The 72,089-nt window shown below is 38.0% G+C and overlaps 1 long non-coding RNA gene across 2 annotated transcripts; it reads right to left on the reverse strand.

Annotated features, from left to right (window-relative positions):
* Positions 1–1,534: 1,534 nt before the first annotated feature.
* Positions 1,535–49,871, reverse strand: LOC134740021 (uncharacterized). Of its 2 annotated transcripts, none has more exons than XR_010127254.1 (3): positions 49,693–49,871; positions 4,254–4,348; positions 1,535–4,150 (listed from the first exon to the last, which is right to left on the reverse strand). It is a non-coding gene; the product is annotated as an uncharacterized LOC134740021 (long non-coding RNA). The 2 variants fall into 2 exon arrangements; XR_010127255.1 differs by having other exon boundaries at positions 49,658–49,871.
* Positions 49,872–72,089: the final 22,218 nt, after the last annotated feature.

The following is a 72,089-nucleotide window of genomic DNA, read 5'->3' on the forward strand; positions in this document are numbered from 1 at the left end:
ATCAAAACCCAAAAGCAAGTATTATTCCCACTTTATAGATCAGGAAAGTGAGAATTAAGATGAAGTTTTTCCCAAAGTACCCAGGAAAGCCACTCACTAAACCTTTTGCTTGAAAAATGGTAGCTCTGGGCCTGGCACAATGCTAAATACTGGCTATGCAAAGACAAACAAGACATACTCCTGTCCTTCAGGAACCACATCACCATCTTGAACATGTCTTCAAAATCTTAGATATTATAAAACAAACTGCTTTAGTAACAGACTCCAGAAAAGCACTATAACACCAAGTCAGGAAACAGATTCTAATTCAACTCTAGTGGTTTAGATCAGTTAGAAAAAATTACTGAAACCATGCTAACTTTGTTTTCTCAGCAATTAAATAAAAGTGACCCTGAGGTGAAATTCTTAGGACCTTCCAGTGTCAAAAATTTAATGAACTGGAGAACATTAAGAATTGATACCTGAGGCTGGACATGGTGGCTCACATGAGCCTGTAATCCCAGCACTTTGGGAGACTAAGGCAGGTGAATCACCTAAGGCCAAGAGTTCGAGACAAGCCTGATGAACATGGTGAAACCCCGTCTCTACTAAAAATACAAAAATGGCTGGGTGTGGTGGCTCATGCCTGTAATCCCAACACTTTGAGAAGCCAAGTTGGGCCGATCACTTGAGGTCAGGAGTTCGAGACCAGCCTGGCCAACATGGTGAAACCCCATCTCTACTAAAAATACAAAAATTAGTCAGGTGTGGTGGCATGCCCCTGTAATCCCAGCTACTAGGGAGGCTGAGGCAGGAGAATCGCTTGAAACTGGGAGGCGGAGGTTGCAGTGAGCTGAGATCATGACATTGCACTCTAGCCTGACAGACCAAGACACCATCTCAAAAAAAAAAAAAAAAAAAAAAAAAAAAGAATTGATACTTGGAAGTCCAAAGTCAAATTTATATCACTGTGGCCAGGTGTGGTGGCTCAAGCCTAGGATCCCAGCATGTAAGGAGGCCAAGGTGGGAGGATCACTTGAGCTTAGCAGTTGGAAGGAAGTTACAGGGAGTTATGACTGTGTCACTGCATTCCAGCCTAGGCAACAGAGTGAGACCCTGTCTCTAAAAATTAAAACTAAAAAATAATTTCTATCATTGTGTGATGAATATACCATGTCTTATTAGCTTCCTGCTTTGGTAAGGTAAACCCTTTTTAAAAACCATTCTGATAATAGCGATTGTTTTATTTGTTACTAAATGGTTTAGGCCATGCAAATTAGCACCATCCGAAGCTCAGATAACTCAAATTAAATAAAAACTTTTGAAACACTTTATTTATTTATTTATTTATTTATTTATTATTATTTTTTTTTTTAACCATTATACTTTAAGTTCTAGGGTAGATGTGAACAACGTGCAAGTTTGTTACATATGTACACATGTGCCATGTTGGTGTGCTGCACCCATCAACTCGTCATTTACATTAGGTATATCTCCTAATGCTATCCCTCCCCCCTCCCCCCACCCCACATCAGGCCCTGGTGTGTGATATTCCTCTTCCTGTGTCCAAGTGTTCTCACTGTTCAATTCCCACCTATGAGTGAGAACATGCGGTGTTTGGTTTTCTGTCCTTGTGATAGTTTGCTCAGAATGATGGTTTCCAGCTTCATCCATGTCCCTACAAAGGACATGAACTCATCCTTTTTTATGGCTGCATAGTATTCCCTGGTGTATATGTGTCACATTTTCTTAATCCAGTCTATCATTGATGGACATTTGGGTTGGTTCCAAGTCTTTGTTAGTGTGAATAGAGCCGCAATAAACATACATGTGCATGTGTCTTTATAGCAGCATGATTTATAATCCTTTGGGTATATATCCAGTAATGGGATGGCTGGGTCAAATGGTATTTCTAGTTCTAGATCCTTGAGGAATCGCCACATTGTCTTCCACAATGGTTGAACTAGTTTACAGTCCCACCAACAGTGTAAAAGTGTTCCTATTATTCCACACCCTCTCCAGCACCTGTTGTTTCCTGACATTTTAATGATCACCATTCTAACTGGTGTGAGATGCTATCTCATTGTGGTTTTGATTTGCATTTCTCTGATGGCCAGTGATGATGAGCATTTTTTCATTTGTCTGTTGGCTGCATAAATGTCTTCTTTTGAGAAATGTCTGTTCATATCCTTTGTAAACTTGTTGATGGGATTGTTTTTTTCTTGTAAATTTGTTTGAGTTCTTTGTAGATTCTGGATATTAGCCCTTTGTCAGATGAGTAGATTGCAAAAATTTTCTCTCATTCTGTAGGTTGCCTGTTCACTCTGATGGTAGTTTCTTTTGCTGTGCAGAAGCTCTTTAGTTTAATTAGATCCCATTTGTCAATTTTGGCTTTTGTTGCCATTGCTTTTGGTGTTTCAGACATGAAGTCCCTGCCTATGCCTATGTCCTGAATGGTATTGCCTAGGTTTTCTTCTAGGGTTTTCATGGTTTTAGGTCTAACATTTAAGTCTTTAATCCATCTTGAATTAATTTTTGTATAAGGTGTAAGGAAGGGATCCAGTTTCAGCTTTCTACATGTGGCTACCCAGTTTTCCCAGCACCATTTATTAAATAGGGAATCCTTTCCCCATTGCTTGTTTTTGTCACGTTTGTCAAAGATCAGATGGTTGCAGATGTGTGGTATTATTTCTGAGGGCTCTGTTCTGTTCCATTGGTCTATATCTCTGTTTTGGTACCAGTACCATGCTGCTTTGGTTACTGTAGCCTTGTAGTATAGTTTGAAGTCAGGTAGTGTGATGCCTCCAGCTTTGTTCTTTTGGCTTAGGATTGTCTTCGCAGTGTGGGCTCTTTTTTGGTTCTATATGAACTTTAAAGTAGCTTTTTCCAATTCTGTGAAGAAAGTCATTGGTAGCTTGATGGTGATGGCATTGAATCGATAAATTACCTTGGGCAGTATGACTATTTTCATGATATTGATTCTTCCCATCCATGAGCATGGAATGCTCTTCCATTTGTTTGTGTCCTCTTTTATTTCGTTGAGCAGTGGTTTGTAGTTCTCCTTGAAGAGGTCCTTCACATCCCTTGTAAGTTGGATTCCTAGGTATTTTATTCTTTTTGAAGCAATTATGAATGGGCATTCACTCATGATTTGGCTCTCTGTTTGTCTGTTATTGGTGTACAAGAATGCTTGTGATTTTTGCACATTGATTTTGTATCCTGAGACTTTGCTGAAGTTGCTTATCAGCTTAAGGAGATTTTGGGCTGAGATGATGGGGTTTTCTAAGTATACAATCATGTCATCTGCAAACAGGGACATTTTGACTTCCTCTTTTCCTAATTGAATACCCTTTATTTCTTTCTCCTGCCTGATTGCCCTAGCCAGAACTTCCAACACTATGTTGAATAGGAGTGGTGAGAGAGGGCATCCCTGTCTTCTGCCAGTTTTCAAAGGGAATGCTTCCAGTTTTTGCCCATTCAGTATGATATTGGCTGTGGGTTTGTCATAAAGATGTCTTATTATTTGGAGATATGTCCCATCGATACCTAATTTATTGAGAGTTTGTAGCATGAAGGGTTGTTGAATTTTGTCAAAGGCCTTTTCTGCATCTATTGAGATAATCATCTGGTTTTTGTCTTTGGTTCTGTTTATATGCTGGATTACATTTATTGATTTTCATATGTTGAACCAGCATTGCATCCCAGGGATGAAGCCCACTTGAACATGGTGGATAAGCTTTTTGATGTGCTGCTGGATTCGGTTTGCCAGTATTTTATTGAGGATTTTTGCATGGATGTTCATCAGGGATATTGGTCTAAAATTCTCTTTTTTTGTTGTGTCTCTGTCAGGCTTTGGTATCAGGATGATGTTGGCCTCATAAAATCAGTTAGGGAGGATTCCCTCTTTTTCTATTGATTGGAATCGTTTCAGAAGGAATGGTACCAGCTCCTCCTTGTACCTCTGGTAGAATTCGACTGTGAATCCATCTGGTGCTGGACTTTTTTTGGTTGGTAGGCTATTAATGATTGCCTCAATTTTGGAGCCTGTTATTCATCTATTCAGGGATTCAACTTCTTCCTGGTTTTGTCTTGGGAAGGGGGTATGTGTCCAGGAATTCATCCATTTCATCTAGATTGAAACACTATTTTTTCACCAAACGTGTATTGAACTCTAAGAGGAGAAAAAAATAGAAAAGAAGCATTCTTGCCCTCAAGGAGATCAGATTAGGAATAAAAGAAGAAAACAAAAACAAAAACAACCAAATATAATGTACCTGTCTACTAGGAACAATCAGGCCTTAGGAGCTGGAAAATCTTCACCAAATCCAATATGGAAATTAGAAAGAAAGTGGCATTCTGACCCTCAGTTCTGTAAACTCAAACACAGATTTTGGCATTAGGCTGATTATAAAGTTTTTAAATAAAATCAGAATGCAATGCCATTTTTAAGGGCAAGTAATAGAACTGTTGCCGGGCCTCCATAACTTCTTGGGGAATACCTTCTCTTCTAGTAGTCAGATTTGTGCTCAAGCCTAAATTGTAAATAAAGGAACATAGATAGGGGGCGTCTGGTCATCTTCCCAACAGAGATACTGTAAATGGGGCTTTAGACTTGAGTATTTGCCCAAGAAATGCATGAATGGATACTACAAGGGTCACTTCTCTGACCTTCTGACACCAATTTTAATTAGCTCATTCTTTAAGTATGTTAATACTTCCTAGAAAACTAGCTGTTTTTCAAATTATAAACTATTACATATGTACAGAATATAACAAGGATTTCATGTACCACACACATAAGGTGTTAATATTTTACCATATTTGTTTCCAGATTTTTTTTTTTTTTTGAGACAGGGTCTCGCTTTGGCACCAAGGCTGGAGTGCCATGGCATGATCATAGCACACTGCAGCCTTGAACTTCTGGCCTCACGCAATCCCCCTGCCTCGGCCTCCCTAAGTGCTGGGATTACAGGTGTGCACCACTATGCCAGCCTCTTTCAGATTTTAAGAAATAAAACACTATAAATAGAAGGAAAGCTTCATCTCCTTATCTTTCTCTCATCATCACCACCTTTTTTCTCTTCAGTTTAAACAACTATCCTAAGGTAAATATGAATCATTTCCAAGTACTTTTTACAAATCTGACTACATATGAATATATCCATACATAATTATGTCATTTCATAAATGGTACTACACTGTTCATATCCATTTGCAACTTGAGGTTTTCTCTCAACTTACTGGATGTGTTGAGGCACATCCATATCTCTATGTCTTGCTGCATTTGCCATAGTGCACACAGCAGAAAAGTGGACGAAGCTGAACTCTACCTCAGGAGGGGAGTAGACTATTTCTTTAAGACAACTGCAAATCTCTTCTCTAATCCTTCATGTCATGACTTTTTCCCCAATCTTCCAGTAAGCTTTTGTTATCACTTAAGTCATGATTCAGGGTCCCACGATGAGCTCCATGTACCCAAGTCCCCCTTTATCACCCTGGGAGAAGGACTTTGGACAGAGGAAAAGTGGAGCGGAACCCATTCTCATCTTTCCAGGAATTGTGGCTTCTGCCCTGTGGTCACCCCAGGTTGAGACCCAGGATATGAATCTGGGAGATTTGTACACATTCCCACTACCATTTGCACACAGAGACATCACTCTCTTCAGACATCATTACCTTTCCACAGTGGTAGAAATCTGGGTAGTTCTGCCAGCAGTTCCTGATCTGGTTCTGGTTGGGGAAGCAGCTGTCAAAAGTGGCAGTTCTGTAGCTCTTGACATGGGTCTCGATGTATTCTGCTATGTTGCTAACTCCTAAAGACGCCCCTGAGATACCTCTCAGCTCAGTGTGACCCTCAGCAAAGACTATCATGATTTTTTAATTTATTGGGCAGAGAGAAATCTTATTATCAAACTCTTGAAAGAAATAGCATTTTTGTCAATGGTACTATTCACACAAGTAACACTTGCAAAAGGTCAGGGAAAATGAGTAGTGTACATTAATAGCCAGGAAAAGGTTAAAATTGAGAAGATGGCCCTACATGTCTTGGGAAAATTTTCTTCAAACTACTGATCCTGTGAAACATTTTTAGAATGTTGTTATGTTTGAAAAAGCTCGTTGAAAATACCTGGGGAAATTTTTGAAAGGCAAAGAGTTAGAAAATGAACAACCTCATATAAAGTTAAAAAGCTTCTGCAGAGCAAAGGATACAGTCAACAAAGTGAAGAGACAACCCACAGAATGGGAGAAAATATTTGCAAACTACCCCTATGATATCCAAGTTGTAAGAGAAACTCCTCTTTACTCTTCCCTCTCCTCTCCCCAAGCAAAAGAAAGAATTCTCTTCTGGGGCTGTGAGCTGTGCTGCCTTGGTATGCGGGGAGGGGTGGCACACACAGTCCCTTGGCCACCTGGGCTGGTGTCTCACTAGGTCATATGCCTGCCAAATCTACTGACTCTGAGCCCAGCACAGCACCAGGATTTGCCCAGGAATCGCAGCTCTTGTGGCTTAGACTCCCTTTCAACTTTATTTAGGACCCAGAGCACTTTAGTCCACAGTGTCGAGGCTTGCCAGAACACAGGTTCTGACTACTGGGATAGGCTACCCGCTCTGGATAGGGCTGGTCTAAATGCTCCCTCCATGGGTGGTGGCTAAGTTCTGTCCCGTGTTGCTTTTCACTGTGACAAGGTAGCACCGAGGTCCAATGCAAAGTCCACAGATGCTGCACTCTCCCAGCCCCAAGGGCACAGGCTGTCTTTGTACCATGTGGCCGCTGCTGAGGAATGCTGGAAGAGCACTGTCAGCAATTTAAGGCTGTCTTTCTTATCCTATTCAGTGCCTCTTTGGGTAATGTGAGGTTAAAACCAGGTACTGTGATCATGCACCTGCTTGTTTGTCATGAAGGTGCTTTTTGTGTAGATAGTTGTTAAATTTGGTGTTCCTGCAGGGAAGACTATTGTTGGAGGCTTCTATTCAGCCATCTTGCTCAGCCTCCACAAATGCTTTCTGTGAATTTTTTTAAAGCAGTCAGATATAGAGAGAATAAAACAGTGATTACCAGGGTTGGAGTGTGGGATAGGAATTGGGAAGTTATTAGGCCAACGGATACAAATTAGCAAATATATACGATGAACAAATGGAAAGATCTAATATACAATGTGAGGACTATAGTCAATAATAGTGTGTTATATTCAGGATTTTTTCTAAATGAGTAGATTATAGCTGCTCTTGCCATAGGGGGATAAATGAGTAACTGTGTGAGACGATGGATATGTTCCTTTGTTCCACTATAGTGACCTTTTTACTGTATATATGCATCTTATAACATCATGTTCCATATCTTAAATACACATAATGATTTTTTTTAAAAAAGAGTCAGCCTTTTCCAGGATGTGGGAAAGGATTTGCTTGCAGCAGCTAAGTAACATCACATACTGTACATAGTTGTTGGTCAGGATAATTACATAGCAAATCACTTATGTGGAAAAACGCTCAGTAGATGAATACAAAGAGACAGGAGCCACCTGATGAGCATAGCAAAACAAGCTGTGAAAAATAAATACACATACACACCCTCTGCTCTAATGTTCTTAAAATCCCCTCCTGTCACACACTGCAGTTCCCTGTTTGGCCATCTCAGCTGCCCTAAAGCTGGCTAGAAAAATGATGGGCAATTAGAACGCTGCTCAGCAAACCAATTACAAAACGAAATAAGAAGATTAGAGTATGGACATGTTTGGAAGAAGATTTAGGGGAAACCTTTCTAGTTTGAAATGGTGAATATTAAAGATGGAGCAGTTCCCACAATCATTTGAGTCTATTTTTTATTGAAATTATAATAACAAATTAGCTTTGCTAATCTTATTTCATTTACTACAACAAACCCTATGAAATTTTTGCTGCTCATGGTATCATCGTCCTTATCTTTGAGATGGGTAAACCAGATCATTCAGAGTGATTTAAGAGGGATTTATCCAAGACTATATGCCAGTGAGTGGGAGAGCTCAAGGCTCAATCTCAGAACTTTTTTTTTTTTTTTGGTGCAGTAATGTGATCATAGATGACTACAGCCTAGAACTCCTGGCCTCAACCACCCACAGTGCTGGGATTGAAAGTGTGAGCTACCATGGCCAGCCAATTTCACATCTTCTGACTCCAGCTACTATGGCATTTCCGCGACACTATGCCTTTTCTTGCCAGTGATGAGTGAGGTCAGCTGCTATCCAGTAAATGAAATGGCTCCAGTTTTTCATTTCCTCTTGATTGTCTTGTCTAGTGGTTGCATTAAATCTGGAAGTACTTGGTCCTGTCTGCCTCCAGCCTACTGTTCCCCTGACTCCTGATAAGTGACTAAACAAAATGACAGGTACAAGGGGATTTCCAGTCCTACTGGCTTGTTTCTATGTGGTCTTTGATTTTTCAAGAGCAATAAGCAAAAAAAAAAAAAAAAAAAAAAGAAAAGAAAAAAGAAAAACATGTCTCTTATATATGCCATCTGAATTTCTCTCCCTTTCTTACCATGTGTACTTACATAGAAATACCAGTTGCTGTGTTTGCACAGCACCCAGCTGTTAACACTGAAAGCCTCTCATTCTTCACACCCATTTTCCAGGCTCTTTGATGTAGGCTCAAGGGAAGGGCACCTCCCCTGCAGTCTAAGCATGATCCAAGTGGAATGATTCACACCAGGCCCTGCTCTTCTTTTCAATGTAAGTAAACCTGATGTGTATCTTACAGAAACTGTTATTGGCAAGAATTCCTCCCCCGTCCCACTCATGTTCTATATTCATATTTCTGAGGATATTCACAGATCTCTACCCATATTTAAATTAAGGAAAGTGCATCTTAAAGCTTCTTAAATCTATGAGAGACCCTGGCCAGAGACTGACCAGAAACAAGCAGGACATAGGGTCTGAAGAAGCACATTCCTCCCTCAGGTCCTCTGCACACCTTCCTTCCCCTTTGATGGGACAATCAGGAGGCAACGTCACATCTGTCCTTATTGAGTTCTTGCTAGTTTTTTTAAAAATCTATTTATTTATTTATTGACTGGATTATGAGACCAGCTAATTTTTGTATTTTTGGTAGAGAGGGGGTTTTTACCACGTTGACAAGTCTGGTCTCAAACTCCTGGGCTCAAGCTATTCTCCTGCCTCAGCCTCCTGAGTAGGTGGGGCTACAGGTGCACACCACCATGCCCGGCTAATTTAGAGATGGGGTTTCACTATGTTGGCCAGGCTGGTCTTGAACTCCTGACCTCAAGCGATCCACCCGCCTCGACCTCCCAAAGTGCTGGGATTACAAGCGTGAGCCACCGCACCCAGCCCCATTAGGTTTTGAGTTTGTAATCTTAATTACAGTATAGTCATATAAACATTAGTTTTTCTTCATGAAATAACTGTGATTGAAAGTCGTTTCTTCCCCTGACTATACACTATCCTTTCAGGTTATACTTGTGTTTTGCTGTTGTTGTTCTTGCTGCTGATGCTTTATGGATTTCAGAATGACGGAAAAGGAAAACAGCATAGGGAAGCTGATCCTCTTCCACACCCAGAGGGCCATTCTGCTGCCTCTCTTCCAGACACAAAAGGAGACAGAGCAGACATTCATGTGGCTGAATTCCTAATTTTCCATTATAGCTGTCTGCATGTGTGAAAAAAAGGATAAAAACCAAAGACTTACCTTAATCTTCATTTCAGTCTATTTGGCATTTCTTGCACTTCCAAGTCTGAGGGATGAGTTATCTACCACAGCTAGGAAACTTTATCTCTATGCATTTACATTTGAACATTTTTACCAACTAAATAAAAGATAGATTGCTCTTAACTACTGCAAAATATGATTACTTTTTTCTAATATATAAGACTAAAATTTCTGCCCTATCTAGTTTTTTACATAGAAAGGTTAATTTCTATGAATCATTGCAAAGATAAAAATAAATTTTGATTAAAAATATTTATTCAATGGAAATACTATAAAGGGAGGATTTTAATATTGTTTCTACTGATTTAACTTGTCTTAATGGAAAACATCAGTGGATCACGGCTTTGAGAATCTCAGACTCATAAGAATTACCACCTGTTTTGTGTTTGCAATGTGCCAGACACGGTAGTAGAGGTCAGGATTTCAGAAATAAGTTAGATGTAATTCTGTCCCCAAATAATTTATGCCTAATAATAAAAACAGGTTTATGCCCACTTTGGAACCAGTTGGAAGCCAAGTTTTTATTATTTATTTATTTATGAGACAGGGACTCATTCTGTTGCCCAGGCTGGAGTGCAGTGGCACAATCTCATCTCACTGCAATCTCATTGTCCCAGGTTCAAGTGATTCTTGTGCCTCACCCTCCCAAATAGTTGGGATTATAGATGTGCACCAACACACCCACTAATTTTTGTATTTTTAGTAGAGACGGGGTCTTGCCATGTTGGCCAGGCTGGTCTCAAACTCCTGGCCTCAAGTGATCCACCCACCTCAGCCTCCCAAAGTGCTGGGATTACAGTCGTGAGCCACTGTGCCCAGCTGGAAGCCAAGATTTTAATGCAAAATAAGAATTATCTAGGGTGAAGCTATACTATTGTGAAGGGAGTACAGAGCTGGCTTGAGATTAGAAAGGTTTTCTAGAGAGGCCACCCTCTCTAGAGTCAGGTTCAAAGTTGGGTAATACCAAGTGATTAACAAATACATCAACAGTTAAGGGCAGTTTAGGTGAATAGACTATGTGCAGATCATCTAACATAGTCACTGAAGATTAAGTAAGAATAAGAAATAGGCCTTGCTAAGCACTATAGGGAGGGAAGACAACCTAACCGATAATTATGATGAGTATCATAACAGAAGCGAGCACAATGTCCAAAAACTGCATAGAGGAGGGTATTTCACTCAGCTCTGCAGATCAGAAAGGCTTCCCAGAACAGCAATGCTTTAGCTGAATCTTAATGAATAAGGATTTTCCCTGTGGTCAGAGAAATGGGAAGGAAAGGACAGTTAAGGAGAGATTATACGGAAGATATTGGAAATGGAATGGATAATTTGTGCTCAGTCATTCAGCACTTACTATGTGCTAGACACTGGATGTCATCACAAGATGGGGTGGAGATTGATCTTGGACAAGACATACAGCAGCCAGATCATCTTTTTAAAAAGTAAATCACATCATTTTACTCTCCTATTTAACAACCTCCAAAGTGTGCTCCCCTTGCAAGCATAATAACTATTGTGGGTTCTTAGCATGACCCACAATGTCCAATATGATCAGTTCCCAAAAAATTTCGACAAGCTCACCTCCTGCCACATGCACTTACTCCCTCTGGCACTTTTTCCGTTTTGTAGGACAAACCTTTAGCTTCCCCAGGGGATTTTCTCCCTCCACCTGGAATGCTCATTCCTCATCATTTAGGTCTTAGCTCAGATGCTTTCAGAAGCCTTTCATTATCACCATATGAGAGTAACTCTCTTCCCCCAATGCCCTGCCCTAGACTATCTCAGCCCCATCTCCCTGTTTTTCGTTGTTGTTTTTCTTTCTTTCTTTTTTTTTTTTTTTGAGATGGAGTTTCACTCTTGCCACCCAGGCTGGAGTGCAATGGCACCATCTTGGCTCACTTCAACCTCCACCTCCTGGGTTCAAGTGATTCTCCTACCTCAGCCTCCCAAGTAGCTAGGATTACAGGCACTCACCACCACGCCCAGCTATTTTTTTGTAATTTTAGTAGAGACGGGGTTTCACCATGTTAGCCAGGATAGTCTCAAACTCTTGACCTCGTGATCCGCCCACCTCGGCCTCCCAAAGTGCTGGGATTACAGGCGTGAGCCACTGCCAGGCCCCATCTCCATTTTACTCTCATAGTATTTATTACAATCTTAAAATGCCTATTTCTTTGCTTTGTGTTATCTGCCTCCTCCAACAATACTCCACAGAAACAGAGATCTTATTTGTCTCTTAGACACTGCTCTAGCTTCAGCATCTAGAAGACTTGGCAATTATCTATTGGATAAATGAATAAATAATGACGTTGAGAGTGAGTAAGCTGAGGGATGTTCATGATCACGAGAAGTGAGATTAGTTTAAAGAGCTTTCCTGGGTAAGAGTAAGCTCAGAGTAGGAAACTGAAAGGTGGATTGATGAAGATATAAATAATAATCCATGAGGAACTACATTATAAAAGTTTCTTTAAAAAGATTCTTAACATAGTAAGCATGACTGTATACATTGTGAGTATACAATCCTAGAAATTTATACCAGTGAATTTAAAACTGCATCTCTATAACACCATAAATCAATTTATTGTTTTGGCAAAGTATGGTAGCTATGCTGTCTCTTCTGTTGGAAGATATCTTTCAACTCATTATCTATTATTCTTTTAGCTACTGATTCTACGCCAGGCTCTCAATTATAGGATTTATGTACTTAAGGAAAATATAGCCTGAAAGACCAAATCCAATCAAAGTAGGTAAAATATATATTGTCTGAAACTGCCTCACCATATGGCTTGAGAATTTCTCAACTAGCATTTATTTATGCATTATTTGTATGGTTTTTTATTTTTAAAATTTCCTTTTTTTCTTTGTTCATACCTAGTCCTGCACATCTTATTAATTTTTTAAATAAAAGAAATACCTATGAGAAAGAGGCCAGGCATGGTGGCTCACGCCTGTAATCCCAGCACTTTGAGAGGCTGAGGCGGGTGAGTCACCTGGTTTCAGAAGTTTGAGACCAGACTGGCCAACATCACCGTCTCTACTAAAAAAAACACAAATATTAGCTGGGCATTGTGCTGCCACCTGTAATCCCAGCTACTCGAGAGGCTGAGGCAGGAGAATCACTTGAACCTGGGAGGCAGAGGTTGCAGTGAGCCGAGATCGCGTCACTGCATTCCAGCCTGGGTGACAGAGTGAGACTCCGTCTCAAAAAGAAAAAAAAAAATACTTATGAGAAACAAAGACAACTTTTTAAAAACCAACTCTTTATCAAACATACATACCTAGGAATTTATCCTAAGGATAAAATTTAACAGAATTGAAAATGTAAGTGTGGCAATGTTAACTTGTTAACTATACTTTTATTTGTAAGAATAAAAACAAACAATAACAAAAGAAACTATGCATCAACTTGGAGGATAATTCCGTGGCTTATTCCAAAAATAATATCATTTCTATGATATTCCAAAAAACATAGAAAAATATGTATGATTACATATCAAATGAAAATAGCAGAGCCTGACATGGTAGCCTGCGCCTAGGATCCCAGCTATTTGTGAGGCTGAGGCAGAAGAATCGATTGAGGCCGGGTGCAGTGGCTTACGCCTGTAATCCCAGCACTTTGGGAGGCCAAGGCGGGCAGATCACCTGAGGTCAGGAGTTCAAGATCAGCCTGGCCAACATGGTGAAACCCTGTCTCTACTAAAAATGTGAAATTATCTGGGCATAGTGGAGGACGCCTGTAATCCCAGCTACTTGGGAGGCTGAAGCAGGAGAATGGTGTGAACCTGGGAGGCGGAGCTTGCAGTGAGCCGAGATAGATCACGCCACTGCACTCCAGCCTGGGTGAGAGAGAGAGACTCCATCTCAAAAAAAAAAAAAAAAAAAAAAAAAATTGATTGAGCCCAGGAGTTTTTGAGTCTGCGGTGAGAGCTATGATCATTCAACTGCGCTCCAGCCCAAGTGACAGAGCAACACCTCGTCTCTTAAAAAGAAGAAAGAAAATAAGAGAATACAAAATAACATTAGTAGTATAGCATGTTGGGTCAAAAACAGATTTTTGGAATATGACAATCCTGATCCAAATCACATTTAGTTACTTAGGAACTATGTGACTTTGGGCATGTTCCTTATCCTTACTAAGGCTCTGTTTTCTCATTTGTAAACTAAGAATACCAATAGCATTAATTCTATCACATAGGAACAATTCTTTTGTTAACTGGAATTCACATTTAAAAATTTTATCAGAATGCCCCCATTAAAAATATTCATTTGAAAGTCATTTACACTAAAAAATTTCATCTTCTTTGCAACATACTTTATATTTTAGACTTAAATTTTGTATTTCATCATGAAATAACTGACAGAATCTACTGCTGTGTTGTCAAGTGTTTTGCAGAACTTGATAACTCTACACTCTTCGCAGTGAATAAGCCTTAAAAATTAAAACTAAGCAACTGAAAATAGAGTGCTAGTTATTTAGGGAAGTTATGGCTCTCATTGTTTTTTTCTTCCATTGCATTCATGGATCAACATCAAAGCCATTTTTCTTAGGAAAGGACTTCAATAAAGTTTCATTAGAAAACTTAATTAAGAGAAGTTGAAATATTAACAGAGTAGAAAAGAAGGAAATAATGATCAATCACATAAAATAGGACAAGAAAGCAAAATTAGTGAAAAAGTACTTGTACAGAGAATAGATGAAATGGGTTAATGAAATGGAATGATAAATCTGTGTATAACTTTCACAGATGGCTGTGATTCCAGATATGATATCTACATGCAGCATTTAGTATACTTGATAGTTTCTTTTTAACTCAGCAATTGTAAATCTATAAAATTTAGAAATGCTGAGATAATATGACTTGCTGTTTCTGGCTCATGGATTTGTCACTCAAGGCTGTGATACAAAATACATTATCAAGCTCACCAGGCTGCCTCTTTCATTTAGTGGCAGAGGGCTGTAAATGATGCCATATTTGCCTACAAATGTTAACTAGCTCATTTGCTCCTGCATCATTGGCAGCACTTCATGAATATCATAAATACCAACAGGCATTTCTATTGCCTCTTTTATAATAAGTTTATTGAGATATTTATACTCTTTTACCTAGAGATGTTTTTGATTATCATCAATGCTACAAATTGGGACAATTGCAGTAGTAGATCCCAAGAGATTTCTATCCTGATAATTGGGGGTGGCAGTAGATGTGTTTCTTAGTTAGAAGGCACAGTTAAAAGTAATTTTAGTGGGCACAGTGCATCCACCTATAGTCTCAGTCACTCAGCAGGCTGAGCTGGCAGGATCACTTGAGCCCAGGAGTTTGAGCCCAGGCTGGGAAACACAATGAGGCCCCATCTCAAAAAATGATAATAAATAAATAATAATTTTAGTTTCCCATTCACTTGATGCTTTTCGTGATCAAGCGAAGGTTGGGCTAAATATTCCAGTATTAGGAGGTTCCCAAAGACAGTTGAGAGTTGTATTTTCACGGGATCAATTTTCCTGGGGCTTAGGGCGATCTTAAAAGTCACAGTCAGCTCTGAATTTGTTGCTACACAAGCAAAACTAAACTTATAAATCTGGACCCATTGCTATATATCACCTACATAATGAGATGGGGCCATGCAGTGGAGTAGAAGAAGGTGACTATAATGGAAGAAGCTGTAAACATCTTACACTGGAAAAATAGTGGAATAAAGAGCAGTGTCAGAGAAAATAGGCCATGTGGTAGCTCCAACATTTATGTAATCATTTATTTTGCTTCCTTGTGTCCCTAGCTAAGCCTCTTCTTCCTCTGTGTGTGTGTGTGTGTGTGTGTGTTTGGTTGTGTATCCTCTTCCTGATAAGATTCCCTCTTTACACCGGTACAATCAACTCCTTAATTGGAATTAGAATTTCTCTGTCTGGAATTTATACATATATCTTAGGATTGTATTTATCAGTAAAAAAAGACCTTCAAGTTTACAAAGACTATATGGTAAGAAATCTAAGCTTAATTTTCCTTTCATTGCACTATTTGACTTACAACAGTAACCATGCAAATGGATTTATGCTTCAATGTGTAAAATGAAAGGACTTTCCTCCTTCACTTCGCACATGTACACATACGCATCTGAAGGCATTTAGCAATGTGTCCAGCACAAAACAGACAATGAATGTTACTTTCTGTTTCCTTTTGAAGGACAGTGTGTTAGCCACCTACACAACACATTAAGGAATTAATGGGCAAAGCAAAAGGCCAAGAGAGAATAGCTCAGTGGTTAGAAATATGAGCTTTGGTGTCAGACCGGATTTTGAATTCTGGCCTTACCATTTAGCAGCTCTCTGTCCTTAGAAAAATCACTTAAACTCTGATTCTCAGTTTCCTCTGGTACAAAGTGAGGATAGTACTACTTAGGCCATAGAACGTTTGTTAAAAGTAACAAGCTATTGCATGCATGCAACACACAAAGCACAGTTCCTAGAACATAATATGTACTCAATTACGAAAAGAATTTTAATTTCTTTTTAAAAAGGCATACCCATTAATCATTAGAGTAAAACACAAATCAAAACCACAATGAGATATCACCTCATACCCATTAGGATGGCCACTATCAACAAACCAGAAAATAACAAGTATTGGTGAGGATGAGGAGACATTTGAGTCTTTGTGTACTGCTGGTAGAAATGTAAAATGGTGTAGCTGCTATTGAAAACAGCATGATTCCTCAAAAAACTAAAGATAGAATTACCATGTGACGTAGCATCCCACTTCTGGGTATAAATACAAAAGAATATAAAACAAGAGCGCTAAGAGGTATTTGTACATCTATATTCAATGCATCATTATTCACAAGAGCCAAGATGTGGAAGTAGCCTGAAATTCCGTTTATAAATGAATGGATAAAGGAAACGTGGCATATACATATTTAGCCTTTTAAAAAAGAAGGAAATTTTGTTATATGCTACAACATCAATGAACCTTGAAGACATTATGCTTAGTAAAATAAGCCAGTCACAGAGGAACAAATACTGTATAATTCCACTTATGTAGAGCTACGTAGAGTAGGGGAAACCACGGAAACAGAAAGTAGAATGGTGGTTTCCAGGAGCTAAGGGGAGGGTGAAATGGGAGTTGTTATTTGATGGGCAAAGAATTTCGGTTTTGCAAGATGAAAAAGTTCTAGAGATCTGTTACCCAATAATGTGGATACAGTTAACACTATTGTAATAGTGCACTTAAAAATGGTTAAGAGTGTAAATTTATATGTGTTATTCACCACAACTTTACCAAAAAAAAATAGGGCATACTGAAAAAAAAAAAAAAGTGCATCTTTAAGGATGTTCTCTCTAGCTCTTCTCCAATGCCAGAATACAGAATGGGGAGGAGAAAGGAGAGATGAAAATAAAGAAAGTCAAAAACCATTTTCACTGTTCTTAAATTATGTTTATGGGATTCCTTCAGGTTAATGAGGAAAGAAAAATCTGTGTAATTGATAGCAAAAGCTAATTCGAAGCATCCTTTCTCCCTCAGCTTTGGGAATACTCAAAAGAGGGGACTAGAAATCACCCATGATAGATAAGAAATGTCTGTGAATGTATTTATACAAATGCTTTGCCTTCGAATTGGAAGTAAGAATAGTTAAAAGAGAGGAAACAAAACTTTGAAAGGGAGGGAAGGAAGAAGGCACTGTAGAAAAATCTTAGTTTGGAGTCAAGATGATGAGTTTGAATCCTCTTTCTACTTGGTTATCCTCTCTGGGGATGACTTTGTCAGTAAAAATGGTGATGATCATACTTTCTAACAGAGGTGTTATGAGAACTAACTCAAGATATTATGTTTGAAATGTTCTTTTCATCTCATGAAACATAATCCACACTTTACTTGTGATTTTACAGATGGCAAACAGTAGCTAATTACCACCCCAAGGAAAAACAATAAGTAATTTCTACCTTCCTGCTCACGGGGCTGTAATCATTTATTATTTTGACACTTGTTGTTAGTCTTGTTAATGAATGTCAATATTAATTCAGTATGGGAAAGTGTGGGAAATTTCTGTCTTCAAAGTGAAAATGTGACAACATACCCCCTGGGCATTAAAGGAAATAAAGCACTCTTACTAAAACAAGGAAGAAATTTAATGTTTCTTAAGGGCAAATAAGTATCTCGAATCATAGCTCAAGAATGTGATTCTATTCATGGTTCTCCCTCTTTCTACAGATAATCTAAAATATTTACAAAAGGTAATAACCAAATTCACTTCCAAAGACAAAGGAGGGAATTTCACCATGAAAGAGAGGAAATGAAAGAATTTTTGAACAATGAGGCTGATGGAATTATGGATTTTTTTCCAAAAAGGAAATAATTAAATTTTTTTCCTTGGGGTTTTTAATTAAAGGTCCTCCACATCCTAAAGTATGATGGGGGGAATGTCCATCAGAATACCTCTTGGAGTTAGTTCACAATACTTAGAATTAATGTTTCCTAAAATTGTGTTTCAGTAATGCTGCTTTCTATGTTTTCTTTTTTCTTGTATGTTGTAGCTCCAACAACAAAATATACTTAGTGGCTTTACTACTCTTGACTAACAGATTTGGGTGGTGAACAAGAAAAAACAGAAGAAAAATCTAAGTAGAACTCACTGGATATTAACAACCGTGTGCCATTTTCTAAAATAGCTCAGACTTGTCTGTAGCCTTGTTTCTTTTGTTTTGTTTCGTTCTCGCTCTGTCGCCCAGGCTGGGGTGCAGTGGCGCCATCTCAGCTCACAGCAGCCTTGGCCTCCTGGGTTCAAGCTCAGGTGATCTGCCCACCTCAGCCTCCTGAAGGGCTGGGATTACAAGCATGAGCCACCATGCCCAGCCATAGTTTTGTTTCTTGATCAGTTTTGCTTGTTGGTTTGTTTTATTGGCAAAGAGAACTCATCAGATAGGGTGTGTCTCTCTGTGTGTGTGTGTGTGTGTGATAACCCTTTCTCTGCTGGAGTTGGTTTACTTTACTACTGAAATTTTTAAAATATTTGATTAAATATTTTATATTAATATTTATTTTTGCTTTATTTTAACATGAAAATTCAACCAGTATAATTTGGGCGGGGGGGAGGTGCATACTTAATATTAAAAGCACTTGTTTATGATCTTAATGAGTTCATTAAAGGAAAGTTATTAAGTAATATTACTATAGTAAAAGTAAAATAAGTAAACGAAAGTTCAGCTCTATCTTCCAGTGGTTATTGCTTTTATTAGCTCACAATGAACCAACATTAGTTTCTTTTGTTAGTGTCTCTGAATACTAACAATAAAGCAGTTCTGCTGGTTTTCACTGCACTCATCTACTCTTGATTTACATCAACGGAGAACCTTTCACTTAGTTACCTCTTTAGACTTGCTTTCCCCACATCCTGTTTATGTGCAGTCAGCAGGAAGAAAACAAGAATGTGCATATGAGCAGGAAGAGAAAGATGAAGAAATAAAATGCTTTCAGAAAAGCAGAAATTTCTATGAAAGTCCCCAGCATATATTTTTTAAACACTGGAAACGGTCTTTGTGAATCATCCAATCTGAGTGTTTGTTAGCTGTCATCCAGCAAATCCTTGAAGATGAGGAACTTGAACGTTTAAATAGAAGTCAATGACACATTCTTTGTCATGTTTTCCTATTTCTCTAACTAAACCAAGAGTTTGCCATGGAGATGTTCTTGAATTAGGCTTCATATCTGTGGCATTATGGTTTACAGAAATAAACCAGACTCCCTAGAATTGGAGTCTGGATTCTAGCTAGACATGACTGTCCAGTGATGTGACCTTGGGCAATTTTCCTTAATTCACAAGGCCTTACCTAAAATTTCTACCTTTAGAGATTAAAGGATATTGAATTTAACAAGAATTCATAAACCCATAAACAAGAATTCCAGAGATGAAGGCATCGGATTGATTGCCCTATTGGATCAGGAAGAGGCAGAAAGCTCCACCATGAGGTGTGGGAATAAAGAGCAGATACAGTTGATTGAGGTTGAGCATGTCAATGAAAGCAGAAACGTGGTGGGTTATCCTGGTATCTGTATACTGCTCTTCTTTACCCCAAGGACATTCATGGTTGGCTGAGATGCCTGGGAGTGACATGGCTTGAGAGCAGGTTTTTGAAGGATGAAAAGAGGATATTTGCCTAAAAGTGTCACCAGGAAGCAAGGAGAAAGCCATTGTCCTTGTACTTGGCAATAAAGTTCAAGAGTAAGACTATATCTGAGATTGCAAAGAAAGAATAGCAGGTTAAATATGGAGGCATGGAAAACATTATAAAAAGTGTATCTTTGTTCAAGTAACACATACTCATTGTCGAAAAGTTAAAAGGTATAGATAATCACAAAATAAACTCACTACAGATAAGTGCAGAAAAAATAAGCACTGTGAACATTTTGCTGCGCATCATTGCAGGCTTTTCATAGATAAACCTTCTGCAGGTGTAAAAAGTATCAGATTCAAATATCTGTGGGTTGTGCTTGCTAGACAAGTCTTAAGCTGTGTGTTGTTAAAATAAACCTTATATAATGTATTGTAGCTTATTGTGAAAGGGTCAAGAAATCAAGATAGCTGTTTCTCTTATTTCCATTAAAAATCTATTCATTTCATGTTAGGAGGACAGTTAACTTGTTACCAAGCAGAACTGTATTTAAAACAAATTTGAAAACTATTTATAACCTATATGTATTTAGTCCTGGTTAGAGATAAAATTTCACAGTGCTGTTTTATGCATCACATTAACCAGCTATAAAACACACAGGCCTTTATCTATAGCAGACAGAGAATTTCAGGATTTATATACAGATACCCTACAAAGTCATGTGATTTTAAAATCAGTGTTTTATTATTTATTTATTTATTTTGAGATGGAGTTTCGCTCTTGTTGCTCAGGCTGGAGTGCAATGGTGCGATCTCAGCTCACCGTAACCTCCACCTTCCAGGTTCAAGTGATTCTCCTGCCTCAGCCTCCTGAGTAGCTGGGATTACAGGCATGCGCCACCATGCCTGGCTAATTTTGTATTTTTAGTAGAGACAGGGTTTCTCCATGTTGGTCAGGCTGGTCTTGAACTCCTGACCTCAGGTGATCCGCCTGCCTTGGCCTCCCAGTGCTGGGATTACAGGCATGAGCCACCGCACCCAGCCTTCAGTGTTTTATTATTAAGAATTCTCAAGTTACTTGTAAAACTATTCTAATTAAAAGTGGGTCTAAATATTTTCCAAAAAATAGGTTTATGCTCTATATATTGTTTTTTAATTGAGGTGGATTCATATAACATAAAATTAATTAACACTTTGAAGTGAACAATTCAGTGGCTATTAGCATATTCATAGTGTTGTGCAACCAGCACATCCATCTAGTTTCGGAAGTATTTCATCACCCAAGCTGGAAACCTGGTACCCATTAAACAGTTGGTCTCCATTCCTCCCTCCCTCTAGTGTCTGGCAACCACTATTCTATGTTCTATCTCTAAGGATTTACCTACTCTGGATATTTCATATAGATAGAATCATGCAATGTCTGACCTTTTGTGTCTAGCTTCTTTCACTTAACATAATGTTTCTGAGATTCATACATGCTGTACTATCAATACTTTTGTAAAAAGTTTTACTACTTATTATGATTGAATAATATTCCACTGCATGTATATATATAATATATATATTATAGAAAGCATATGAAATTTTAATTAGAGGAATTTGTTCTAATTCTTTTTAAAGTATTGGGGTAGGGTTCCCTAGTTATTTAGACTATTTCTCCTCTTCCTAACGAAAAAAAAAAAACATATTTTCCAAAAGTTGGGAAACAGGCTATAGCTACAACCACAACTGGTCCAACCTCCCTCTTACCCCCACCCTCACTCCCACCCATGTCTCTGCTCTCATCTCCCACCCCAATACTCACTCTAAAAAGTTAACGATGGCCAGGTGCAGTGGGCAGTGGCTCACGCCTGTAATCCCAGCACTTTGGGGGACCGAGGCGGTCAGATCACCTGAGGTCAGGAGTTCAAGATCAGCCTAGCTAACACGGTGAAACCCAATCTCTACTGAAAATACAAAAATTAGCCAGGCATGGTGGCAGGCACCTGTAGTCCCAGCTACTCAGGAGGCTGAGGCAGGAGAATCACTTGAATGTGGGAGGCCGATATTGCAGTGAGCCGAGATTGCGCCACTGCACTCCAGCCTGGGCAACAGAGTGAGACTGTCTCCCTTAATCAGACTAGCTAAGCGGCCCACGGAAGGTAAAAAATAAAATTCATTTTAAGTAAAATTTTCAAAATGTTTAAAATATACACAGGTATTAGGCCCGCTAGATCCAACACCTTTATGTCAATAGTAAGATGCACATACAAGACTTGGTGAGGATATAATTGTTTGCTACAGACAGTCCCCTACTTAAGATGGTTCAACTTGCATTTTTTCACTTCACAATAGCTCAAAAGTGGTTCACTTTCTGTACATTCCTCAACTTAAAATGGGCTTGCTATGGTATTTTCAACTCAGGATGGGTTTATCAGGATGCGACTCCATTGGTAGTCAGGAGCATCTGTATTTGCACATATCTAGGTGATGCTTAGCATTTCCAACTAGGCTTCCTAAATTTATTTTAAATGGTTGGTATTATTTTGAATTGTGTTCACAAATACAATGTAACAAAACTGTTTTAAAATACAATGATAAATAAGTTTAAGCAGACTTTAAATGAGTTAGTGAAAGCACCGGAGTATTTCTGCCATTTTCTTTAAGGAAACAATGCTTATTTTGGAATTGTGAAAGACATTTCCTCTTTGAATAAAGACAGGGTCATGCTGTGTCACCCAAGCTGGAGTGCGGCTGCACAATCATAGCTTGCTGTAACCATGAACTCCTGGGCACAAGGGATTCTCCTGCCTCAGCTTCCCAAGGAGCTGGCATTACAGGCATGTGCCATCATGCCTGGCTAATTTTTTTGTTTAAGTTTAGTTTTCGCAGAGACAGAATCTTGCTGTATTGTCCAGACTGGTCTCAAACTCCTGGCTTTGAGTGATCCTCCTGCCTCGGCCTCCCAAAGTGCTGGGATTACAGTCATGAGCCACCACACCCGACCATCAACACATTTTTATTACACTAAGCATTTGGTTACATTTCTTTCCAATTTCAGCTTTTGTTTTGAATAACCTAAAAGTGCTTCTCACAAGGCAAAAATAACATCTCATGTTAAGTTCCATAGAGAATATCACTTTGGATGCTGCAAGCTTTTGCCTTTTTAAAAAAATTAGAAGTTGTAATGGATGAAAAGAAGCCAGAAAAGGAGACTGAGAAGAGCCAGAAATGTAAGAGGGAAATTAAGAGCATGTAGTATTGATGAAGCCAGGAAGGAGTTTCAAAGAAGAGAAAGAGTGATTACAGAAGAAGCAGGGAGATAGGGGCTTGCTGCACATTCCCACCTGATGACTTAACTTCCCCTCCTCTCCTTAACCCTTTCTCTATGCCTGAAAGCACAGTCAGTTCTCCCCTGGCTACCGGTAACCTCCTTCATTCAGGACGGCCGGGCAGGGTGGCTCACGCCTGTAATCCCAACACTTTGGGAGGCCGAGGCGGGTGGATCACGAGGTCAGGAGTTCAAGACGAGCCTGGTCAACATGGTGAAACCCTGTCTCTACTAAAAACTACAAAAATTAGCTGGGCGTGGTGGTGGGCGCTTGTGGTCCTGGCTACTCAGGAGGCTGAGGCAGAAGAACCGCTTGAACCCGGGAGGCGGGGGTTGCAGTGAGCTGCGATTGCGTCACTGTACTCCAGCCTGGGCAACAGGGCGAGACTCCGTCTCAAAAAAAAAAAAAAAAATTATTATGAACATGGGAGGCTAAGAACACCATTCCTATTGGGGGAAAAAAAAAAGGAAATGGGAAGGAAATGTAAGTGTAACAGCATATCTGAAAGAGCTTTGGAATCTATAGGACACTGTGTACATGATGGAAGTCAGAGGAAATGTCTGCTGGTCTAGATTATGCAGATGTATCTTTCAGTGGAAAAGAGTTATAACAACGTAGGTCAGATGTGACAGTGAATCCACCATCTCAGCAGGAGGAACTATTACATGTGAAACGGTTCACCAGCAAATTCTTCATAATTTGCTATTCATACTGCCTGTATTTCATCACCAATGATTCACTCCTTATTCTCTGACCTTTAGTTTCCCCCTCTGCCTTAATGCCCTTGTGCTGTGAATGTTGTGCAGAGTTCTTTCAAAAGCTCAGATTTTAAATGGACAGGTACAAAAATTTGTAGCAGAGGTATAAAATAAAAAACAAATTGAGAGTCGGGCCTGGACCTCTACGAATAATGCTAGGATGCCAAATCTTTAAATGAGTTCATGAAGCCAGGAGTTCAAGGTAAGCCTGGGCAACTTAATGAGATCCTCACTTCTACAAAATAATCAAAAATAAAAAAAATTAGTGAGGCATGGTGCCGTGCGCCTGTAGTCTCAGCTACTCAGAAGGCTGAGGCAGTAAGATTCCTTGAGTCCAGGAGTTTGAGACTGCAGTGAGCCATGACTGCATCACTGCACTCCAGCCTGAGTGACACAGCAAGACCCCATCCCTAAAAATAAATAAATAAATGAGTTTAGACTTGAGAAAGCAATTAATGTTGAGAAATAATGAAGACAAGAAGGATTTCTTATCATTAGTGATGGTGGCACAATGTTTAACAGGTGAAAATAAACACTTAGAACTACACAACTTCTGTCTGATCCTCTTCTTTTCTATCAAGAAAAATAACTTCAATGAAAACTTTCAGCACTTGGAAAAGATAAAACAAGCACATTTAAGAAAGACCCAAAGTTCATTTGATAGATGAGGAATATTAAGTCCATTTAGTTATTTTCATTGTTCAAGAGAAATACTTTTCAGAGCACTAAAAGGAGTTGTCCATGTCAGCACAGGTCTGTTCTCAAAAATTTCAGAGAAGGGATATAAGCATGATCTAATGTAAGAACAGAAAAAAAAATTCTGTTTTCTAAAACGCACACACTGGACAAGGTTGCTGTGATTCCCAGTGCAGCTTTCTAGTAATTGGTTACCATGGAAAGGAGTAAGTGGCTTCCTGATACAGCTGGCTGACTGGATACATGTATTTACCTTTCTTCCCAAATCCCATAGAAATGTCAGGAGAGTAAAAGTAAGTAAAAATAAATCTCAATAAATTTTAGAAAATTCAGAAGGGGTTATTGGAATATATTGAGGAATTTCTGGAATATATTGATGCTGAAACATAACAGAGCTAAGCAACCCATGAATCCAGACCCATGAACAAGAACTTTAAAAATAAAAGATTGCCCAGCAGAATTCTGCAAAAGTCTCACAATCAAAATAAACAGGCTGGCTGGAAAAAGTAAGCCCTGGGCAGGGGCCAGGCAAAAAGTAAAAGCAGAGCTGGTCCTCATGCCACCTAAGGTCTGATGCTGATGTGTGCTGTACATAGTGAGAGCTTCTGTGTAAAAGATTCTCAACGTGGACACTAAGTCCAGAGAGTTAGGGCCTCGCCACCAGCTAATGATAGCTGCATATTCTGTAAACAAACCATACTAACATCTTAAAGAAAAGCCCATCTTCTCTCTGTCACACGTAGCTGCTTGAGTCAGAGCTGGTTTAATCCAAACTTAAGCTTCCAGCCACGCAAACAAGAATTCTTTTATTTTATTTACTTATTTTTAACTTGTATTTTAGGTTCAGTGGTACACGTGCAGGTTTGTTACATAGGTAAACTTGTGTCGTGAGAGTTTGTTGTACAGATTGTTTCATCACCAGGTACTAAGCCAAGTACCCAGTAGTCTCTTTTTCTGATCTTCTCCCTCCTCCCACCCTCCAACCTCAAAGTAGACCCCAGTGTCTGTTGTTCACTTCTTTGTGTTCATGTGTTCTCATCATTTAGCTCCCACTTATAAGTGAGAACATGGGCATTTGATTTTCTTGTGTTAGTTTGCTAAGGCTAATGGCCTCCAGCTCTATCCATGTTCCCACAAAAGACACGGTCTCATTCTTTTTTATGGCTGCATAGTATTCCATAGTGTATATATACCACATTGTCTTTATCCAGTCTACCATTGATGGGAATTTAGGTTGATTCCATGTCTTTGTTATTGTGAATTGTGCTGCAATGAACATTTGCATGCATGTCTCTTTATGGTAAAATAATTTACATTCCTTTGGTTACATATCCACTAATGGGATTGCTGGGACAAGTGGTAGTTCTGGCAAACAAGAATTTTTACACTCTCCAGAAACCAATAATCTTCGAATTAGTATCCTGTCTATTAAAATGACCAAACAACCAAGAATCAACAAACAACCAAAAACATGTATGGAGAGGCTGGGCGCCGTGGCTCACGCCTGTAATCCCAGCACTTTGGGAGGCCAAGGTGGTCGGATTACCTGAGGTCGGGAGTTTGAGACCAGCCTGACCAACATGGAAAAACCCTGTCTCTACTAAAAATACAAAAATTAGCTGGGTGTGGTAGTGAGCACCTGTAATCCCAGCTACTCAGGAGGCTGAGGCAGGAGAATTGCTTGAACCTGGGAGGCGGAGGTTGCAGTGAGCCAAGATCGTGCCACTGCCCCAGCCTGGGTGACAAGAGCAAGACTCCATCTCAAAAAAAAAAAAAAAAAAAAAAAAAAGAAGATGCACAGAGAAGCAACAAACTCCATCTCAAAAAAAAAAAAGAAGATGCACAGAGAAGCAACAAACTCAATAGTCAGAAACTACAACCTGAGAAAATGCAATATAGGGCACAGAATAAGGTGCTGAAATAAGTATGTTTAATGTCTTCAGAGAGATTCTAGGGAGTTCCGAACCCATAAAAATTAAAATAAAAATGGCCACTAAACACTAATAAAGATGTTTAAGATTATTAAGATATTTACAATAAGTAAAAGAGTTGGAAAAAAGGGAAGCAGTGATCATTCCAAGTCCGTATGAACTGATGAAGCACAAGTCATGCCTCAATCATTTCATTTCCTGTTTTTAGAGGTCATCAGACTAGTAGATCGGGGAATTCCAGTGGCATCATATGTCTTGTGTCTAGAAAGCCATTAATTTATTGTTTCATGATACTGTACTCTAAAAACTAATTATATCTTACCAGTGATTGATGGTTAGAAAAGTAAGCTAATAGAAATTTCCATCACCTCGTATAGAAATTTCTAATTATCCCTCTAGATTGTAAACTTCTTGAAAGAATAAAACATTTTCTGTGTCATATTCAGCCTATCCCCATTGCCTAGAACAATACTCAGCAAATGACAGAGACTCATTAGAAATTTATTGAATGATAATTATATTTAATTGTAATTAATGCAAAGTCTGTGTTTAAAAGCAGGTATGAGATGAAAGGGAAGTAGCCGGCTTCTCAGTTCATTTGGGAACAATGTAGGGGTTTTAGTTGATTGTCTACTTAATGTTGTCAATATTGTGACATGGTGGTTAAGAGAGATAGAGATAAAAGGCTATGGTCATTGACAAATAGTGCAGAACACAGGTAGAAGAGCTGTGACAGAGTGTATTTTTCCAAACAGTATCTCTCATCCCACACCCTTTCTTTCAATGTGACTTTGACTTTTGACACTCCTCCCACTGACAGGTGGCGGTCTATGTTTCTACCCCTTGAATCTGTGTGGGTTTGTAACTATGCCGAAGTATGATCATTTGACTTGCTAGGCCAGATCATAAAAGGCCATACAGCTTCTTCCCAGTTCTCTTGGGATACTCACTCTTGAAATCCATGATGTTACATCAACAGCTCCAATTGAGGTCTCAATTGACAGCCAGCATGAACCAGATATGTAGGCAAACAAGCTTTCAGATGATTTCAGCATTAGCCATTAAGTCATCCCAGCCTTAAAATGTCCCCAGCTGAGGTCCCAGACAGAATAGGCAAGCCATTCTTCTGTGGTCCTTTCAAATTCCTGACCCACAGGATCTATTTGCAGAACAAAATAGTTTTTGTTTTATGCCACTAAAATTTGGGGCAATTTGTTACAGCAGCCATTGATAACTGGAACAATAAGAAAAGAGATATGTAAATTGTGCTGTATTTACTCAATGAAATATTATGCTGCCACAATTAGAAGAGTTCATATTGAAATAGAATGTTTATTATTATTATTATTCATTTACTCATTAAAGAAACATTTTTGAGCCTACTATGTGCTAGGGGATGTCTGAGGATACAACACTGACTCAAACAAAGTCCCTACTCAAAGTCCTCTCCCTGGCCTGTACATTTTGATGTCTCCCATTATTAAGTCCTCAGTTTTTGTGGTTTTAACCACTGACGGTGTTCAAAATTCTATCTTTAGCTCTGACCTCTATCTTGAGCTTCACATCTGCATATTAAATGCTTACCTGCTGTCACAAAGTTGGCTATCCCACAGGCACCCTAAACTTTAGTCAGCGTCACTAATACCTACACATGGTCCTGAACCAGCAACCTTGGAGTTATTGAAGATTTCTCTCTCTCCTCTCATCTCCCACCGCTTGACAACCTTGGCTTTACAGCCACAGAAGCCACTGAGCTTACGCCCACATTATCTGAACCCATCCCCTTTTTCCATCCCACTGCCACTGCCTGGGTCTATGTCATCATTTCTTGCTTGGGTCCCCAAAACAGTCTCCTAATTAGTCTTTCCACCACCAGGAGCCTCAAATTCCTACTATACAATGCTGTTATAATATTTTTTCATAACATACAAATATAATTGTAACTATCATGCTTAAAATTTTTCACTTATCCTTCTTCAGAATAAAGTCCAAGATTCTTATCGCTGACATATAAATAGAAGGAAGTTACAGAACAGCATGCAGGGTATGATCCCACTTTCTAAACATATATAAACATACTCCCACATATATGGGTATATGTATGTTTATATATGTATAAAGTTACTGGATGTTCAATAAAATGTCAACAGGTATAATCTCAGAGTGAAACATTTCAGATGACTATTTTTTTCTTTGTGTTGTATGTATTATTTTAATACATACAATATCAAAACCCTTATCAAAAAATGAACGTTTCATTTTTACAGAAACAAGAAAACATTAAAAATGTTAAAGAGAGAGACTCTTTGATATCCAGTATTGGCCTGTGCAGCTTTGCAGTTTCCCTTTCCTCTCCCAGTCCCTGACATCATGTTGATCACTTTCATTATCTCGGCAAATTTGCTCTCCAAGAGCCTCCAGTCCTTCAGACATCCAGCTTCTGATCCCTACACACTTACCAGAGTTCAAGTCAGTTATCATTTACAAGAAGCTTTTTCTAGCCAGTCTCTTCTCTAAGCTCCTATGTTGACTTCTACCACCACCTATTACACTGCTCCATAACCATCTATCGGCCTCCATCTTTATAGTCAGTCCTACACACCAAGGTATCCACAGAACCCACCACAAGGCTAGCATACTGACAGCATTCAATAAAATGTTTCTCAAGGAACTCAGTGAAATACTATTTGGGGGAAACAAGAGAGGTCAGTGGCAAAGGTTTTGGCATTCTACTCCTTGGGTTCAAACTTCTAGTTCTGTCACTTTCCAGCTGTGTAACCTTAGAAAAGTTACTTAACCTCTTTGTACTTTAGTTGTGACATCTATAATATGAAAATAGTAACTATGTCATAGGGTTGTTGTGAAGATTAAGTGATATAAAGTGTAAACAAGTTCCACTGATGGTTTCACTACTGAATTATATCAAACATTTAAAGAAGAACTAATACTAGTCCTACTCTAACTTTTCCAAAAAATTGAAGAGAAGGGAAACTTCCAAATTTGTTTTACAAGGCCAGCATCTTCCTGATACCAAAGACCAGTAAAGAAAATTATAGGCCAATACTCCTGATGAACATGGATGCAAAAATCCTCAACAAAATATTTGCAAACAAAATTGAACAGCACATTAAAAGGAGCATTCACCTTGATTAAGTGAGATTTATCCCTGGGATGCAAGGATGGTTCACCATATGCAAATCAAAAACTGTGATATATCACATCAGAATAAAGGACAATAACCATATGATAATGTCAACAGATGCAGAAAAGTTATTCAACAAAATTCAACATCATTTAATGATTAGGAAAAAAAACTCTCAAAAAATTAGGTATAGAAGGAATGTACCTCAACACAATAAAGGCCCAATAGGACAATCTCATAGCTAAAGTCATACTCAATGACCTATAATCTTCTATGAATTATAAAGAAAATTTCCACACAATGGAAATCCTATCATCATGTCATTTGTGAAAACATGGATGAACTTGGAAGACATTATGTTTAGTGAAATAAACAGACATAGAAAGACAAATACCTCACTTATGATCTCACTTATATATGGAGTATAAAAAAGACAAACACAGAAACAGAGAGTAAAATGAAGGTTACCAGAAGCTGGGGTGGAGTGGCGAGACTGAGGAGATGGCAGTCAAGAACGCAAACTAATAAAGCTTGAATATTGTCTTTTTCACACTCTGCTGTACTCACATGAAATATTTTCAGTTATCGTAATTTCCATTTTTAGTGATCCTTTAGAATTATAGTTTTACTAAATGTTTCCTTAGCAAAATTTCTGACTTGATAAATACCTGTTATATAAAATGAAGGGGAAATGAAAGCAACTGAATTTAACAGAATTAAACATAATTGAATTGAATTGCAAAATATGCAAAGGTATTGAAGTACTTAAATGTACCTATATTATTGTCACTAGGGGGAGCTCAGCACTTAATTTGTATTCTAAAAGCGTCCACCTTGCTGGCAAACAAAACAGCAGTTTGTATCCCATTGTGCTGTGTGAGGAGCTTCTAAATAAACTAACAGCATTATTTTCCTAGAAAATGAAAGCGACTGAATGCATTAGCTCTCATGCTTTTCACGGTATTCGGAGCAAGTATAAATGGTTCATCTCTGTGGCGCCACTGTCAAAATAACACATACACTTCTTTGAATGTAGCTCCAAAATGGCTCATGCTTTTTGCAATGGTCCAAGATGGAACAGAGGAATAAAGATTAGAACACGATGCATGAAATGTGCTTCAGCACATAGTTCTCAGTGGGAGAGTCTATGCAGGTCAGACAGCAGAGTAACCACAGGAACAAGATCTGAACCTCAGGAGATTCTCCACCTTTAAAGCTGTATCATTATTACATGTGAACTTCTTATAAGTATACTTCTTACAATAGATGCCTTTTTTATAAGCAAGGGAGACCTCTATTTTGTCGCCACTCCTTATGGCCAAAAGCCATGAACTTTGGACTCAAGCTGTTCTTTAAAAAGATTAGATGAGATGTTTAAAAGACAGTAAACCTTTGCCATGTCCTGGGGCTCACAGATTTTGAACAAAAATAAAAGACAGAACTAGTTTTCATGAGAATAATTGAATCAAATGAGCCTGTAAATAAAATTAAAATAATAACATCACATTTTTTTCACAAGCCTGATTTCTAGTGAAGTTAAAACATAATAAAAATAAGAGATCCAGGCATTCCTTTCTACTTTCCCAGACAAGAGCCAGTAAATACGAGCCTCAAGACACCCCAAACACGGCTATGTGCAAGGCCTGAGAGGAGGTGCTGAAATTCATGAAATCACAGATGTAAAATCTGGAAGGAACTCCAGAGTAACTGTCTACCGCTCACCTACACAGAAGTCCCTCGTGCCACCTCTGATCGCTGTGCCTTCTTGGGCAGTTGTGCTGTTCACATAGCGGGAAGGGGATCCCACCCTGTGTTCAGGCAGCCTCATCTCATTGGATGTCTCTACTTCTGCCAGAGAAACTCTTCTGTCTTCAGAACTGGAATTTCCTGCTGTATAACATCATACTTTTATTCTGATTCTGCCTTTTAGCAGAAGGTTAAAAAGTCTCTTTTCTTGTTCTCCGGGAAGGTGTTGAATATAAACATGGACACAAGTCCTCCCCAGCTACTACTTTCTTTTCCCCAGTCCCATGCCCCCTCTCACCAAGACTTTTTATATCCAGCCAAAATATTACAGGTTTAATGACTTTTCAAAATTAAAATGTACTTTTATCATTTTTCCCTTGGTACAAAACTTTGGAGAAAAATTAGAAAATTCAGATGTGCCAAATGAAGAAAATGACCTTACTGCTCAGAAGTAATCTTAGTTATCTGATTTCCTATGTCAACATATATCTCTTTATTACATTTTTTTCATAAAATAGGATATTATTGTTTTCAGCTCTTTTTCATATAATCAATTAATAAATTACCTACAACCACATTTTTAAAGCTGAATAGTTCTCTACTGGGTGTTTGTACCATATTTATTTAAATAATTCACTACTGTGGGATATTTAGGTAGTTTTGAATTTGGGCTATTAGAATAATCACTAAAAAATTATTGTAGATGCATTTTTTCCAAGACATTTGTATTATTTTCTTCCATATTCATTTGCTAAACTAAAATTTCTAGTTTTTAGTGGTTAAACCCTTTAATTCAAAAGTAAAAATATGTTCTTTATTTCCACAACAACTTGTTATGAAACATAGTCCAACTCCATCACTGTCCTCATCGACTTCAAAATCGTAAAAAGTGTACCTCTCTTTGGACACTTTTTCTGAGAAGCTGCCTCTCTCCCTCAATATCATTTTGTCAAAGAGGTTACCTGAGCTCCTAGATTAGGTCTCTGTTATAAAGCCTCATCACACCTTTTACTTGTCCTTCACGGTATTTTTCATTATTGTAACTAAGTAGGTGATACTATGATGATTTATTTAATTCCTGGCCTGTTAGAGTCACAAAAGTAGAGACTATGTCTGCTATTTCAGTGACTAGCAAAAAAATATGTACTAAATAAAACACTTATTGAATAAATGGAAATATTTCTATATTTTAGAGCAGAGTGTATGTAGACCAATGAAGTCTACCACCTCTGGTGAATAAGAAATACGATTTAGTGTTCTATATTCACAGTCCTTATTCTGCAGGGCTGGCAGAAAGTTATATTGAGGGTTTCCACATCTTATCACCTCACCTCCTGATGAGTCATAGTTTAGGGATTTTTCTACACAGGGCATTGAAGAAGTCCTTCTGGTCATTGATCATCTGTCCACAGACATTACCTGGCCACTTTTCCTCTCTACATGCCCTCTTTAGGTCTATGGCTTTTCACAGCTTCTGTGATACGTCTGGGACATGCTGGTGGGGATGTAGAGAGGTCCTACTTTAAGGTAAATAAAAGCTGGCTGAAAATTTTTTGTTATCACTCCCCAGCTGTCCTAGCCCAGGTGCTTAACATGTGAGTGAAAGGTCTTCAGATGACTCTTCCCTCAGCAACCATCCAAATGCAGGTATATAGGAAACGTCAAGCAGAAACCACCCAGCTCAGCCCATCAACCCCCAGAACAGTGAGAGATAATAATAAGTCACTAAGTATGCAGTAGTTTGATATATAGCAAGAGACAACTAGAATACACCACTTGGGAATATAATTTGACATATTAAAATTTTTAATTAATACATACTTTAACTCCAGAATTTCATATATTTATTCTATAGATATGCTGAAGCACATACAAAGTAACATGTAACAAGATATACATTGTAGCTTTGTTTACATTAGCAAAAGACCAGAAATAATCTATATGTCTCCACAGAGGACAGGTGAAATATGGTCTGGTAAAGAGAAACAATGGAATATGCTATTTAAAAGAATGATGAATCACAGTATACACTAATATGAAATCATATGAAATAATCCCCAAGTTATTTGTCATTTTCACAGCAAAGTGCAGGACCGTATGTTTAAGGTGCAATCATTTGTACAATAAAAATAATATGCATATGTATACCTTTGTAAATGCATGTAAAATCTCTAGAAGAATACATAAGAAAATGGGTAACTATTGTCTCTGGGAAGGGGACTTGGACATCTGAAGGACAAGGAGTGAGAGAACAACATTTCATGTAAACTTTTTCAACTCTGTACTATCAGCACGTATATATTACCTATTCAAATAACTTTCACAGAAATGACCCAGTTACACCACTAGACTATCTTCTTCTTCTTTTTTTTTTTTTTTTTTTTTTTTGGGACAGAGTCTTGCTCTGTCACCCAGGCTGGAGTGCAGTGGCTTCTGTCTCAGCTCACTGCAACCTCCGCCTCCCAGGTTCAAGAGATTCTCCTGCCTCAGCCTCCCAAGTAGCTGGGATTACAGGCATCCGCCACCACGCCCAGATAATTTCGTATTTTTAGTAGAGGTGGGGATTCACCACATTGGCCAGGCTGATCTCAAACTCCTGACCTCGGTGATCTGCCTGCCTTGGCCTCCCAAAGGGCTGGGATTATAGGCATCAGCCACTGTGCCCAGCCACTATCCTCATTTTAAAGATGAGAAAACTAAGCTCTGAGAGCTGAGGTGATTTGTTCCACACGTGACAGCTAGCCAGTAACAGAGCAAGGTCTGGAAATGACTCCTCAAGTGGAGCTCTTTTGCTTGGCTAGAATCCCTTAAGTTTACCGCTTTTTAGTACGTTGTTTCTTTCAGCATTTCCAAAAAGTACATTTTTCAGCCTGTTCTACTTCCAGACTAAAGTCCCTTAGAACTAAATATACTTGTGTTGTATTAGTTTCCTATTGCTGCTGTCACAAATGACCACAAACCTAGTGGCTTGAAACAACTCAAATTAATTTTCTTACAGTTCTGGAGGCCTTAAGTCCAAAATGAGTCTTACTAGGATAAAACCACAGCATTGCTAGAGCTGCATTCCTTCGGGAGGCTCCAGGGAAGAGCCTATTTCCTTGTTTTGCCCAGCTTCTAGAGATGGCATGCATTCCTTGGTTCACGGCCCTGTTCCTCCACATTCAAAGCACATCACTCTGACTTCCACTGGCCCATTTCCTTCTTTGATCATCTTTGATCTTCCTGCCTCCCTGTTTTAAGAACCCTTGTGATTATATTGGGCTTACGTGGATAGTACATACAGGATAATCTTTCCATGTCAAGATCCTTAATTTAATCACACCTGCAAAGTCCCTTTTAAGATGTAAGGTAACATTCATAGGTTCTGAGGATTAGGATATGAACATGTTTGAGAGGCCATTATTCAGCCTACCACATTAGACCTAAGTTTAGGGAAGTCTCATAAATGCTGTCTCAGTTTCTCCATCTATAAAGAAAGAATAAGAATGCTACCTATTTTGTATGGTTATTTTGCAGATTACATAAGTTAATATATTTAAAGAGCATGGAACACTGCCTGACACATTGTAAGCAATGGGTATATATTATCTGTAATAGTAGTTATTGTTTACTGACCCTCTAGTTGATAGCATGTTAGAGCCTTTCATCAAGAGGATTAATAATCTCTTATTTCTTCCTTTAGATCTAACATATGCTAAGAATATAAAAAAGAGGCTTTTACTTAATTTTAGCAAAACACAGTGTAACAAAGTCAGTTTTGAGGGAAATAACACACTCAACAGATGAATAGAATTAATTTAGAATAATAGCTAACATTTTAGATCATATCTTCCATCTGTGCATTTTCCAGTATTTAACATACACAGTGAGCCCTTGTAATCAATCTGAAGTGTTTGTTGAGATTTACTACTTTCAAGGCTCTGTGCAACAGGGATACAAAAGGCAGAGACATTTCAGGTTATTCTGGATTTTAACAGCTGAGATAAGTGAATCTCAAGGAGACCAACTTGCAGAGCGTCACACAGCCAGAACTGGAGCTGAGAATGTGACTCAGAAGATGAACTATAAACAGAAAAAAAAATGGGAAAGACACTGCACTATATATTATATGTGCTAAATGACTATAAGTGTGAAGAGATTTGAGATTAGGAAGAATCCATTAAGATGGATGGATCAGAAAAAGCATCATTAAAGAAATGTGTAACTTTTGGATAAAGAGAGTAAAGAGAGAGAAGAGAAAAGTTAAATTTTGAGTGTGAGCCAAGACACAGAAGAAAATATCCCAGAAATGTGCTGGAGAAAGTGTGCATTGAGTATTTATTTGTAACGGAGAGCAGAGATAGAAAGCAAATGACTTCTCCATAACTTACACTGTGGGGCGAGGATGGAAGAGAACTACATGTGGGAAGGGAGGCTTTTGGCCAACTCTTCCACAGTGCAGGGCAAGGTCCACAGGACGTCCCATCTCCCAAGCCATTCCTGATGCAGCAGGAAGCCAAGCAACAAGTGGCCAAAATAGTTCATTTTAGAAGAAGGTAGAGACAAAGTTGTCTTTCTTAAAGCTTGAGACATCATGTAAGCTCTGCTTCTTGATATTACAAATACATGTACCTGGCCAGGCGCAGTGGCTCACGCCTGTAATCCCAGCACTTTGAGAAGCCAAGGCAGGTGGATCACAGGAGGCCAGGAGTTCAAGACCAGTCTGGCCTACATCGTGAAACCCTGTCTCTACTAAAAATACAAAAATAATTAGCCGGGTTTGGCGGTGCATGTCCGGAATCCCAGTTACTCAGGAGGCTGAGGCATGAGAATCACTTGAACTCACCAAGTAGAGGTTGCAGTGAGCTGAGATCACGCCACCGCACCCCAGCCTGGGAAACAGAGCAAGACTCTGTCAAAAAAAAAAAAAAAGAAAGAAAAACAAAAAACAAACAAACAAACAAAAATCACCCCCCAAAACAAAAACAAATACACCTACCTACAAGGTAGAGTTCAACATGAAAGCTAAGGCCCGGGAAAGTTTGATAACTAATCTTCGAAAGACATGTAATTACTACGATTATTGGACATTTAAAAAATGCTGAGAACTGTGCTATCACTTGCTTTACATATATTAAGCCCTTTTAAACCCCCCCCGAGGTAGGCATTATTATCTCCATTTCACAAAATGAGAAGCCAGAAAGACAGCCAAGAAATTAGTGTTCATTCTCTACATAACCGCACTGAGTACCTCACATTTTCCACCCATGGCAGCCTCTCTCTGTTCAGTGGTGGATTCTGTACAAATGAAATAAATTCTTCCCTGGCTTGTTTTTGTTTCTTGAAAAATATTGCAAGAGATTTCTGTAAACTGACTGACAAAGTCCCAGAAAGAGAAATGTAATAAATGCTAGATAATCTCTATGTTGAGTAACCTCAAGACCATGAAACTTGATTCCTCTACGTCTGTACTGAGAAGATGGCAAGGAGAGGGGAGAATGGCAGCAGCATTTCCTTTTCTTTTTGCTTCCTCCAATCAGATATGGCTGAAGCAAGCAATCTTTGTCTGAGGTGCATACCAAGAAGTTGGGAAAGGTTTGGGATAGATCACGGATGAGTCAGGAACGATTCTATCTCCTATTGCCAGGAAGAAATAGCTGAGCACAGCTGGGCAACCTGAGCTGCGTGTAATTCTGTTATAGCTAACAGGACCCAGAATATCTGGGCCATCAGCTTATTGACTGCTACCTCTAATGCTAGAAGAAATGAGTGTTTTCTCTATGAAAATAATTGTCGAAATGCATTTAAAATTTTAATGAAATTCTTCCCCACACTACCCCCACCCAACTCCTTCCCTTCCAAAGCAAAAGTTCCCAAAATATATGGCTTTGTGATACACTTAGTGTCTCAGTATTTTTATCATATGCCTCAGGCCAAAAGAAATACCTAATAGGCCAGGTGCGATAGCTCACACCTGTAATCCCAGCCCTTTGGGAGGCCGAAGTGGGCAGATCACCTGAGGTTGGCAGTTTGAGACCAGCCTGCCAACATAGTGAAACCCATCGCTACCAAAAATACAAAAATTAGCCAGGCATGGGGGTGCATGCCTGTAATCCTAGCAACTTCACAGGCTGAGGCACAACCATGGCTTGAACCCAGGAGGTGGGGGTTGCAGTGAGCCAAGATCGCGCCACTGCACTACAACCTGGATGACAGAGTGAGACTCTGTTTCAAAAAAAAAAAGAGAGAGAGGGAGAGAAAAGAAATACCTAATAGTTAGGCTTATTAGGTAGTTAGGGCCAATTTAATTTGACAAATAAATACTTATGTCTTATCAACATAATGGCCATTTGAAAAAAATCAGATACAAAAATAAAAGAAAAAATTGTACTGTCATTTTACTCCTACAGGGCCTCAATTACTTACTGAGGGGATATGTGTGCTGGCTGGTGATTGGACAACTTCTCAAACCTCAGACACCACCACCCGCAGTTTCTGGTTTACACATGGATTTTTCTAAGGGTAACTACTTTTTATCAGCAACTGCTTTTGTTTCAGCAACAGATGAAAACCCAACCTCGCAAAAATATTACAGGAGGATTAGCATGAACTAATTTTAAAACTGAACTATTTTGAGCTTGGAATTTACAAATAACACTGTGATCCCTCGTGAGTGCATTGAGGGTGCTAAGGCACACAGTTTGGAATCTGTGATGGAAAGTTAAGCTACTGAGGTTGAAGCTTAGAAGAGTACATGAAGTGGAACTTCCCCATTTTCTCAGTATTTGCTCCTTTGCCCCGGGGAACACATGTTCTAGAGGAGGACACAAAAAGGAAGTAGCAGCCAGGGGCTGAGATCCACCAGGTGCTGTTCTTTTAGTCTGATCCTTAGAGAAACATCCCTGCCAAACTCTCAGAACCACCACCGCTTGCCCCTGTCTAGCATGGAAGTGGTGATTTTTTAATCAGGCTGTCTCTTTTCATTTGTATAATCCTTTCTTAAAAAAACAACTTGATGTTGTAGAAGGAGAGCTAGATTTACAGATGACTGGATTGGGGCCCTTCTTCTACCACCTCATAAGTAACCTTGGGCAGGTCACTTACTGTTTCCAAACTTTAGTTCTGAAGATAATCCCTTTCCACGTGCAATCCAATATTTTAGTCATAACTATATAACACATTTGAATGAGGCAAAATTTCTCTAACTCAATGTGTATAAGAATCATTTGAGGGCCATGGTTAAAACGCAGAAACCTAGGCTCAATTCTCAAATATTCTCATATAGCAGGTCTAGGATGGGACCCAGGAATCTGCTCTTTTAACAAGGAGCGTCCCCCGCCCCCCAATGACATAGACTCAGGTAGGTTAGGAGTTGAGAAACATTAGTAAAAGGTATTGTTTATTTAAATAGTTGCATGTATATAATTTCATCCTCTCAACTAACCTTTTAAAGTAGTTGGACTAGCATTATTTTCATTTTCAGAAGAAGAAACTGAGATTGTAAAAGTAGGATGATGGTGGCAGCCCCAGATCTTCTGTGCAGGTAGGGCGTTGGCATGGCAACCTGGCCACAAAGCTGGATAACTGGTTTTGTAGACACCATTGCATAACAGGTACACTATTTCACTCAGATTGGATGGAGCTTGAGGCTGCTGATGGCCTCTCCCAAGGCCCCACAACTCCCAAAGTCCTTGGCCCTATTCCATTAAGAGGCTTGTCTAACTTTCTCTCAGTCACTGTGAGGCAGAGTTCGAACCAGAGCCAGAACTCTTAGTCTAGTTCTCTAGCCATTACTACCTCACATTGACACTACGTTTGTTTTTGGAAATACAATATCTGCCTGAATTTATGCTATCTTTTTAGTTAACACTCTGCCCTTAGTAAATATAGAAAAGTAATGTATTCTTCAAAAGTAAGGTATTTAATCAAGGCTTAGAGAAGTTTTTTCCTAGACATTTACTTTGCCTACCCTAGGAGGAGTCACTAATCAATATTATTGTTATTAAAGTAATAGGATTAATACAAGACCCACTTTACTGATCTTTCACTCTGGGCCAGGTAGTATGCTAAACCCTTTACAAATAATATGTCTAATCCTTACATCAGCACAATCAGAAAAATGTCAAAACTTCATTTTAAAGATGAGGGACTGAGACTCAGAGAGACCAAATAACTTAAATTCACATGGCTTGCTAACATACATAGAGTCATCATTTAAAACCGGGTCTCTGGGATTCTAAATTCCTGATATTTCCTCTGTATCACTCCGCCTCCTTGTGTTAGTAGACATTATTCTAATGATCAGAGAGACTGAACTTGTCTTATATATAACATACCTAATACATAAATGTCTGCCCACTAAACTGCATATTCCTTGAGGACAGGATATCCTACTCATTTTTGGATTTCGCGTACCTAACAAAGTGCCTGGCACACAGCAAATGCTCAATAAGTGTTTAATAAATTAAAAAATTTTTTGAGTATATAGATACATCTAATATTTCAAACAAAGCGTACTTTAAAACATTTTTAGTTTTTCTCAGTCAATAAAACTCTTGACCAAATAAGAAAAACTCTGTCAAGCTATGGTTTTCACGAAATATAAAACTTTCTTTGTTTCCTAATAGCTGAGCTACAAGTAACTTTCTCACAGTTAGGGAAGGATCATGAGGTCACTCGGTCCACCCTGGAATGGAATGCCCACTTGTTGCTTGTTCAGGGAACTGATGATGCCAACAATTCTTTGTCTTTGGTATAATCAGACTCTGAAATGGGTCCAGCCCTCTCGGTACAGGCTGCCAATGCAGGCAGCATCGCTTCCAGATAATTGCCCTCAGTTCTGCTGACTTGGAAAATCAACTCCCAGTCAGACAGGGTGCCCCTATTCAGATGGGACCAGTGTTTCTTAACTTTTTTTTTTAGCGGTTGGGGGGTGCTGGAGGAGATGCATGAAACACTTTGAAATAAAAGTGGATTCATGTGAATCCTGAAGCCAAGGTCAATCAACACCTAAAATAAGATTTAAAAGTAAACTATTTTGCAAAACCAAGCATTTTCTTTTCCCACTTCTAAAATATTTTCTACTGGAAATGATTTGAGTTGGGTAAAGTATAGCTTTCAGTGGCTTATCTAATAGATGGAGAGACATCAGAGTGATTTCTGACACTCCTTATGACCCAAAACATTATTCATCAGCAGCTTGTCCTGGCTACTTTTTCATTCTATTGTTGGCATTGGCACATCTGGGGAAAGTTCGTATTTCCATCAAAGAAAAACACAGGTTAAAAGAAAACTACATAGTATAATTTTATTTCCACTGAGTGAGCTTGGCAAGCTATTACAACTTTCACTCCTAAGCTCAATGTATAAGATGTTAGTTATCTAGGGGTTATACTCACTTCTTACACATTTAAAGGCAGCAATACATGCTGAGTTATGGCTATGAAGAATCTCCCTACAGCTATTCTCAGCGTCAAGACAGTGCCCTGACCACTATGTTTACAAGTGTTTTTGACTTTGCAGTATCTGCAACTACAAATGGCACACACAAAGTATCCCCAAACACTTTCTTGGCAAAACCAGTTTGGAAACCTTTATCTTACTCATGAGGCATGTTTCTGTTATGTAATACAGCACACTGTGAAGAATCACAAGGCCTGGAAGGACTGTACCCTCTCCAGCATTTCTAGATCAGAGGTGAAATAACAAAAGAATATGAATTGATAAGACTATAAAGAGAAAATGTTTTTTCAAGCTGTAGTTGAGGGAAATTGCAGTGATCCACCCAAAGGCCTGTTATTTGCTCTGGTAAATATTATTTTACTATTTTACAACTGAGGAAGCCAAGTTTGGGAGAATATAACTAACTTTCCCAGTAGCACTGCTAGATAATACGACAAAGGTAAGATGACAAAGTCAAATGATCCCATATCCCAATACCACATGGATTCTGACATCCTTTCCGTAACTGAATATACATGAAAAATACTATTGTTTAGTTATTTCAGATACTATGGGAGGCAAGATTAATGTGAATAATAGAGTGTAAATAAAAGAAACATTTTCTTAAACTTGGATATGTGTTTCCATATCTGTGTTTGAATATGGACGTTGCTAAAACCCTTAAAATTCATAAAACTGCCTCATTCCCCAAAGCCAGGATAGAAATTTAGCTATCTTGATTTCAAAGCAAACCTCATATTTCTTTCCCTTTCAATGACTTTTGGATTTGGAATTTACAAGGCACAAAATGAGATTAATGTACTTATGGGGATAAAATAACTGATTTGAAATCAGAATTCTCTGAAACACATGGTTACTGTTTTGCAAAATATAATCTAGGGTTATACACAAGAAAGGTGATACTGTTAACAGAGAAGTTACTAGAACTGAGCTAATGAAAATGTCATTGGAAAGTTAAAGACAAAATTTATTTTAGATAAGCCTGTATCGTTTACGCATTCACAGGACTAAGCAGGGGATACTTTAGTAACATGCCTTGCTATTTCTAAATCATGGAGAGACAGAAGAATGCTTGGAATTAAAAAGGTAGTTGAACTAATTAATCTGCAATGATGTTTTCAGACTGAAATGTTACATTCTAAGTTTCTGAAAGAATTACACTTTGTAGCCAGCTAAAGATCTTGGAAAGGAATACACATATTAAACATCCTGACAAATATTTTCCTATCTACAAGGTTTTTAAATTCCTGCAGCATATGATAACAATGGAAAATCTAGATAACTAAAACTGTATTATATGATATGGGGTTGTGGTTTTCATTAATAATAACAATACAACATCAAAAATATTAAATCAACAATATAAGTAGTATATGCTTTTAGAAATTAAAAAAATTAAAAAGAAAATTTTAAAATATACTGAAAGGTAAAGAGCAAAAACAAATACTAAACCATGCCAAACACAAATAAAGGTAACATGTTGATGTGTTTTCTTCATATCTTTTTTTCAAACATAAGGCTTCGGCATTTTTTAACACATATAATTGAAACCATACAAATCTGTACACTTGTTTTGCATTCTGTGTGAATCTGCCCCATCTTATTTAACCATTCTCCTATAGTCAGACATACAGAATATATTCTTTTCAAATATAAGTAACATTGTTACTACAATTATATTGAAAAAAAGATTGTTTCTGACAATCTTTTGTTTTAGCAAAGATGGTTGGTAGCAAGAGGATCAAAATATATAAATCATTTAAAATTTTATTCAACATTACAAACTATATTTCATTAGTTCTATGATGCACATTTTAAAAAATTTTTAAATCTCTGAATTTGTAATGCAACATACAACCCATGAAGTCAAATTTCACTTTTGGCTAGGCAGTAGTTTTCATTGCCTTCGTGTGTGTCAACTCAGTGGGTACACCTGGTAGCAACAACTGGATCACAGTACCCCTCCACATTTTGGTTCACAAGCTCTAAAAGGGATCATTTGAAGAAAAAATAACAGTCTTGGCTATTTCCTGGGAAATTTCTATTGACATCCTTCTGGCAAGATCAAGAACACACGTTTCAAAATTTACCTACTGGGATTTAGCCACTCCCACTGAAAGAAAGACATAACATTTTAACCTTGATAGCACAGGAGACAAAATTATGTAAAGAAATGTGGACATAAACAACTCCAAGTAAAAGAGTAACACGGCGATTTGGATTCTGAATATAAAGTGGTTTGCTTGTATTTTTCTTTTTATACATGCATTAGAAATATAAATAATAAAAATTCATCTCTAAAGAATTCTAAAATAACTAAGTATAAAACAAATATTATAAATGATAAGAAATCATTGTGTTAAAGTATAGGCAGCTTTATTTCTTCCTTAGTGATTAAAGTTGCATCTTAAAATTGAAGGAGTTAAAAAAATATGACATTCTGACTATTGACTATTTAGATGAAAGGCATTTGAAAAAACAGCAGGTGTGGCTGGGCGCGGTGGCTCACTCCTGTAATCCCAGCACTTTGGGAGGCTGAGGCAGGTGGATCACGAGGTCAGGAGATCGAGACCATCTTGGCTAACACGGTGAAACCCCGTCTCTACTAAAAAATACAAAAAATTAGCCGGGCGCAGTGGCGGGCGCTTGTAATCCCAGCTACTCAGGAGGCTGAGGCAGGAGAATGGCATGAACCCGGGAGGTGGAGCTTGCAGTGAGCCAAGATAGTGCCACTGCAGTCCGGCCTGGGTGAAAGAGACTCCGTCTCAAAAAAAAAAAGAAAAAACAGCAGGTGCAAAAAGATCACTCCGAACTCTGTGCTGTTTCTTAAACGCAGAAGATGAAATTCCCATGTGAAGGATGCAACATCCTTATCCTCAAGGACAAGAAGTCAAGACCAAGAGAACTATATACAGACCTATTAAAATAATTCTTATCTTTTAAGCTCCCCACATAACTTAGTTGCATCTTCACAATTATTCTTTGTCCAATTCAGTATGTAAGTAACTGACACTTAACTGATTCTTTAGGTCTTCATGTCTTTATGAAGATGCCAGTGCAATATAAAACTTGTATTAAATAATTTGTGTGCTTTTCTTCTATTGATGTATCTTATGTCAATTTAATTTTCAGACTCAGCCAGGATCCTAAGAGGATGGAGGTAGAGTTTTTCCATCTCCACAGTTTCTTAGAATAAAGATGGGAATCTAAAAGATGGGAATGCCTACTTAGGAGGCTGAGGTGGGAGGATCATTTAAGCCTGGGAGATCAAAAGCAGTCTGGGCAACAAGGCAAGACCCCATCTCAAACAATCAAAGACTGGGTTGCTCCACTTGTTCTGGAGCCTGAGGAGGTGATCCTGGGAGAACTGACAAAAGCTGGCAGAAGGCAGGAATTCTTAACAAAGTCAGTTATCCTGGGTCTCTGTCTATAGTGTCTGGTTGAGAGACGAAGACAAAAAAATTTTCCTTATTCCTTCCTTTCCAAATTCAGATTGGCAAAAGAAAAATGTAACAACTGGTTCTCTGAATTGTGACCCTTTTGAATTTGGATCTGGCTACTGCTTGGTCACTGATCCACACTTTCAGGAATGGTTTTTGTTTTCCTTGTTTCTCTTTTGTATTATTTGTTATAAGGAGCAAATTCACAGTAAGATTCTCCTTTTATTTTCTTTTATGTCTTGAGAGCTCAGCTTTGTGACTAGTGAAAATATTATCTCTGGTCTCTGCCAGCCATTGGGGGTGCAAGTTGTTAGGCTTGCATCAGGCAGCTCAGCTAGCCCGCTGGCTAGGAGTCAAAAACACAAAGTGTCTCTTACTGTGACTGACAATGCCATCTCTCAGGGGAATCTGTCTTAACTGTCTCAACCTTCCATGCCTTGTTAACAATGGAGGTCTTGGCTTTCTTAGGTTATTTTTGGGAGTAACTTTGGATCTTGAGGTGGACTGCATCTTTTGCACCCTCTTTGGAACACACTCTTGCATCTAGGATGAAAAGACTTACTGATTTTAAGCCAAAAAAAAAAAACTTATTGGTTTTTAGTCAAAATTAAAGTAGGTATAATTAGATTATGTAGTAGATTTGCTTTTTCTTAACTAAAAGTATTTTTATGGATAGCTCTCATTCTAGAAACAAAAAACCACCAAAACTGTCCTATTGATACCTATGGGAAGATATGGTTTAAAGCAAGAAAATAAGTGCTTACATAAATAAAGTATTATCCCAGGACAAATAAAAACTAACTTAAATGTTCTTTAAGGTCATGTGATCTGAGATAATCCTTGGGTTAAAAAAAAGCTAGTTTAAGGTTAGTGGTTTAATTAAAGCAGGCATACCTTCAGAATTGTCAACATTAAATATAATGCATACAACTTATTCTACTTGGATTTACTAATCAAAAATCTTACATATGTTTAAGATTGTAAAATTATAAATTCAATCTAAGAATAAAATGTACAATAAAAGTAAATTACCTAATGTATGTCAAGCACGACAGTAAAAGAGAAAAAGGAAGGGCTGAATGTTTAACTTTGTAGGTGCTTTACTTCGATAGTGTTTAATACTTGCCTAATATATATAGATATGGATAAAAATGGTCAGCAAAACGATAAGTTAATGATGAGATGTAATGTCTCACAAAGTTTTCATGAACAATTCAAGTATAATTGTTAAAACAAAGTAAACTAATAAATGTTAATGTAAATAGAATAACAGTTTATAAATAAACTTTTCAACACTGATATGTTTTATCAGGTATGTCTATCTAAACATAGTTTCCAGAATCTTTTTGGTGACTTAAAACCTTCAGTTATATTAACTGAAATGATGGATATTCATGGAATGTCTAGGTCATTTCCAAATAAAATATAATACTCAAACATTAATTGCTGAAAATAAGTTTAAGCTTGTTTATGTTTGACTTATTGTTACAGAGGAACAAAAAATATTTGGGTCTATTAATAAACATGTCCTGTGCCACATTGACAAATTGTGCTATAAGATAGCATATATTTCCAGAAATTAAGAAATAATGTATTCACTGATTTATGAAAGACAATGCTTGCTTCCGAGTTCTCACCAGAAACCGAAGTCATTAGGAGTTAAGAATCTAATTAATGTATATACTCAAAATTACTAGAAATAATAGGGGAAACAACTCTGTATACAAAGTACACAAGGAAAATAAGATTTTTGGTAAGAAAAGTTATAAGATATGAAAGATGTATTTTTGTTATGGAAAGAGTAATTTTGTTTTAGTTTAGAGGTATTTCAAAGGTTGTTTCAGAAAGAATCAATGAATAAAGGATAAAAACTGAAACGATACAGAAAGTCAAAAAGAGAACAAAAGAGGAAATCTTATATAATCAAGCTGAGTAAACTGAATGAATTTACTACATGGTTTTTTAGAATAAGCCTTAATATAAGGAGTAAACTGACGCAAAACTAGAATTTGGTCTTCTCTATTAAAAGAACAAAGTTTTCTTGGAGATTAGTCTGACGTTGATAAGAAAACTATAAAACCATTTTACTTTACCTTTTAAATAATTTGCCTAGAAAACAAAGATTTTGTGTTTTACCAGAATAATTTCTTGTGCTTCATGTTGTCTTTTATCAGGTCTCAATAATTTTAAAAAACTGAGCCCTGTTAAAGAAGCTAAGCTTTTCCCTACAACCTTTTCTAAGTTTCCATATTTGCCTTTAAAATCTTTTGTTACTCTGGTATGGTTTCACAGTTAATTGCGATCCTCTTTAATCAAGTGTTTAAACATTTTAACATTTTTGACAACTTTCTGAAATCAAATTTTTCTTTTCTTTTTTGAGAGGGAGTCTCGCTCTATCGCCCAGGCTAGAGTGCAGTGGCGCAATCTCAGCTCACTGCAACCTCTGCCTCCGGGTTTAAGGATTCTCCTGCCTCAGCCTCCCAAGTAGCTGAGATTACAAATGTCCACCACCACACCCAGCTAATTTTTGTATCTTAGTATAGACGGGGTTTCACCATATTGGCCAGGGTGGTCTCGAACTCCTGACCTGAAGTGATCCACCTGCCTCAGCCTCCCAAAGTGCTGGGATTACAGGCCTGAGCCACTGCACCCAACCAGAAATGTTCAAAATGGGATCCTGAAATGTCTGAAAAGCATTTATCCTCTCTCCTTATAAAAAGAGAGATCCTAAACTAATTAGGCTTATTTGGGATGCTAAATGTACATGGGATGCACTGTTACATAAGAGATTATATTTAACCCTTCTTTGAGCTATATTTATTATGTTATCAATATGACTATTTCCAAAATACTCATATTACTAGATCATGAATTCTTCTAGTTTCCTCTAATATTTGACAACTCTCCAAATTAATATTTCCAAATTTCTCCCATCCTTCTGACTTGAAATCTCTAAAAAATTAAAATTGCCCTTTTCCTAAGACCCTGAAAGCTGAAACTGGACAACCTAATATAAACTTCAGAGAAATCATTCTATGAGATCATGTGTGAACAACTTTCATGCCTGCTGCTATATAGATCACTTAGAAAGTTCATCAGCACACCCAATGGCATTACCAGAGATATTCAGACTACAAACCAGGAAATTCATCACAATTGCCACTACTTGTACTCACTCCTCTATCTAAAGATGCTTAAGAGCCCCACATCTAAACATCTTCTCAACTGACTGCCCACTGGACTAAAAAATTGGGTTTACAACTCGCTCCAACTATTATACTTTTTCCTTTTTTTTTTCCCCCAAAGAAATGCCTCTTATATAGCACTTGTTTGCTTACAACATCTAGAGGTCTAACTTAGATGGGAGCCCACCTACAACATTGCCTCCTAATATGAGATACAACTGCTTAACTGGACTGAACTATTCTCGTAACTAAGACTGATCCATTATGATTTGGGACAATATACTTACAATTGTTATCTTCTGCTTGTTCCAATTAATGTTCTTCTCTCCCTTTGCAGATATTTTGCTACTCACTTGATTTTTCTCTTCACAGCTCAGCTTTTAATATATGAAACTTCTAGGGAAGTTCCCGATGGAGGACAATGGAGTTAAAATACTGACTATTTAAGTTAAAGGCACTGGAAAAACAGTAGCTGTACTCTGACCTTTGTGCTGTTTCTTAAAAGCAGCAGATGAGATTCCCATGTGAAAGATGCAACATCTTTATCCTCAAGGATAAGAAGTCAAGACCAAGAAAAGTTTACACATAACTTGATAAACTAACTCTTCTATCTCCCCAAATAATTTATAGCTTCTTCATAACTTACTGTTCTTTATCCATTAGTAAGTGACTGTGTTTCTTCTGGTCTTTGTTTCTTTATGATACCTCCAGTGCCACCTAAAACTTGTATTAAATAATTTTGTATGCTTTTCTCCTATTGATCTGTCTTATGTCAATTTAATTCTTGGACTCAGCTGGGACCCTAAGAAGATGGAGGTGGAATTTTGCTGCCCCTACAAGATCAATGACGTTTTAGATCCAACAAAGCACACTCACTGAATTGCCGAATTGCTCTTCACAGGTGTTACATAAATTTACAAACCAGCAAAGTGTGATGGTGGCCAAACAGTTAAACATTTTTAAATTATATTAAAATATTTTAAAATTCTATATTACATATAGAATATATTAGGAAATAAAATAAAATTTAAAAACTTATTAAAGCATTTATATTTATGAAAGACTACTTAAATATAAATTTCCACACATCTTTCACCTTGTGCAAATTAGGTGCATAAGAAATATTTGTTGATGATAATGTGCTTCTTAATGCTGTAGTAGTAGTATTAAAATATAATATTATTGAGGTAATAGTTAAACATGAAATATTTTGACATTAAAATAGTTTGCCGTTTTGCCAGGTGCAGTGGCTTACGCCTGTAACCCCAGCACTTTGGGAGGCCGAGCTGGGCGGATCATTTAACGTCAGGTGTTTGAGACCAGCCTGACCAACATGGTGAAACCCTGCCTCTATTAAAAATACAAAAAAGTTAGCTGGGTGTGGTGGTGCACGCCTGTAGTCCCAGCTATTTGGGAGGCTGAGGCAGGAGAAACGCTTGAATTTGGGAGGCAAAGATTGCAGTGGGCCAAGATCGCGCCACTGCACTCCATCCTGGGCAACAGAGTGAGATTCTGTCTCAAAAAAAAAAAAACACACATACACACACAAAAAACAGTCTGCCTTTTAAAAGATATTTATAGTAAAGGAAAACTTATAACAGATTCACTCTCATCCCCTTCACAACTAATACATCACAGTTTTTCTAAAACTGTGTTTCTTTAATTGTCAGAACAACAGCTGGATTTAAATTAAGATGAAGCAAGATCTGGAGGATCTAGAGAATATAATAATAAAAATATAGAATAAAATAATTTAAGCTTTCGTTTATTAAGTATCTATAGAACCAGGCCAAATACACACATCCTATCAAATAAAAATTTCATGCAGTGGGTATTATTATCCCTAGTTTACAGAAGATGAAACTAAATCTCTGGCCAAGTATTTAGAGTGAAATCACAGCGGCAGTCAATGGCAGAGAGGTTTCAAATTTAGGTCTCTCTGACTTTGAAGCATTTTACAGTTTATTTTAATCATTACATTCCCAATTTGTAACTAAATACTAACTCTCCTCTGTACCCAAACAAAATTCTGATCTCCAAATTACAGACACAAGACCTAAAGAAAATACTTCCAACATATAAGACAAATGATTCATATCCCTTATAAACAAATCACTCCCACAGACAAGGCTAATGATAGTCATAGATATGACCAGGCAAGTCTAGGAACATAAATACAAATTGCTAATAAATATTTAAGTAAATATTTAAAAACACGTTATCTTACGAGTGAATGGGGAACTGCAAATTGAAGTAAGATACCATTTTTGGCCGGGCACGGTGGCTCACGCCTGTAATCCCGCACTTTGGGAGGCCGAGGCGGGCGGATCACGAGGTCAGGAGATCGACACCATCCTGGCTAACACGGTGAAACCCCGTCTCTACTAAACACACACAAAAAAAAGCCGGGCGTGGTGGCGGGCGCCTGCAGTCCCAGCTGCTCCGGAGGCTGAGGCAGGAGAATGGCGGGAACCCGGGAGGCGGAGCTTGCAATGAGCCAAGATCGCGCCACTGCACTCCAGCATGGGCGACAGAGACTCCGCCTCAAAAAAAAAAAAAAAAAAAGATACCATTTTTATTTATGAGATAGACAAAAATTCGAAACATCACAATGGAGGACAGGATTTGAGAATTAGTACCTATAAAAATATTTATTACTATTTTTGGGACTATAAAATAGCACCTATTTTAAAAAGTCAAGATACACATACCTTTTGGCCTATCGGGACTATTTCTTAGTATGTCTCCTATAGAAATATTCACCCAAGTGGGCCAGGATGTATGTTTGATAATTTTTTTTTTTTTGAGACAAAGTCTCGTTCTGTCGCCCAGGCTGGAGTACAGTGGCACGATCTTGGCTAACTCAACCTCCATCTCCCGGGTCCGAGCAATTCTCGTGTCTCTCGAGTGGCTGGGATTACAGGCATACGCCACAAAACCCGGCTAATTTTTGTATTTTTAGTAGAGTAGGGGTTTCGCCATGTTCGCCAGGCTGGTCTGGAACTCCTGGCCTCAGGTGATCCACCTCCGTCGGCCTCCCAAAGTGCAGGGATTACAGGCATGAGCCACTGCGCCCAGCCGTATGTTCGAGAATATTCTTAACAGCAGTGTTGAAATTATAAAGAATTAGAACAAATTTAATCAGTTGGGGACTGATTAAATTGTGGCACATTCATTAGAATATAATTCACACTTTTAAAATAATGAAGTAGATGTACAAGTAGTGGAAGGATATCTGTGATATGTTACTGAATAAAAAAGCAAGCTGCAGCATAATGTATTAGTTATGATACAATATGGTTAACAAAAATAACATATGTCTATATTTTACAATGAAAGGTATAGCAGGCTAGAAACTGAATTGTTAAAAATGGTCACATCTGGCTGGGTGTGGTGGCTCACGCTTGTAATCCTAGCACTTTGGGAGGCTGAGGCAGGATAATCACTTGAGCTCAGGAGTTCAGGACCAGCCTGGGCAACATAGTGAGACCCTGTCTGTATTTTTAAAAAAAAAAAACAAAAAAAAAAATTAAAGAAAAAGAAAAAAAAAAGGTTACATCTAAGGAAGGAAAGTTGCAGGGAAAAGTAAAGAAACATCATAATTTTGGTAAAATTTAGTAATTTTCAACTATTTGCATCATCATAAAAATATTTTTAAGTAAAAAAGATAAACACTTTTATTATTTTATTTTTTATTATATATTTTTTGAGACAGGGTTTTGCTCTGTTACCCAGGTTGGAATGCAGTGGCACAATCTCAGCTAACTGCAGCCTTGACCACCCAGGCTTAAGCAATACTCTTGCATCACCCTCCTGAGTATCTAGGACTACAGGCAGGTGCCACCGCGCCTTGCTAATTTTTGCATTTTTTTTTTTCGTAGAGACTGTGTTTTGCCATGTTCTCAGGCTGGTCTTGAACTCCTGGGCTCAAGTGACCGGCCTATCTCACTCTCGCAAAGTGCTGGGATTACAGGCATAAGTCACCATGCCCGGCCTGACAGAAACATTTTTAAAAGTGAGAAAAGTACATTCCTAAATGTGTTGCATGGATAGAAATTGATTTGAGAAAAATCTCAAGAAGATCAAGTTAAGGAGACAGAGTTGCAAACTATGTAGTCCAATTGTCTCACAGTTAAAATTCTTCCCATCTGAAGATGCTATCTTCTGTTTACCTGATTTTTTCATTGAAATTATTGAATTGTAATTTATATATAATAAATTTCAATCAGTTTTAATTATACAATAAGTTTTTACAAATGATAGAAACACCACTATACATTTAGTTTTAAGGCTTCTGTGTCACTCTTGCTGTGGATCTGATAACTCATTATTTCAGGCACATTTACACTTTAACAGAATTCTGTTCACATCCTTTAAACCAAAGGGATAAAACTCTTGTTAGGATTCTTCTACCGAAGCACTTTATGTCAGGACAAACTATCCATGTGCCATAGCCCAGGCCACTCATGAAAACAAGATACAAATAAGTATCTGTGAGATCTCCAGAGTTTAGACAAGTACTCAGATTCTAGAAGATAAATTACCCACTGGAATTCCCATTCATTTCCTATTTGTTCCCAATTCACTTGCGCCTGTCAATTCTCTATGCCCCAGCTTCTCGGTTCAGTAGCCTCAGTTTGATAATTCACTTTTGGCTCCCTTTGATTTTGCGTAACCTGTGAACGCTCCACCTATTTGCTGTTTTCACCTTGGCCTTGGCTCGCTTCTACAGTATTTGCTCACTTCATTCACAGTTGCATCTTCTACTCCCACCTAGCCACTTGGAATAAGCTGTCTAACCCCCAACATGGACACTTAGAACTTAGCTCAATTTTTTTAAGGATAAAAAATATTTGGGGACTTTTCCCTGTCAACTCACATCATACTTCGAAGAACTTTCTCCTGTATTCATGGTTAAAGCTGGTCCTCTGTTCTTCCTTTTACATCTTTGAATTTTATATTTGGTTTGCCTCTTATTTTTGACTAGCCTCTTTGACCCAATCTCTAATTGAGCAATCTTTAAACTTAAATTCATATTTGGGGGTAGAGATATATTATTATTTTCATTTCTTAGACAGGGTCTCACTCTGTTGCCTGGGCTGTAGTGCAGTCGTGAGATCCTGGCTCACTGTAGCCTTGACCTCCCGGGCTCAAGCAATCCTCCAGCCACAGCCTCTCAAGTAGCCAGGTGTGGTGTTTCACGCCTGTAGTTACCCAGTTAAATTTTGTGTTTTTTCGTAGAGAGGGTTTTGCCATATTGGCTGGGCTGGTCTCGAACTTCTGGGCTCAAGTGTTCTGCCCGCCTCGGCCTCCCAAAGTGTGGGGATTACAGATGTAAGCCATGGCACCTGGCCTAGGAAATGACATTATAAATATCTATTTCAGTTGACCTTTTTTTCCCCAAGCAGTCTGTATTACTTTTGCAACTTTTTGTATAAAAAAAATCACTTTAAGACAAAAAGAGTAAGATGGAAAGTCACAGCTATTTCAAGGGAATCATTTGCCAGATCTTGACTTTATCTTCATGTGAACTCTTTCCCAAGAGATCTTTACCATGGCTCATCTCCCTCATTACAAAAGAAAGGCAAATTTCTCAATCATCCTGAACTTTACTATAATGCTTCAAGTATAAACACCTCCAGCGTACAAAACGAAGGGCAAATCTGAAGTAGTAAATTTGGCGTTGAGAAAGTGAATTATTCTAACGACAGGGTAACAATAATTTTTGCAAGTGAGGGGTTTTCCAATTCCCTTTTTTTTTTTTTTAAACAGAGTCTCACTCTGTCACCCAGGCTGGAGTGCAGTGGCACAATCTCAGCTCAATGCAACCTCCACCTCCTGGGTTGAAGTGAGCACACCTAAGTTTTGTATTTTTAGTAGAGACAGGGTTTCACCATGTTGGCCAGGCTGATTTCAAACACCTGACCTCAAGTGATCCACCCACCTCAGCCTCCCAAGGTTCTGAGATTACAGGCATGAGCCACCATGCCTGGCTGGGTTTTCCAATTCTTTGCTTTCAGCAGAACTGGAGGAGGACATAATCCATTACATCAGCTAACATATATTAAAAATAACTTTTTCCTTTTTTTAAAACTACATGTTAGAGTTGTGAGAAAAAAATTACTTAATAATAAGTCATTATGTGGGTTTTCTTTTTGATGCATAACTTGGAAAGACTTCAAAATGACATGGCTACAACAAAACTTTTTACATTTGTATCTACTTATTTATGTAAGCACAGTTTCTCAGGATGTAAAATATGCATATTAAAAAGTAAGAATGGAATTTATGCTGAACCTTGTCTCATTCTAGCAGCTAGTAATATTCATCAAGACAAAATTATCCTAATTTGAAATTAAAAAAAATAGATCCACCCATCTCCTTAAGGGTACAATTCCAATAAAAATTTAGCTTTTGTTTCTAATAATTGCACACATTTTATGTACTATACTTCTTTTATGTACCAATGTATTGTTTCATTGAAAACTGGAGAAAGAAACTTTAACACTCAGAGCTTTAGGATCACAAAATGTCGTTTTATAATTCAATTAATATGGATATTATTGTTACAGAAAAGTATGATAGGGTGATAAAAATAACATTTTCAAGCTTAAAAACTACATTAAGATAAAAGTATAAAAGGAGAGTAGAATGAAAATCTGAGTTCAAAGAGAAGGAATTATGTAGTAATTAGGACTGTTAAAGGGGAAATTGTTCATCCATATATAAAAACACTTTTATTATGGAAAATTTCAAACATACACAAAAATACAGAATGATATAGTAAACCCCTACCACCTGGCTTTAACAATTACTAGTATTTTGCCAATATTATTTCATCTATTCCTCCTTTGTTTTTTTGGCTGAAGTTTTAAAGGCAAATTTTAGATATCTGTTTATAATAAATAATGTATTTGCAAAGCAAATGATGATAGGTATCAATTTAATATTGTACTTTGAGTTAATTAGAAACGTTACAAAAGAGTAATATTTTTTAATGTCAATTTTTTTTTTTTTGAGACAGGGTCTCATTCTGTTATCCAGGCTGGAGTGCAGTGGTGCCATCTTAGCTCATTGAAATCTCTGCCTCATGGGTTCAAGCAATTCTCCCACCTTAGCCTCCTGAGTAGCTGGGACTACAGTGTGCCTGACTAATTTTTTGTAGTTCTTATCAAGACGGGGTTTCATCATGTTGGCCAGGCTGGTGTCAAACTCCTGACCTCAGGTGATCCACCAGCCTTGGCCTCCCAAAGTGTTGGGATTACAGGCGTGAGCCACCACACCCAGTCTAATGTCAAGATTTTAAAATGTCAATATTTAAAATATATAATATACAAAATTTACAATACACAATAATTATAATAGACTATTTTGTTGATTCTGAGAAGGACATTAATAAAAAAGGATAAGTATGACACATTGCTTTTCTTAATTATTTTCTTTTAAAAAACGCTACTTTTAAAAATACATATTTTGTTTTGGACATAAGTATATATTATAACAAGAGAAGAATATAATATTTTGCAGCTTTAGATGCCTTGTGACATCATTATAGTCTGTCCCTTCTTTACAATTCCAAAATACAAGAATTCTGAACACTAAATTTTTCATAAATTTAGTGTATGCTTATTGGGCAGCAGAATCTACCAGAAATTATGTGAAGTTAATTCGCTTAATATGAATATATTTTTTACTGCAAATATATTCACTATGTTTGATTAGAGAGTGCTGCCTCAGACCCTGATGGAATATTACATGCATGATAAAAGGCAGCATATGTTTTTTAAAAAAATGTCTGAAACATTTTTAACATATGACCTCAAGGGTTTCAGGTAAGATGTTCTCACTTGTAAGTAGGAGCTAAGCTATGAGGACGCAAAGGCATAAGAATGATATAATGGACTTTGAGAACTTTGGGGGAGGGTGGAAGGGGGATGAGGGACAAAATACTATACATTGAGTACAGTGTACAATGCCTGGGTGAAGGTGCACCAAAATCTCAGAAATCACCATGAAAGAACTTATCCAGGTAACCAAAAACCACCTGTTCCCCCAAAACTACTGAATTTTAAAAAATTTTTGGCTGGTCACGGTGGCTCACGCCTGTAATCCCAGCACTTTGGGTGGCCAAGGTGGGTGGATCATGAAGTCAGGAGTTCAAGACCAGCCTGGCCAACATGGTGAAACCCCGTCTCTACTAAAAATACAAAAATTAGCCGGGCGTGGTGGTGGGTGCCTGTAATCCCAGCTACTCAGAAGGCTGAGGCAGGAGAATTTTTTGAACCCGGAAGGCAGAGGTTGCAGTGAGCTGAGATCGTGCCACTGCACTCCAGCCTGGGCAACAGGGCAAGACTCCATCTCAAAAACAAAAAGCAAGCAGACAAAAATTTTTTGTTAAAGTTTCAGGTAAGGGGTTGTGAACCTGTAGTCATGTATTTCATTTAATTTAGCCGTAAAAAATTGACATGGTGTATTTTTAACCCATTTATTGCATTACTTACTTTGCAGTTGGCAGTCTGGTCTCTTGAGTTAACAAAATGGAATATAGTATAAAGCAAATAAGCACCACATTCATATAGCTGAGGCCCAAAGAAGCAGAAAGAACTATGCTTATGAGTAAAAACATCAGGATCTTTAAATGGAACTCAGCTAACACATGACAACTTTTTTTTTTGGTATTAAATTTATTTTGTCTAAAATATAATCAAATGCTAAAAGTTTGCATTATTATTAGACCCATTTCCATCTAGAAATAGCAACTGATTGATGAAATCACTAAACAAACTCCATGCTGGAAATCTTAATCATTTGAGTTATTTCTTAAACCCCTCTTTGCTTCAAATACCTTATACTCCCCAAGCCCTACAGTCCGTCCTTGGAATAATATAAATGGGACCTTTATGGCTTAAGTAAACAATGAAACATGCTTTGTCTTTTAGAAAAACATTCTGCAGAAATTTTCCAAAATAGAAATAGTATGTCTTCTTCACATTTTGACTGTGGCAAATGTTCTATTTGTACAATCTAAAAAAAAAAAAGTCTCAATTTTTCAGTGTAATATCTGACAATCCACAAGAACCAAAACCATAGTGAGTGTCAAAAATAGGCTGGGCGCGGTGGCTCATGCCTGTAATCCCAGCACTTTGGGAGGCCGAGACAGGGGGATCACCTGAGGTCAGGAGTTCAAGACCAGCCTGGCCAACATGGCAAAATCCCGTGTCTACTAAAAATACACAAATTAGCCAGGTGTGGTGGCAGGCACCTGTAGTTCCAGCTACTCAGGAGGCTGAGGCAGGAGAATTGCTGGAACCCAGGAGGCAGAGGTTGTTGCAGTGAACCAAGATCATGCCACTGCACTGCAGCCTGGGCAACAGGGCAAGACGTCACATCAACCAAAAAAAATTAAGTAATAAAATAAAATAAAAATAAAGCCACAGCAGTAAGCATGTGAATAACAAAATAATCTTAAAATTTGTTAGGCCAGGCGTGGTGGCTCACGCCTGCAATCCCAGAACTTTGGAAGGCTGAGGCAGGTGGATTGCTTGAGATCAGGAGTTCGAGACCAGCCTGGGCAACATAGCAAAACCTCATCTCTACTAAAAAAAGCGGTTGTGGTGATGCATGCCTGTTGTCTCAGCTACTCTGGAGGCTGAGGTTGGAGAACTGCTTGAGCCAGGGGAGGTCAAGCCTGCAGTGAGCAGTGATCGTGTCACTGCACTCCAGCCTAGGGGACAGAGTGAGCCCCTGTCTCCAAAATAAATAAATAAATAAGAATAAAATAAAATTTGCTTAGCAAAGAGCATAACACTACAAATAGCAAAAATTAAAGTATTATTTAAGCCAGCTTATTGGATTTATGCTTTTACTTAGGTGTTTAAAAATCAATTCTAGTTCTTAATAAGAATTACTTAAGTTATGGAGTTGCATTTACTAAGATGTCTAAAATTAAAATAACATCATCAGGATGCTAATCAAAAGTTGTAAATTTTAAGATCAGTGAAAAATGTGAACTACAAGCTTTTATATTTTCTTCCAGTCTGGCAGGTGGTTTGGTTATTATTTTATTACAATTCATTTCTAGTCTCAGAACTGTTGTGTTAACTGAATAGTCACAGGACTAGGAAGAAGGGAAGATACTTTTTTCCCTCCTCTTTCTCTAGCCTAATATTCTGGCTAATTTTTAAGTGATTTTTCTATTAATCACATGCCTACTGCTGTGATTTTACTTTTCACTCAACTATATTGCCTCTAGCCCTACTTCAGAGTGATCACTCTATCCCCTTATCCTTACCATTTAATAATCTCTCCCCAACATTTGGTCCTAATCTGTGGCAGTGCAAGAACCATGGCAGTCAGAGGTACCAGGGTAGTTGCAGTAGCAGCCACCGATTTAAAATAAAAAGCAATGGAGAAGCCGACCACAAACCAGCACCAAGTCAACCAACAGGCATAACCAAACTCAAGTTCTTGACTGCTGTCTAGTGCTCACTGTCCCCTGAACCCCATCTTGTCCTAAAACATACACTCTGAAAAAGGCATGTAAAGAGTCAGCTCTGGGAGTTCCAACAGTCGTGAAAAGAAGTAGTAACATAACATCATCATTAAGGGAGATCTCACAACTGCTAGATATTTATCCTTAAAACAGTATCTTGTAGAATTATACACATTCATATATATATGATCATTTCCCGTGCTCAACAATTTTCTAAGGCAGGTAAATCAGGGGAAGAAAAGTAGAGAAACTGAGATATGCAGTGATTTGTCCAAGTATACATGACTAGGTGCATATGGCACTGATGTTTTCAGAGTATAGTGGTTTAGAGTGTATTGGGGGTCCAGACTTTGAAGGTTGGAAGCTTGATTTCACTATTTCTGACTGTGTGATCTTGAGTAAGTGATTTAATCTCCTTATACTGTACATGGGGATTTTCACTGGGTTGTGTCAGGATTAAATATATTAATATATGTAAAGCACTCTGGGACAGTGGTCAAGCTAAGTGTGTGCTTCTATTCACTTCCCAGGAAATAGAATTTTCTAATCTCTTGATTTAAGTAAAAAGAAAAGTCAACATTTTTGCTTCTGGATTATACTGCTTGTCCAATCTTTAGATAAATAGCCAGGTAAGATTCTAAAAGAAGCAACTAGCCTGGGAGAAGCAACTGTCCTAGGAAGGCACTAAATATAGAAGGTAAAAAGGTAATCACTCACCAGTAATAAGCTCAGACAGCAAAAATCCACCTGCTCTCAGAATGTAAATGAGAAGCCTCCTTGCTCTCTGAGCTGTTCAGGCTGCACCCTCTCATTCTGCATTAAGTAGTAATCTACCCATCCTTTAAAAACTATTGTTAACACTCTATTATCTGAAGGTAACTTAAGAATTAGATCCTCTTTGGCTTCGTTTATGTCCAATGAGTGATATACAAACATGATTTGTTATTATTAGGAATAAAATACATTTTATAATAAAAATATTTACTTGGTGGTGTGAGGTATACATGGATTAATATGTACAATGCTCTTAGAAGTGCTTGATGTTATTAGTATGTGCCCTCTTCCTTATTTTCACCCACTGACCCCTGACAATCATGCCAGTCACACACTCAACCCTGCTTTCAGCTGATTTCACTAAATTAACATAATACCTCTGGGACAACAATCTCAAGATGTAGTTCACTGTTCTAACTTCCACATTATCCAAGGTCTCATTAACGGTTCATCTAGGGAAGAAGCCTGTGGGACATTTGAGATATCTGGAAGTGGCTAGGTGTCCTTGCTGTAAACCCATCTGTGTCCTAGGGTAGAGCTCTCCCCCATTTCGGCGAGGAGTGAAGAGTCTTTGCGGAAGGCTTTAGGAATGGACTGTTGTGAGCTTTCCTTCTCACTCCCTGTTCCCATCCAGCCCCTTGTGCTCCCATTACCAACCACATTTCTAAATTTTCATTTGGATTGCTTTATTTCTGACCTAGCTTAGCTAGCCATTAAGCTCTGTCTTATTTATATAATTATGAGATTGATTTTTAAAAAGTATATATAAGGGAAATATGAGTCTTAAATTTTTCTTAAAAAAACTTTTTTCTAGCTGTTTGTCCACGTTTCCATGTTTCAATTTTCAGAACAAATTAGTTTTTCTTAAGAAATTCTCTGCAGAAAGACAACACTGCATACTCAAATTCTTTAATTCATTTAAAGATTGTGTGATTCCAGATAAAGAACTTGTTTTTCTGGTAAGAAATAACTTACCTTAATGAATTCCTTACTTCTCTTAAAGCAGGGAGGAGCCTGATCTCTAATATAATCTGTGAATGTAACATCCATTAGAACACAACATGGTTTGCTTTCCACTCTTTCATTTAAAGAGTTTTATGTTAGACCTTGGCCATATATTTGGAGTGGAGGAAGAGAACTGTGATAGAGATATGGCCATGACCATCTAGCTTTCTCAATGGACAACTGGATTTGATACAAAAAGACCTCAATTCTGAGCCAACCCAAACCTGTAGTACACTGCGGGATAAAAACACAGAAAAGAGCCAGGTGCGGTGGCTCATGCCTGTAATCCCAGCACTTTGGGAAGTCGAGGTGGGCGGATCACAAAGTCAAGAGATCAAGACCATCCTGGCCAACATGGTGAAACCCTGTCTCTACTAAAAATACAGAAATACAAAAATTAGCTGGGCATGGTGATGCGTGCCTGTAGTCCCACCTACTCAGGAGGCTGAGGCAAGAGAACTGCTTGAACCCGGGAGGTGGAGGTTGCAGTGAGCCAAGATCGGGCCACTGCACTCCAGCCTGGACAGAGCAAGACTCCGTCTCAAAAAAGAGAAAACAAGCAAATGAACAAACAAAAAAACCCAAAGAAAAGAGTTCAGAATGGGACTTATCTGGTTTTGATGTTTAAGTTAGTAAATCCCATGTTTTATGCCTAAATGCTCAACAGGAAGGAATATAATTAAATGTTATGATATAAAACAATAGTGTACACTATTAGGAAATTATTAAAATAAGATTTTAAAAGAATATTTAATAAAAGCAGAATTTTAAAAGTATGTGTATATATCTAGTATATGTTTATATAGGTACATATATGTATATTACAGATGGAAATATACAAAAATATTAACAGTTATTACATTTAGTGGTATGATTCTTATATCTCTAATTGTCTTTTATTCTTTCTTTCTTTATTTTTTTTTTAAAGAGTCTTGCTTTGTCACCCAGGCTGGAGTGCAGTTGCACCATCTCAGCTCACTGCAAACTTTGCCTCTCATATTCAAGCAATTCTTGTGCCTCAGCCTCCTAAGTAACTGGGACTACAGGTGTGCACCACTACGCCTGGCTAATTTTGTATTTTTTGTAGAGATGGAATCTCACCATGTTGGCCAGGCTGGTCTCAAACTCCTGACCTCCAGTGATCCACACACCCTGGCCTCCCAAACTGCTGGAATTACAGGTATGAGTCACCACACATGGACTCATTTTCTTCTTTTTTTTTTTTTTAACAGAAATATATACCCTTTTTCTTAATTTTCTGTAATGACCATATATTACTTCTAAAGTAGAAATTTAAATATATTTTAATGGAAGAGGGTTATTAGCTTAAACATGTTTGAAAATTATAGAGAATAAATGTTCTAAAAACATTCCAGGCTGGGCATGGTGGCTCATGCCTATAATCCCAGCACTTTGGGAGGCTGAGGTGGGTGGATCACAAGGTCAAGAGATTGAGACCATCCTGGCCAACATGGTGAAACCCTGTCTCTACTAAAAGTACAAAAATTAGCTGTGTGTGGTGGCGCATGCCTGTAGTCCCAGCTACCTGGGAGGCTGAGGCAGGGGAATTGCTTGAACCTGGGAGGCGGAGGTTGCAGTGAGCGGAGATCATGCCATAGCACTCCAGCCTGGCAACAGAGTAAGACTCTGTCTTTAAAAAAAAAAAAAAACAAAAAAAAAACCACTCCAGATGTTTGATAAACCCACAATGTCTCTTCCTAATAAAATTCATTTTTCAAGAATTGCTAAACTGGCCAGGTCAGTGGCTCACACCTGTAATCCTAATGCTTTGGGAGGCCAAGGCAGGACGATCATTTGAGGCCAAGTGTTCTAGACCAGCCTGGGTAATGCAGTGAGACTCTGTCTCTACAAATATCTTTCTAAAAAAATTAGCCAGGCATGTTGGTGTGTGCCTATAGTCCTAGCTACTCAAGAGGCTGAGGCAGGAGGATCACTTGAGCCTAGGAGTTTGAGGCTACTGTGTCTCAAAAAAACAAACAAAAACAAACAAACAAAAAAAACAAGACAATAAAAAACAAACAACCCAATAATAGGCAAAAGATGTGAATACCCACTTCACTAAAGATATATGAATTGCAAATAAGCACATAAAAAGATGCTCGGCCAGGCGTGGTGGCTCATGTCTGTAATCCCAGCACTCTGGGAGGCCAAGGTGGGCGAATCACGAGCTCAGGAGTTCGAGACCAGCCTGGCCAACATGGTGAAATGCCGTCTCCACTAAAAATAAAAAAAATTAGCTGGGCGTAGTGGTGGGCGCCTGTAATCCCAGCTACTCCGGGGGCTGAGGCAGGAGAATCACCTGAACCCTGGAGGTGGACGTTGCAGTGAGCCAAGATCGTGCCACTGCACTGCAGCCCAGGTGACAGAGTGAGATCCATCTCAAAAACAAAACAAAAGAAAACAAAAAGATGCTCAACAATATTAATAATTCATGAAAAGCAAATTAAAACCACAATGAGATGTCACTACATATCACCAGAATGTCTAAAATCAAAAGACTGACTAGCATTATGTGTTGGTGAGGATACTGAGTGACTGAAACTATCATGTATTGCTGGTGAGGATGGAAAATGATACTGACACTTTGGAAAAGAGTTTGGAAGTTTCTTAAATGGTAAACATACTCTCGGGTGATAACTCAGCATTCCCACCCTTAGGCATTTCCTCAAATAAAACAACATATATGTTTACCCAAAGACCTGTCTACAAATGTTTAGTTTTTAAAATTTGTATTTATGAGAGCCCCAAACTGGAAACAATTCCAATGTCCCTTAACTGGTAAATGGGTTGTGGCAGTTCATATAATGGAATTCTATTTCATAATAAAAAGGAGGGCATTCCTGGGAAAGAGGATGCCTGGCACAAAGGCTCAAGACAAGAAATAGCTTGGTGTATTGATGTAACTACTAGGATTTCAGGGTTGCTGGAAGGTTGTGTAAGGGGGTAAGCCATTGTTAAAACAGACTACATACCTTGTAGAGTATGCTAAGACATAGGGCTTGTATTTTTGGTGAAGGGTATAACTTCTACAACTGGATTTGGGCAGAATAAGATAAGCAGGCAGACACTGAGATAAACAGAAAAGAAAATATTTGTTCAACAAGCATGAGTTGGCATATTGTCAAAGAATCCTAACCTGTACAGGTAGGCTAGGACGTCAAAGTCAGGAAAGGGAACAGTGACATCCTTTCGAATTTTCCAGAGACTGTGATTTACATATATAGGACAAGTAAGATCTACATGTGTTTCTGTGTAGTTTCTGCAAGTTTGCATTAGATTTACAGTTTCTCTTTCAATGTTCAGATTAACACATTATTAAAGTCAGAGTAGTGACTGTATAGACACTCAGAAATTCGATACTTTCCAAGTAATCAAAAGACTATTGAGGGAAAAAGAACATAATATTTTCTTCTGTCAATAGAGTTAATAGGCCAAGTGCAGTGGCTCACGCCTGTAATCCTAGCACTTTGGGAGGCCAAGGTAGGCAGATCACTTGAGGTCAGGAGTTCGAGACCAGCCTGGCCAACATGGTGAAACCCCATCTCCACCAAAAATACAAAAATTAGCTGGGCGTGATGGCATGTGCCTGTAATCCCAGTTACTTGGGAGGCTGAGGCAGGAGAATTGCTTGACCCCAAGAGGTGGAGGTTGCAGTGAGCCGAGATTGCACCACTGCATTCCAGCCTGGGCGACAGAGCGAGACTCTGTCTCAAGATAAAAATAAAAAATAGAGTTAATAAAGTTTTAACGCTATTTTACTCCAGGTTTTGGCACTAAAATTTATCTTCATAAGATGAAGCTAAGAAGCATAACACATTTCTATGTAAATGAATTACATAGAGTTTATAGGCCACCCTTCAATTTAAGAAATTTGTTGAACAAATAAAGCCCATTAGGATGGGTTGGTCATAGCTATAGGAGTGTCCCAGATAGAAATCTAAAATAGGAAGAAGCTGGATCATGGTCACCAGGGAAAAGTTGGAACTAAAGAAGCAGAGGAGCTAGGGGAAGCAGTCGTCAGAACTGTTCCCAGAAAGACAAGTTATAATAATGGAGTCTTCTTGCTACGTGCTGCCTTTACACCAAGTTTCCTTGGCAGTACTGAGTGCTCTGCCTTGGTCTGTAGCATCTGAACGGAGTAACCAGAGGGCCATACTAGAAGGAAAGAATGCATATCTAAAGGAATGAATAAGTAGGGGACTAAAGAGAGAGTGTAAGACAATGAATCAGTTCCAATGGGCTATACCACTTCTCTAAGAATATTTAACTAATTGGACTCATGTAAGTTGTGGCTGTGACATGTATGTTTAAACTTAGCTCAAGCGTGGCTTTGTCCACCTTGTGTCCCAACTCTGGTAACTAGGCTTCTATTGCAAGCCAAAACTCTACAGTCCACTTTTACTTAATTCAGATTTAAAAATAGGCCTGCTTTGTTCCATGTGTCAGTGTCAAATGTGCTGGTTTTCCTAATAGTTCAGCCTATTTAGAACTTTCTTGGCTTTTGCTAGTCCTACTCTTATGGAATAGAATTCTGACTCTGAGTAATGAATAATTAAATGTAAATGCTTCTGCTAAAGTGGTTTCACTGGCTGTAACTAGACGCCAAATAATAATAAAGGTATTAAGTATTATGCATACCAGCAGTGAATTCAAGTTCAAAGTTCTGGCTTGAACCTTTTGGAAAAAAAATAATTTTACTGTGCCCGAGGAATGATGGTCATTTAGAAACCACGTAATATTATTATACTAAACTGAGCCAATTATTTCAAGGGTGGTGGGGAAAACGAAAAATTCTTTACTTATCATCACCTTTGTATCCATGATACAAGTAAATGTTATTATAATGATAAGGACATGATTAATAAATCCAGTCAGAACTCCTAAGAAACAATAATATAATGAAAGATTAGAAAGACCTACAAATATTAAATAAATCAATGAATTGTAGGTTAACATATCAACACAAGCTGATATTAGAAAAGACCCCTGCCTCCCAATACAAACACATGGATCAAATATAATAATGGAAGATTTGGTTGTAATGTCAAGCTTGAAATTGACAGGAAAATCTCCAAACTAAATTCCCTGCATACAACCAGGAGTCGTAAGGGGCTGACCATCCCATAAAATGGAAGAAGCTCAGCCACTGACCCTGCCTAGGAAACTGCAAGGAAGCTTTGCCCTCTGTCTAAAATATTAGGTGGAAAAGTCACCCATTGGAAGCCAGCACCTCTGCCTGTGGGTAAGTGTGGAATGATCCTAAACTGAGATGTTTGCATTGTAACTGGTCCAGGTATGGCGAAATCCATCAGCCTAGGCAGAGGCAAATGTGAAACTACTCTGTGGTTCAGATTCCATATCCTGAGTACATAACAAGAATGCCCAAATCAATCTGCTGCTGGAGAAGAATTTACAGTTGGAGATTATAATCTGCTTCAGGAAATGAGTGAATCACTGTAAGAAAGTATTAGCCAGACACAACAAATAGGAGAATTTGTAAGCCAAGGAAGAGAAAAAAGGATATAGTTTAGTTGTAAAGATACTTTGAAATAAGTATTTGTAAGGAAGGAAGGAATACAATGACAATGAAAGAACAAGGCTGTATTGTTAAATCAGAGAAGGCAGATTTGTACAGGAGCCAAACAGAATCCTCCTGCAAATAAAATATATACTCATGAGAAAAAAAAATACTTAAATGGATAGAGTTCAAATCTCTTTTCTTTCATTAGTTTATCTACAACTCTGGTGGTCTTTTGTTACTTAACTCTGGAGATTAACTCTTACATACATGTTTTTTTAAACAGGAAAGACTAATTTCCCCTGCCACCCTGGAATTGCATATAGAAGACTAGATATGCTTTACATCCTTTTTTGGAAATTGATTGCAAACTCTAGTTTTGAGCTCTGGATACCACACTAAATTTCTAGCATACTTAGCATGAGTTTTCATTGATTTCTATTAAATTAACATAAAAATACACACAAGCACATTTCTTGGCACTCTCCCAAAAGGACACCCTTTACAATTATCCTAGTTATAGTAAAGTAACAGATAATTAGTTAATTAATCATTATTTTTAACTGTGTCATGACTGGTACATATTCTAAAATAAAATTTTAAAAATAACAATTTAATTTATAATTAAAGCTATGATTTCTGGTACTTATAAAATCTGTTTTTAGTCTCAGAACAAGGAAAAAATATGGATATTCTAGTAATACTATGTAACTGATAATATCACTATTACATAAATGAAAATTATCTTATTTTTAAAATAGTTTTGCAATTTAAATACCTTAAAATGCCAAGTTAATAATTATTCTCCTACCATAGAAGCATATCAAGAATAAATTATATAATGGTGGAAATTCATGTTTTCTTTCCAAATAACCTTGTATTTGGTATATTTGGCATTACAGTTCTTTTTCAATTCTATAGAGAATAAATGCAAAATTGTAGTGGATGTTCAACAGGAATGAGAGTCTTCCAATAAGTCACTGTTACTTGTTAAGTACCTCTTGTGACTGATATCCAAATCAAGAAGCCATGTAACAATGAATATACATACTATACATATGCAAGAACTGCTAGGTCATACAAACTTTTACTGACTGGTGAGACTAGTCTTTTAAAATTAAAAGAGAATAAAGGGCAAAACAACAAAAATACACTTAAATGGAAAAAAATAATATTAGTGTCTTTATAAAAAGCATCCTACTCAGTGGCATAAATTTAAATTCTGAACGCTCTGGGGGGAAATGTAGGAAATGGGTCCCTTTCCAAATATAATTTTGCATCTTAAAATTCAAAGGACAAATTAGCACTGAAGAAGATGATTAGGTAAAAAGAACATCAAAAATACAAAGAACAGTTGTATTTATTTATTTATTTTATTTTTTTTTTTTTTTTTGAGACGGAGTCTCACTCTGTCTCCCAGGCTGGAGTGCAGTGGCGCGATCTCAGCTCACTGAAACCTCAACCTCCCGGGTTCAAGTGATTCTCCTGCCTCTGCCTCCTGAGTAGCTGGGATTATAGGCACGTCCCACCATGCCCGGCTAATTTTTCTATTTTTAGTAGAGACAGGGTTTCACCATGTTGGCCAGGCTGGTCTTGAACTCCTGGCCTCAAGTGATCCACCCAACTTGGCCTCCCAAAGTGCTCAAAGTGCTGGGATTACAGGCATGAGCGACTGCGCCCGAGCAATTTGTATTTATTCTAACGCCCTTTTCTGAAAGATAAAACGGATTAAGGGAAGGTAATGTATTTGCAAAATACTGATTGGATAGGTTTATACAGCACCAACCATACAACAATATTTAAATCAAACTCTGATAAAAAAATGAAAATAATCAATTTTCCAATGGTGAATATTCTTAATAACTTTGCTAATAAAGGCTGAGAGAATATGCAAATGGACAATGGCCAGAACATATATAAAAATCAAACTTTGACCAACAACCTTTAGCAACCTGTCCAGGGAGGCAACCCTCTTATCTACAATAAACAGTCAAGAAAGCCAGTCTGATGTAAGTCAGAATTGCAGGAAGCCAAGTTGCTATCTCTAGTGAAAATCCAGGAAGCTAAACAAAACAATCAGTCCCAAATCGTTAGGATTTGATTAATAACTGACAGCTTCCCTAATTGTTGTCCCCACTTCCAACTTAGAACCAACTAGAGAAAGCCGAATATGTACCCTAATCAATCACACAGATGCTCTGCTTCTGGTTTGCCTGTATCCAGTAACCCCATGCCAACAGCCTCCGATCAGGGCATCCCAGAAGCTTTTCCACTCTTTTGCCTGCTTTTGAGTGTCTGCCAAAATGCCAGTGAAAATGGCTGACTCCCTTGCTATAGCAAGCTCAGAATAAACAGCCTTTGCTTTTCTCGTTTTATTGGTCATCATTTATTTTCACAAAAGCATGTGAACAGAAGGTATTACTAAAGTCAGTATTTCATAATCATTTAGCTCTTATGAATCACACACTGTATTAAATGATTTTGCATGAGTTATCTAATTTAATTTCATAATAAATATAAAAATTGTTACTGAAATTGGTATTACTATATTCATTTTACAGATGAGGGTACTGAGGCAGAGAAATATTGAATAATTTGTTTAATACTGAGATAAGGGCCAGCGCAGTGGCTCACATCTGTTGTAATCCCAGGCCTTTGGGAGGCCGAGGCAGGAGGACTGCTTGAGTCTAGGAATTTGAGACCAGCCTGGACAACATAGCAAGACCCTATCTCTACAGAAAAATAAATTAAATAATAAAATTATAGAAAAAATACTGAGGTTATAAGCAGTAAATCAAGGGTTAAAATCAAGACAATCTGATTCCAAAGGGGATAGCTCTTAACTACTATAGTAAATTGGACCTGAAATATGGAGATAGCTGCATGTTTTAATTGCTTTCAGAAGAAAATAAAAAACACAAAATTAACATTTTATTGTATTTCAACCTCACGTGGTCACAAAGTACTATATAAAAGGAAAAAAAATTGAATTCATTTATATCAACCTCTTTCTTTTATAAATAACCTAAGTGATACTGAGAGGAATGAAGTACTTTGATCAATATTACATATTTATTTAACAGACAACATGAGATTATAGCCCAGATCTTCTCACTGACAGCCCAGATATCCAGCAGGCTTCACAGGGGTACAGAATATTTGCCTGGTGAGGTATATAATTCTTCAAAAAACTTTATGCAAGCGTGTAATGCTAGCACATTCCAAACATATTATATAACATGGGTAAACACTTATCTTTTATGGAGATAATGAGTTAAATGCTATTTGAGAGGCCACTGAAATTCAGCAAGTATTTATTGAGTGCTCAATCATGTTCAGTATTGTTCTAGATACTTAAGTTTCATCAGTGAACGAAATGAAAAATACCTGATCATATTTGTTTACATTCTAGTGGGTGGAAACAAACATTACACAATAGGTACAAGAAGTGGGCAAATTCTATGTTAGACACTGATAAGTGCTATGATAAAAAGAAAGTAGAGCAGAGTGAGCTTGGGAGTGCCGTTTTGGGGCCTGGAGGGCAGGTCAGTCTCATTGAGGAGGTGAGGTAGTTAGCTATGCATATAGGAAGGGAAAGTGTCCCAGGCAGAAGGAACAGCCAATGCAAAATTCTAAGGAGCAAGTTCTCTTCCTTAGAATATCAGGTTGAAAATCGTCGACAAAGTGGTTCGATGCTCTAATTTGTTTTGCCCAATTCAATCAATTGTGCAGAAATTGCAGGTGACTTTTATATTAATGATTTGAATCATGGACTGAGGTCCCTTCACTAGATTTTCAATTTATTTGGTAGTGGTGGGAGTTGGAAGGAAGAGCATCAAAAGGGGAAGAGGTGGTGCCTGGGCATCGATGTTTTTAAAAGCTCCTTGGGTGATTCTAATATGCAGCCATGGTTTAGAGCCACTATTCTGGTACAGGTGAGAAAGAGAAGGGTGTTTTTTGTTGTTGTTGTTTGTTTGTTTTTCATTCCTGTTCTTAGTAGTCTGCTCAATATGCTCATCAGGCTTGCTGCTCGAGTTGTCACCATCTGGAACTCCAAAACTACAAATCCCCTTCACAGAAATCCTGGGACCTCCCGTCAACCCCACTGGAGGTGAAACACAGGAGAGGTCATATTTCTCCCTTATGGCTCCATTTGTGAGTTCCCCATAACACCAACAAACAAGACTGTGTATGGGTGTGAGACGACTGAAAAAGTTGTTAGAGAATGAGAATATAAGAGGAATGGAGAGGAGAGGGTAGCAACATGGTTGGCATAAAGTGCCTAGCAAAAAGTTTTAAGAACAAGTTTCTCTAATATTCAATTTTAAATCTGGCACTGTGGTGATAGAAAATATTTCATGTCCTCAAATCTTCAGTAAAGTCGTTTCATTCACATGTGTTTGGCACATTTTTGGCACACAGTAAGAGTCTCTTAGATGAAAGAACAAATGAACTCAAGTGGGCTGAATGCAAAAAACAACAGGCCCCCAACCCATCCCTTTCCAATCCCTCCAGTGTTTTTCCCAGAGGCAACCACATTTATCTCATTGTTTTTAGTTACCCTATCTGTAAACAATCTGCTCACGCTGTGAATTTTTGATGTCTCAATCTTAGATGTTGCATACTCACTTCCTGCCAAGATAGATAAAGATTTAACTACATTAAACCACCACAAATTTTCCCTACTCAAAACAGCTAATAAATTATATCACTAGTCAGCATTCCACTTATTACATTTGCAACTTTAAATAATGTAACTCACAGTTCTTGCTCCAATATAAACAATCTCTCTTCACTTTGCCAGATAAGAATTTTGTATCCCTTACCCTTGTCTTCATCTTTGGTTCCTTTATTACATTATCATGTTTCACATTTACAACCTGTTCTGTAACTATAGTTAAGCAATTCTTGCTTTGCCCACAGGTGGACAGTATTTTTGAAAATCAGTAAAGGATATTTATGTTACATTTGTGTAAACAGTATTCACTGTCCATGAAAGTTACCTTCTATGTCTCTACTTGGTTTTTTGGACAGTTTTTTGTCATACACCCTACTCAACTAAATTATAAATTGCCTTTTTACTTTGTCTTGAATTGTCTTCCTTTATGGCATCATTAGACTAGGTTCTTCCAACATTTCCAGAATACTCGCAAATCCAGGAACTCCTTTTTTCCTACAGGCAGTTTTTACAGTCCTGAAGTCTTTCAACCTGGATAGGCAGGCTTCTTGTTGCATAACTATCCTGGAACTTGCTTTCATTGCATTTCCGAATTTGTTCCACTGTTTCACAGACCCAATCCACTCCATTTCCTTCAACAATTCCCTTGTTTTCTTGGCCTGTATTCTCAAGGAACATCTTAAAAAAGAATATTAGTGAGGTAAAGCTTTCTCAAAAGTTTGTGTTTCATTTTCTTTTTCATTCTGCCCACATATTTTATCAATAGTTTGGCATGGTATAGAATTCCAAGTTCAGGAGGCGTGGTGGCTCACACCTGTAATCTCAATATTTTGGGAGGCCGAGGAGGGAGGATGGCTTGAACCCAGGAGCTCAAGACCAGCATGCGCAACACAGTGAGACCCTGTCTCTTTTTTTTTAGGTGGAGTTTTGCTCGTGTCTCCCAGGCTGGAGTGCAATGGCGTGATCTCGGCTCACTGCAACCTCCGTCTCCTGGGTTCAAGCGATTCTCCTGCCTCAGCCTCCCAAGTAGCTGGGATTACAGGTGCCCACCACCATGCTCGGCTAATTTTTGTATTTTTAATACAGATGGGGTTTCACTACATTGGCCAGGCTGGTCTCGAACTCCTGACCTCAGGTGATCCACCCGCCTCGGCCTCTCAAAGTGCTGGGTGTGAGCCACTGTGCCCAGCTCTGTCTCTATTAAAAATAAAAAAATTAGCTGGCATGGTGGCTTACACCTGTAGTCCCAGCTACTCAGAAGGCAGAGAGGGAGGATCACTTAAGTCCAGGAGGTCAAGGCTTTAGTGAGCCATGACTGGGCCATTGTACACCAGCCTGGGCAACAAAGTGAGACCCTGTGTGGACCAAATAAAAAAAGGAATTCTAAGTTTAAAGTCATTTCTCCTAGTAACTTTTAGGGTTTCCTGTATCTTAATACTCACTCAAAAGTTTGTTGCCAGCCTGATTCTCATTCCTTTATGGAGTACTTGAACTTTCTTCCTAGAAGCTTTTAGAATCCTCTCTTCATTCTTGCTATCCTTAAATTTCATGATATATCTATGTATATACATATTTTTTTTTCTGTTCAGTACTCAGTAGGTCTTCTACATTTGCAGAATCCTGTTTCCCTTTAGTTCTGAAATTTTTTTCTTATTAAGCAAGTTTCATCCAACCACTTTCTCTTCTCTAACTTTCTGGAACTTCTACTATTCTGATGTTGAAAATGTAAATTCTTAGGATTTATCTTTTCTTTCTCTGTTGTTCTCTACTTTTCCTCTTTTCTTTAATCTTGTAGTAATGCAAATTGAGCCTACCAACTGACCCTACAGACTATGAGACAGAGAAATAAATCTCTCATGAATAATGTTTATTCCTTCCATTTAGTTAAAAGGTTTACCCAACATCAGCCCAGCTGGTTTAGTGGGTGAGTGCTACCTATGACTGTGAGTATTCACTCCTACTACAAGTCAAGATTCATTCTCAGTGCTGTGTATACAACAGTGAACAAAGAAAAAAATTCCTGACTTCTTGAACTGACTTTGTAGTAGAGGGACACAGACAATAAAAAAATTAAAATGTTGCATGTCCAGTATAATTCTGGAGTCAGCAGCTGTAGCTGCAGCTTTCTGATTTTGTAGGTAGCTTTTTGTTCAGAGACAGGCAGCAGCTTC

Source organism: Pongo pygmaeus, chromosome 7 (genome assembly GCF_028885625.2).
Source record: "Pongo pygmaeus isolate AG05252 chromosome 7, NHGRI_mPonPyg2-v2.0_pri, whole genome shotgun sequence".
NCBI classification, from domain to species: Eukaryota; Metazoa; Chordata; class Mammalia; order Primates; family Hominidae; genus Pongo; species Pongo pygmaeus.